This window comes from Micromys minutus, assembly GCF_963924665.1.
Source record: "Micromys minutus genome assembly, chromosome: 18".
In the NCBI taxonomy this organism is placed as follows: domain Eukaryota; kingdom Metazoa; phylum Chordata; class Mammalia; order Rodentia; family Muridae; genus Micromys; species Micromys minutus.
The window spans coordinates 30,874,947-30,935,894 of record NC_137953.1 but is presented as its reverse complement, the minus strand read 5'-3'; the positions used below and the strand labels follow the sequence as shown (position 1 = coordinate 30,935,894).

The following is a 60,948-nucleotide window of genomic DNA, read 5'->3' as shown; positions in this document are numbered from 1 at the left end:
TTAGTGAGCACAATGTTCAGCAACAAAATGAGAACTTCTGCAAGTTCCTTTGAATTGTCAGAGCTCACAAGGAGCATTTGCTGTGAATGTAAAATGTGGGAAATTTTAGCACCACCCACCCAGTTCATGGCTGTACACCTTTCCTCCTGTTAGGACCTAACAAACACGTGCTTTTCCTTTTTTAACCCCACCCTCTGAAGAGACTGTAAGGAATTTTCAATAGAAGACAACATGCTTATAAGTCAAAACTGGCCAAGCTGCTTAAGTAACTTTCAGATGAAAGGGTTTAAAAATAAAAAATTAAGCGTCCCTGATTTCAGAGTATCGGCATTATTAGATTGTGTAAAGAGAAACATTACTCCTGTCCTTCTGAATGAGCTGATCTTTCGGGAACTCGCTATAAATCTTAGACCGTATTTCCGGATATAGCTTAAAATTATTGCAATGTTCAGTTTGTAAAATTGCACATTCCTGATAAAAATACTTCTTGTATATAAAGAAGTATTTGCTGTTGAAATTTTTGAAGTGTTTTGTTTATAGGTAGACCTAAGAGAGACCTGTTGGCTGCATTTTACACTGGGCCTGCAGGAAGAAGGCAGGGACTCAGTAAAATGTGGCTTTGTGTATAGGAAGCCCTTTGTAACTCTTCCATGCTGGTTTTTAGAATTCCATAGCTCACATTCAGGAACATGTTACTAAAGAAAGACTTGAGAGTCTTTCTGATGTACCAAGGAGAACGTTTTATTTTTATTATTTGTGTGTGCCCACATATGCACATAGAGGCTGGACAGGCTTTCCAACTGCAGTTGAAGCTCTCTGCTTGGCTACTCTGGTAAGCCAGACATTGCCTGTCTCTGCCTTCCAGTGCTGCTAGTGCAGGTGTGATCATGATGCTTGGCCTTCTCCACGGTGCTGGAGACCCAGTGCAGGTTTTCGGGCTTGCACAACAGGCACGTACCCACTGAACAGTCTCCCCAGTCCCATTTATTGTATTTGTTTCTTACCTTATATGACCCATCTTCAGGGTTCTTTTTTCCTTAATTAGAAGGATAATGCAAAATTCTAACTAGAATGCAAAGGTGGAGACATAACATGTTTTGCCTTTTGCACCAATCTTAAAGTCTCTGAATTATGCTGAGTCACTGCTGGGTTTCTTCTGAATCTTGACATACATCCCTGTGCACATGTTTTATGCCTGTAGATACATAGTATATGCTCTGTTCCTAGTTTGCTCTTCATGCCTGATGTCAAATAGACAAGAGATAAGGTACCACCAACATAGCACAAGTACATATGTTGCATTTTCCTTCCTAATTTATGGTTAGTTCATGAGCAGTGCTGCTTGGTTTGTAACTTTAGAAGCCCTGGAATAGGCTGCTGCATAAGGTTAAATCTCATTTTCAATAGAAATGATTTACTTTATCTTTGTTACTCTTCCTTATGATCTGGAGGTGCCACATGGATGAAGTGGATGCTAATGTGCATCTCACTGCAGCTGCTGCCCAGGGCGTTCGGTCTGATCCGTAGTACCAGATGCACTCAGTGGAGTCAGGAGGCTTGAGGAGACTGTCCAAGCCTGCTGGAGCAGAAGCACATCGAAACTTAGCAGCCAACTACACATGTTCAGAATTGCCTTTGATAGAAATAGCAACATGTGGCCAATTTCCAGAATGCACTGAATTGCCTCAGATATAATACGTTCATCAAAGCATAACAAAGTCAAATAAGAGGAATATATTTAAATTCTCATGTTGAGGTGGGTAAATTAGATGTTGTTACTATAATTGTTTTATATACTCAAGTAGCATTTCTAGTTTCCCAGTCACCCAGTATTGTACAGCATGTCTGAAGAGTGGGAAGGAAATTGCTTCCCTGTAGCATTCACAGCTTAAGATGAACTGAAGTAAAATCTGAGACTTCGGGTTTTGTATATCAGAAAAGTGAGTAGAAAATAAAGCAAAAGGTGGTTCCTCCCTCAGTAACTCAGGTGTCGGTACAGGAGGCCCCTGGTGAAAAGAACCCACTTACAATGCTTGCAGCCATTCACGTGTGGAAAGACACCACTCCTGATGTGATTGGAATTCACTGACAGACTTTTAACCTGCTTGGGCCCAAAATCCCGAAGTATTTTCTTAATCCTGAAAAGTACCTAGGCTTGGCCAGGAGCATGTACTTCTGACTGACAAAGTTGTTCCTCGTGCTCTTTGCTTAGAGTGCAGAGCCCACTTAGAGTGATATGAAGAATTAGCGGGAGCATGCAAGAGTCCTTTAGGATGGTGGCTTTCGCAGAGAACCGCATCCTCTCCAGGGCAATGTCAGCGGAGGCAAACAGACGCTGCACAATGCCAAACCTCTCCGTGTCTCTCAGAGGAGCCAAGGTGGGGTCTTGAAAATCACACACCCTGTCATCAGACAGAGCTTGGAGCTGAAATGACAAATAAATTAATTTTAAAATGTCCCAGAAAATCCCAAGTTCTATTTTTTTTTAAGAAACTCTCCCAAATAGAACAGAAAAGCCATTAGACGGATCATGAAGATACATGTTCCATCATGTCAAGACTTTCGGCCTGTTTTTCTCTTCCTTGCCTGTATGCCTGAATCCACACACATACCTAGATCCATTAGCCCAGTACGTTAGAAAGATCAGCTCGTGCCCTTCCTCCACCACATGTAAGGGTGTATGTGCCTCCACTGATAATGTGTACATTTTTATGGGATACATTATGGTAATTCACTGCATGTATAGAATCTATAATAAATCATGCTAACAAGAATTTTTGTCTTCACATACCATTTTGTGTTGAGCTTTCTACACGCCTTAAGTTCTGAAGTACGGGTGGTTTACCTCTCACTATGGTACGGAAGATCCGGAAGTGCTGTCCTTCCTGCCAGTTCTGAAGCCAGTTACTGAGCTGCATCTCCCTCCCCACTGCTTGTTGAGTTCGGCTGGGTCATGATTTTACTCTGCTTTTCCAAGAGACTGACTTAGTATTTCCATAGTTGCATGAGAGATCTGCCCTGTTTCTAGACCGTTTCATTTAATAATGAACTCCAGGTCCAGCCATGTTGCTGCCAATAAATAATAGGGTTTCATTTCTCACAAGAATATTCTGTGCATTCATTTGAATGCCCTTTGCCTCTCGTCCACTAAAGAGCATCTGGGTGACTGTCACATTTTAGCTTTGTGAATAGGCTCAACAAACAGTGAGTGTGCATCTATTCTTGATGAAATGATTTCCTCTCCTTCAGATAGACCTAGTAGGTTTTAGCAATTTAACCAATTTTTAGTGCCTGTCCCCCATTCTGTTCTCTATACTGGCTATAGTCACTACATGTTCACCAATAGTGTGTAAGACTTTTCCTTTTCTACATCCTCTCTAGCATTTCTTAAATAATCTTAGTGATATTTTAATGAGGGTGACATGCTACTTCATTGCTGTTTTGTGTCTCCATGTTGATCAGAGAGAGAGCGTGTGCATTTCTTCATTCGATTGTTTGACATTTGTGTATCTTTTGAGAAGTATCCATTTAGATTTTTAGCTCATTTTTTAACTTTTTTATGGTGTATGGCCTTTTGAGTTTATAGTATTTTCCAGATGAATCCCTGGTCTGAAGGTTACTTGGAAACACTCTTGTGGTATATTATATTTTGATGTTATTGAGTTTAATTGGTACTACTTTATTGGGAATTTTTGTATGTGAGTCTGATGCTGTCTTTTGTTTCTCCTGTGGGTACTCAGCATTTGGTGGAGTTCCTTTCATGTTAACTTCTAAACAATGGAAGCAGCATTGGAATTAGTTCTTGGTTCATTGTTGTCATAGTGAAGTCGCCATAGTCCTAGAATAACTTGAATGGGAAATGTACGTCATTCTGTCCATCTCGTTATTGGCCTTTTGTATTTTATATTCCTCTCAATTCAGTCAACTAAGTTAGACGTGTCTGTTGTAGGTTCCCCAGTTCTTAGCACTGGAGTTGTGGTAAAGTGATGGGTGACAGTGTGTGTGGATAGGTGGGTTCAGCAAAGAAATAAAGATGGGCATGATTGTCCCTTTAGTTTTTACAAGGAGAGAGAGTACTAGAGTGTATGTCTTCAGGAGTAATGATTCCCAATGAGTGGTTTTTAAGGAACAAAATATGCATGAATTAAACTCTTCCATAGAAGCAACAGAGTATTAGCCATGAAGTATTACAGCAACAGCCAGAACCTCCATCGTTTTCAAGTTTTTATGGCAGAAAAAAGTCTCTTCCAGGCTAAGCAACTATTTTATAAAAAAGTATTTTTGGTGTAGAAACATCGTATTGTTTTTGTTTTCAGTTAGAAATTAAGTATTTTGGCCTTTTGGTATAATAAAGAGCTGAAGTGGAAGTACCAAAGTTTGATTCAGTGCATAGTCACTTGGAAGGATCTAGTTACTAGTGTCTTGTATATAATGATTCATTTGTACTCATGGCCTAAAGGTCTAAAGACCTTTATTCGGAAATTGACCCATGGAGCTGGAGAGATGGCTCTGCATGCAGTTAGGCATACTTGTTCTTGAAGAGAACCAGATTTGGTTCCCAGTCCATGCATGGTGGCTTCTGGTCCAAAGGATCTGACTACCGAGGGAGTCAGGTATGTGCCATACATACATACATACATACATACATACATACATACATACACTCATCGCATAGAAAAGTAAAGAAAAACTAGCAGAAAAGTTCACCCTTGAATGGGGTGGGGGTTGCGGAGGGTCACTGATGCAGACTTTAGAACAGTAATGAAGGTCTGCTGGAATTGAACACTGAGCAGATGTGGTCAGTGCACCGACAGTAAGGCTCCTGAAGAGTGCCTGCACTTCACCTGTAAAAGACTGCATGCTGTGTGTGAGCAGGCTACCTTTACCTTAGAGGATGGGTTATGAAGATCTAGTGGGGCCTTGACAGAAAGACTTTTACAAACTTCTAATTGTTCCTAAAAACTCACCCACAAAATAAAAACATCTTATTTGTCCCTCAAAAATGTTTGTTTGGTTAGACCTCACTATCCTGCAGCCCTGTGGAGCCTGACAGTACCCTGTCTTCATCAAATCCTTTGCACCACAGTAAGAAACCTAAGCACCTTTTGCTGACTTTAATCCATGGCCTCTATGTAGTCTGTCTTACATCCTCTTTGACAAAATAGCATTTAATGTGCCTTGGATGGAATGTGGATAGCTGGGTTTTCTTGATTTCTTTTTATACTAAATCAACTTGTTTTTCTAAATCAACTCTTACGATCATTAAATTTGAAAACAGAAAACAAACACTGAGACTTCCTGTGTCCTGACATGCTCTAGGTGAGTGGCAGATGCTCAGGTAAGAATGAGTTCTGCTGGTGGTGGTTACTCTGCCTAGCACTGACACACACAGGTATTCAGACTCAGGTAGTTCTTTAATTCTGTGTCTAAGTGTTGCTGCTCATAGTGGACAAAAGGAAGTCCCTAACTGCCTTTACTCTCTGCTTTCATGTCTGTGCTTGTTTTAGCTGTTGAAACGGCAATGTTGGATCTGTATATATTCTCTGGTGTGCACCTGCTGCTGAACTGATGTGTTTGTGAATATATAGTGGCTGTATTCTCTCTGCAGTTATTATTATTTAAAGTCTACTTTTCAGCTTGCTCCTGGTTTCCATTTGGGTGCTTTTTTCCCCCAGCCCTTCTTTTAATACACATACATCAGTAATTGGATATCTTGGTTCTATGGGGAGCATACAGTGTAGTAGGTGGGTTGACTGGTTGTTGTTGAAGGTAGAGTCTCATGCAGCCGAACCTGCCCTTGAAGCTTTCTGTGTAGCTGAAGATGCCTCCACTTCCTAATTTTTAGGATTACTAGTATTTTTTTTTCTTTAAAATTCATTCAGCCAAGTTGGTCTATTGGTTGGTGAATTTAATTCATTTACATTCCTGGTCATTTTTTCCTTGTTTTATACAGTTTTTGTCCGCCCATCACTTACATTTTGTGGTTTGGTAATGCTCTATCATGCTGGGGTTTCTTTTGTGTTTCATATTGCTAGTGGGTTTTATATATTCACATACTTTAGTAATGGCAGCTAATCTTCCTAGTGCAGTGTCTGCTCCCATTAATATTTCTTAAAGGGCCGGTCTAGTGGTTGTGAATTCCCTGGGTTTCTGCTCATGTGAGATTATCTTTGTCCTCTTTGCTTTTAAAGGCTGAGGTGTCCTGGTTGACAATTACTCCTTTCAGTGTTTAGAGTGCACCATGCTGTCTCTTCATGTCCATGGATTCCTGAGCGACTTGTTTTGCTTTTCCTTTTCTCCAATTCTTTGTAATTTTGGTGAGTTGACTATGTCTGGTAAAGGCACACTTTACTTACTAGTTTAGTTGGGGATTTGCGTAGATGTTCATGGGTCTTTGAAGATTTGAGAAGTTTTCAGCTATTTTATGAAACTAACTTTTGAATGCTTTTTTTTTTCTTCCCCATCTGGAATTCCCACACTATTTCTTCACAGGATTCTGTCCCAGCTTATCCTGTAGCTTTTCCCCATTTTTCACACCAGCCCCTTGTCTTCCTAAGGTAACTGGACACATTACCCTTAAGTTCTACTGTCCTCAGGCTGCTTTTGGCCCTATGTCAAAGCCTTATGAATGGTATTTCCTTGACTGGATATGTAAGCTCCAGAATTTGTGTTTTTGTTTCTTTTACTAAGATTTCTAACTCTGAATTTCTCACTTATATCCTGAATTGCTTTCTCTTCTTTGTATTACTTTTGTTTATATCCTCTTGGATCTCATGTTTCCTTGGGATCGTTACTATGAACTCTTCAGACTTCCTTCCCAGAGATTATTTTTAGAGAACAGCTATTCTCTTTGGAGCTGGCTTGTTCTGTGTATCCTGTACATCTGTAGAATGAACATTCAGTATTTTGAGTCATTTTCTGTAGGAATTATTTGTTTAAATGTCAGTTGGATAGATGTTCAGGTTTTAGTTACATATGAGCTCAGAAGAGTAGCCCTATGGGGTATCTTATTTGGTTCATATCATAAGGGGCTATGGGAACATCAATTATCTTGTGTACAGTAGTTTCTTGAGGTCGGGCTTTACCGTAAGCATAGGCTGCTATAGACTTAGTATGGGGTGCAGAAAGAGTTATCTGTCCAGGTAAGCATAGATCACACTAAGAGTTGTGGGAGATGCTTGGATCTGTAGCACCAATACCTACAATTGTTGAGCTGCAGGATGGAACCAGACCCATTCACCAGGTCCTGCAGATAAACACTTCTGATAACCATAGGATTTAAGGAATTGAAACATGAAAGAGCCCTTCCCTAGTCCCATGGGGATAATTAAAGTTGCTGTGGTTTAGCCACGTTTGTGGAGGTATGAGATCCAGACAAGCACAAACCTTACTTATTACCAGCAACCCTAACCCAAAGTCTATGGACTATGGAAGACAAGCACCTTCGGTTATCTCAGTAGTTCTGGTTTCCGTGCTTGGAGGGGCAGAGCACGGGAGAATCTCTCTTTGTGCTACTAGGTTAGTAGTGTAGTGGTGTGGGCTTGTCCTTTGATGTCTGTGGTCTGAGGCTGCAAAGTCAAGATGGAAATACACCTAGGTCCTGCAGAGTAAGCAGTGGGGAGGCCAAGACCTGTGGCATCAAGACTTGTGATCTCAGCTCCAAGCCTGAGTGAGGCTACAACTATAGACAGGACAGGTTCCCTGGTTCCCACTGTGGTGGTACAGGTGCCACTGACCATGGGACCCTGATCACTGGAACTGTAGACAGATGCGAGTGAGTGCAGCTACAACCCCACAGCCTCAGGCTGTACGGTAGGAAGATCCGCTCCCACGCATGTATGGCTGTGCCACTGCGGAGCCTGAAGTGGCAGAACTCTGACAGCACTGCCTTCCGCCTAATGTGGGCACGAGACCCAAGGTTTCTGACAAGGTAAGCGTCCTGCCGGTTATGGGCAGCCCACCTTAGGTGTCCACTCTCTTTAGAGTCCTGTTTACACAGGTTAGTTCTTTGGGGCAGACATAGAGCTCTGAGTACTCTGGCTCCTGCCCATTACAGTTGCAGGCTTACAAGATGTCTGCTGCCAGTCTCTACTCCTTTTCCCAGGGTAGTGTCAGACTTGGTGAAGGGCAGGGTGCACACAATGGGTGCTCCCCTCATTGATTAGAGTTCTGATCACGTTTTCCTGATTTCCAGAGTTCTGCAAAATATAGTTGTTTTTTTTTTCCCCTTTGCTCTGTGGCAGGCACACATACACATACAGTGCCACCACCATCCAGCCATCCTCTGGTCGTCTTGCTTATTAATGTAAACAGCAGTATTGGAGTTTATTGAATATCTGAAGGAATTCAAGTGTAGGTTCTGCCATCTGCTAATTGTGTTTGTAGCTTCATGAACCGTTGCCTTTGCAATTCCTGACTTGGAAGATTTTTCTACTGAGTTTTCTACCAGTTCATAGTAAATGGTTAGCATATCTGACCCTTCACCCAAAACCCATCAGGATGACTCTCGAGAGTTACTTGCGCTTTCAAACTGAAGTGCAGGTAGATTGGGTGTCCTCTTTCAAGTCAGTCACTTGAAAAATACAATACTCCATGCCTGCAGGAGCCTGGCTCTTAAGAGATCAGAAGGCAGACTACAGGCTTTATCTGGATTGCCTTAGGGTACCTAGGAAGATCTTTTATAGAAATACGATTGTATTTGTTGAGCAGCCTCCAAAAACAGGCTAGTGCATCTGGAGGCAACCAGTGAAAAGGCAGGACTCTGTCCATCCATTTTGGAACTCCAAGTCTGGTTCCTGCCTGGTCATAGAACAGCAGCCAAGGTCAGAACCAGAGCTGACTGTAGTATGAGTTCATTAGGGCCTGGTTCCCCTAGCACAAGTTTCTTCTTTATATACTTCCTGAATAGCTTTAATTGCTCCCTAAATACTCAAGAAATAGACTGGAAGTGCTGAACACTCACTACTGCTAGAGAGAAAAGAGCTGTTTTGCTCATCACTGCATACAATTAGGACAATTACATCATTTCTATAATCATACTACCCTAGCAGCCATCACCCTCAGCTGTTCTCAGATAGGCTGGCATGCCTCCAAATAATTGAGTGTCCCCTAGCCAGCTTTGTGATCTGTACCTACTGGTCTTAGCTTCTGATACCTCCTCCATACAGAACAACATCCAAGACAACCTATGTGTTTTGGTGTTCCCAGAGGACATACAGAACATAAGTAGGTCTTGTCTAGGTGGTCCATGCATGGCCAGCTTAGCTCTATGGGATAGCAGTGGGCCCTGATCCTATACCAGACCTTAAAATAAGTGACCTAGGTATGCCTTTCCCCAACACAGGTTGTGTGAGAGTGACTGCAATTGGGGTAGCCTGTTACTGGTTCCTCTACTAACTGCCATGTCTGTCATTGAGAACTTAGCTCCACTCTGGGGCTAGACTCACTACTGATCACTTGCTCTTACAGTGACATTGCCAGAGAGCACCAAGCTACATCAATATTCTAGGAGAATGGAAGAAGCTGTGTCTCCTCCAGACAAAGCAGCCCTGTGTTCTTTCTGGCAAATGTGACACAACGCAGCTTCAAATCATTCCACACAACTACAGTGATCAACAACAGGTTGTTGGGCCTGGCTCTGGCCAAAAGTCTCCAAACTGGGAAGAGCACATGATTTGGAGTCTGTAGACAGAGCCAGTTTGCTAGCCAGTTCCTTGATCATGCACTGCTTTGGACCTCAAACCTCCCACAGCACCTGCTTACACTGTCTCAAGCTGAGAAACTAGAGCTTTTATCAGTTGAATGGCATCTATCCCTCATCCCCATTCCTTTCCACCCCACTGTACCATCCAAAGATTCCTTACCAAATTGCACAATGAAGGAATGACATGAAGTTTGCAGCAAGTCCCCAGGAAGACTGTGGCATTATCTGGCATTTCTGTAGAAGACATGCGTTCTGGTCATTTTCACTGTCAAAAACTAGTTTGTGGAAGTCAGGCACATCAATGCATGCTTGTAGTCTCATTGTTTGAGAAGTTAGAAGAACCAGCCTGAGCTATGCAGGGAGCCCTTTTGTTACAAGGAAAGAGCATTGCAGCCAGCCCTGCCTAGGTGATGCCTAGTATATTTCAGTAGCTTGCTACCTCCAGTTAGAAAAAGCAAATGTGTGGTCAGGTCAGGTGGGGTAGCACCCCCTTAATCCCTGCACTTGCGAGACAGAAACACAATCTGTGCATTCTAGGTCAGCCTATCTCAAAAGCAAGAGCATGGTCACAATTGAAGGCAGTGCTGGTTCTCTGTGGTGTCTCCGGGAATCCAGTCACTAGAGGATGTTCTTTGACATTGAATTTGCTAGTCAGAAGGGCATGGATTCTGGGAAAGGATAATTGGCTCAAAATTCTCTGATAGAGTTAGAACCCTTCTGGGTAACCAGGCTGGAATGTTTTGTTTCTGGTTTTCTGGGGTATATTCTTGCTACAAAACCCAGAATAGCCTTGAATATGTAATTAGTCTGCTTCCCCCAAGTACTGGGGTTTGTAGGCGTGTGTAATAACACAAACTACTCTGGGTGTACCTCTAGATCCCGTTTGCTCTTTCCGTTCATTTGACCCACTACAGAGTATTAGGAGCACATGTCAGGCCACTGCACAAACATGAAGGGTTCCATCCTGCCACCAGTCCCTTTGGGAAACAAAGCAGGAGTAATTGCATGAGGCAAGAGGCACTCTGGAAGTTAAAGGGGTGGAAATGTGGGTGTGACAGTGCTTGGAGTAATCAGGGACACGACAAAGCTGGGGCAGCATTGTGAGAGACTGGAGCTCCACCAGAGGGTCCTGCCAATTCCCCACCCTACCAGAGGAAATGGAAATCAGTGCTGGACAAGCTTCTGTTAAATATCTCCTGGTGTTAAAACAGGATTTCCCTTGGAGCTGCTAAGTCACATAGCATGGTGACCACTCATGGCCACCTGCATTTATCAGCTATTTTATAGATAACATGTCACTGAAGCTGTGATCCAGAGAGGACAAGAGGAAACAGGGAAAGAGGCGGCCCTGTAGGTAATCCTACCAGAGGAGCCCAACACAGCCTTCCAATGTGGCCATGAGCCTCTAAAAAACTCAGAGTTTTCTAGATTCTGAAGGAGTCCCTCCTCCTACTCCAAGGAGGTGAGAAGAGAAAGCACAGGTTTAAGAAGGGCATGTCCTGTCAGCCAATCACTAACATACCCACATTCCACCCCTTCACCTTCCAGAGTGCCGCCTGCTCTGCATCCCTCATGCCTAGAGATGCTTACCCAGAATTGTGAGCAGAGGACAAAGATGGCTCTCACCCTGATGCTTGTCATAGGCCAGACATGTTCTGTCCTCCCCTAACTGCCTGAAAGACAATGCAAGTCTGCCTAGTGAGTCTGGAAAAGGCTGTTCAATTCCAACTGAGGTTCTATGGTAAGGAAAGCTTTCCAGAAGACCAGGGACTTGAGGGCTGGGAGCAGCTGAACAGGATGAAGCCAAATAATACCATCACTTAATATTCCAGTACTTCTAGAACTTAGGAGACCATGCTATCTAGGAACAGTTGGTGGAGTAAGGGTGCAGAATTCACCGGGATACTACCAAAAGAGCTTTAAATGAGCTGTCCTCCACTGCAGCTGCTGTGATGACACCACAACTTGGAAGGAAAGCACAGGTTTGATGTAGACATTGGCTACACCTAAAGTTTTCCCTTCATCCAGCTTCCAAACTAATAAGTTTTGTGTTAGAGCCCTGTGGGGTCACCTCTGCTCAGCTGCAGAGCTGTGTCTAGGTCAGGAAGAATGGGTCTGTGTTGTGGTCCGTGTCAGCCATGGGCTATTCTACGTAGAAATATTTAAGTAGTATAGAATAAATAAGGCTTCTCACAAGTCTGGCCTGTAGCCTGACACTCCAGTCTCTACTGAAGCATGTTCACTGTTAACATTGGTCCCGGTGTCTAGGTAGAATTTCACAGACCTGTATGTTGTATCCAGCTCCATTCAACCATTCAAAGCCTTTATCTGTGATTTAGAGCGAGGCAAAGCATATTCATCAGAATATCAAGCTGAAATATTTTCTCATTTTTTTAATACTGCAGGTTCCCTGGGTCCTTGTTTCTGTAGTTAAGAGAAAGCCACTGTATCAGGAACCCAGTGCCTAGTAGCTTATGTTGAAGGGAAGCTGGATCTCCAGAGATGAGATGTTTAGCTACAGCTGCTTCACATGGGGCACCACCAGGCCTCTCCGCATGGCAGGTCCTCTTGATAGTAACCAAAATCCACTCCCCTTGGGAAGCAGTTTCAAGACCCATGCAGAAGCCCAGCCTACCCACTGGACATGCACACCACATAGTACATGAAGCCTGAGAGTACCATGAAGTGGGAGTGTACAAAGAGGAAGGAGAGGATCAGGACAAACAGCTGCCCAAGCAAAGTGTCCACCGCACAGCACAGCACCATCTGGGCCCTGCTGTGGACCACTGGCCGGATTTTGAAAGTGACTTCCATCGAGAGGACCAGAAGGTAGTCCTCCCAGTGTAAGACTGACACACCCTTAAAGTGGAGGCTCAGAGTGTGATAGGATTCTTTTTTGACTTTCCACATCTTACCCTCGGGACTGACAAGGAGAGAACTGTCCCAAACCTTCCTCGGTCCAGAAGCAGATAGAAAGCAACGCCATTTCCCAGCCCCAGCAGGCTTTGCGCTGCTCTTTTCGTCTGGTTTCCATACCTGCTAGTGCACTGACCAGGAAGTAGGCTGTCGCAAAGAGCTTCTGGTTGCTGACCTCATCCTGAGGGCCAGGACGCTCTCCCTGTAGCCTGTACCCCACCAGTTGCAGGAAGGCTGTGAGGTCCTGCTGCTGACTGCCTGTCAGCTCCTCCATTGCCAATAGAGCCTGTGAGGACCAGAGGCCTCCAGCCACATCATCACACTACAGGGTACAAAGGGAAGAAGAAAGGCTCTGATGAAGCCAGAACTCGCTGAAGTACAACCCAACTGGGCCTCTGCCCCATCCACGCCTTCCCAACGTTCTCCATGCACTTTACCCTCTCCAAGTAAAGCAAGCACCCAGCCCTTTTCTAAACGTGGATGCTATCTATGTGCCTAAATTTCCTAAGGACAAAGATGAGCCGTACCCAAGTACTACCCTTCCACAGGGAAAGGGAAAGAGTCCTGCAAGAAGTGTCAGACAGACAGAACCTTCCAGACCATGCCAGGATATTGAGTTTTACCAGACAACAGGGACAATTGGCTACATATCAAACTGTCAAAGAAGTCATAAAAGCAACATCCCTTCCTGGTTCTCACACTTTAAAAACAGCACGCCTTAACCTAGTATGTCTCCAGCCTTCCCTAGGCAGCTTTATCCATCATGACAAGGTTGCTCAGGTATGGGATGGCACTGCCAACGAACCAGTTCTGAGTGCCTGGACTAGTTCCATACCTAGGTACCCCATGTCCTCTCTGGTACTCACCAGCAGGCAGATACTTTGCCAACATCTGACAGGGCAGCTGCTACTCTCCATAGGGGACTAACCTGACATTTCCCTCTAGGAAGGAGATAATTTAGGATATAAGTCATGAGATGCTGAATCATTTGTGTTCTTCCTAGGGTTATGCCCTGCATCCTCCAGAAGACAAACTAGACCCCTTTGGACAACTGCAATTCTGTCCCTGGTTACTAGGCTCTCTACCACATTTTCATTTCAAGTGGGAAGATGATATGGGGTGTTTTCTCTGAACACCTAAAACATTTGAACAGTATATCTTCTTTCTAAGAAGGAAAACTAAAAACAGTCACAATGAAAATTGTCAGTCTCAGCTTCATTAAGTAACTCCCCGCAAAAAAAAAAAAAAAAAAAAAAAAAAAAAATTGAGCTGATGGAGGGTGAGCAGCTGCCGTATCCCTCAAAGTCTGGTGGTTGCAAAACAAAGTGACAAACACCTCCTTGTCTGTGTTCTAATGGGGCAGGTTGACAGGCTCTGCCACATGCCCCTTCACTGTGAGCTGAATACATACAGCCCACCTGCAGTCTCAGAATGAAGCCTTACTTGGAATGAGCCTTCGCAGGTGTAATTAAGTGAGAGTCTCAAGTAAGAAAACGCTATATCTAGTAAAGGTGATTCTTAATGAGTTCTGTGTCTAGAGAAGACCCCAATACACAAGACACAACAGAGATAAGCCACCAGCCACAGAATGCCAGGAACCACCAGAAACTACAGGCAACAAGGATTCTCCCCTAGAGTGTTCAGAGGGGTATATCCTTGCTACCACTGGCAACTCTGGATTCTGCCCTCCAGATCTGTAACAGATCAGTTTCTGATATTTGTAAGCATCAAGTCTGTGGTCATCTTTACAGCTCTAAGGAAACTCTCTCATCCCTTTTGCCTGATGGCAGCTTCAAGTTTTGGGGTTAAAGAGAAGTGGTGAGTCTTAATTTCAAATTATCCCAAAGCCTGACCTGAGAGGACTAGCCTGTACGTATTTCTCCCCCTCCAAAAAAAATTTTTTATTGGAAATTCTCTGCATTTATATTTCAAATGTTATCCCTTTCCCACAATATCATCCCCCCTCCCATTGCCTCCATGAAGATGCTCCCTCTCCCAACTACCCTCTCCCACCTCAGTGCCTTGGTGTTCCCCTACACTGGGAAAACGAGTCTTCTCTGGAACAAAGGCCTCTCCTCCCACTGATGCCAGAAAATGCTATCCTCTGCTGCATATGCACCTGGAGCCATGGGTCTTTCCATGAAAACTCATTGGTTGGTGTTTTAGTCTCTGGGAGCTGTGATGGGTTTAGTTAGTTGATAATTTTGTTCTTCCCATGGGGTTGCAGACCCTTTCAGCTCCTTCACTCCTTTCTCTAGCTCCTTCATTGGGGTCCTGTGTTTAGTCCTCTGGTTAGCTGCAAACATCCTCCTCTGTATCAGTATGGCTCTGGCAGAGCCTCTGAGGAGGCATCCATATCAGGCTCCAGCCAGTAAGCACTATTTGGCATCAGCAATAGTGCTTGGGTTTAGTGGATGCCTATGGGTTGGATCCCCAGGTGAGGCAATCTCTGGATGATTTTTTTCTCTAATCCCTGCTCCTCTATTTGTCCCTTTATTTCCTCCCATGAACGTCTGTGCATATTTCGGAGCAACCAGGTACAAACCCAAATCTATAACCCACCCCCTACCCACCTACCACTTGCTCCAGGGCCCTAAGCAGTTCTTCATCAAACAGGATTTTCTGCAGGACACAGAACAGCGCCATCTGCTGCTGGGCAGGTAACACTGCAAAGGGATGGAAGCTCCTCTCCAGGTGACTGGTTGCTGTGAATGCAGAGGGGATGCAGTCAGGCCAAGCACACAACCTGCCTCCGAAAGACTCCATGTTCTGAACCGGCTGTGAGTCTTAGAGATACACGGCACCCTGAGTAATAGTCAACAGCTGGAGAAACTACAGGAAAGGGAGATAGGGAAGCCGACTTTGACAACCCAGACCTCACCTTCTTACTATCTGTGCAGTGCTAGGCTTGCTCTGGAAGCCGCTGCGGCTCTTGTTTGGCACACCATCTATAAAAGTGCATCTCAAGGCTGAAGAACTAAGCATAAGCCATACTGGTCTCCAAACACACCCTTCCCGGTGCTGTCCAGGCAAACTGGCATGCTTTTGTTTCCAATGCACGTTCAAAGGGCCAGCACTCTGCATTCATGGCCAACATGGCTTCCACTTCCCTCCCTGTTCAAGATGAACTCAGGGTGCACTTTGCTCTGCCACTCGCGTCCTCTGCAGGGGCCCTGGGAGCCTGTCCTCTGAAATCCTCTTTGCTGAGGACAGTCAAAAGTTCCTAGTAAATTAAGCCAAAAAAAGATGGGCTGAGATGGTGCTTTCCTGCTGAGGGCTGTGTGCTGACACTCAGTGCACACAGCCTTGCTGATGGTGGTCCAGGAAACAATTGCGAAGCACCTTACAGGCTGGACCCAGAACTTCTGAGACACATCTTCAAAACCTCCTGTGGAATACAGTTCAGTCTTCATCAGCCCTTGCCTGAAGAGAGAAGCTGCCCTGGTTAACCTAGAATCTGAGAGCTCAAAGACCAGCTAACCCTCCTGCTATGCCTGCCATCCTCGGCTGCCTAGGGAACCCTACCCAGTGAGGATGGCTGACTCAGCTTGGCACAGTGACAAAAGGAGCTGAGGCCTCACATTTCTGCAGCACAACTCCAGCTGCAAGTAGAGGCCCCAAGTTTACTTAACCCTTATCCCGGGGAAGACCTACCGTAACCCTGGGTCCCTGTCACCCTGTCCTCTAACACCATGCCAGGGGCGAGTGGCATCCTCTGGTTAAAGAGTCACTGAATCCCATGGAGGAATCGCTTTACAAGGCGGAGCCTATTTTGAGCCAGCCCTGGTCTCTCCTAAGCTCTTCTGCACCCAGCAAAGCAAGCCACCCCAAAGTAACAAGCTGAGAGGAGCAAGGTAAACTGCCATCAGCAGTTGAGAGGTACAGCCCTCTGCCAGGCAGGTGAGGAGCCCGGGACGTATCAAAGCTGATAACCGACCCTGGGGTCTCTAGCTCTGCTCATTACTGGTCATTCTCAGTAGTCAGTCAGGTTCCAAACGGGGGAAAAAAACTGTCAAGCCCCTGACCACTGCACTCCTTGACACCTAGGGTCGCCATTCTCCAAAACATAGCACCCAAGATGGGGCCCACCCAAAGATCCAAGGGGATCACCACTTAGGAGAGAGAGTCCACTTCTCCATCGGGCTATAACCACAGGCAATACCTTGTTTTAAAACACGTAGTGGCCCATCCTGCGAAGAGATCCCTTGACCCCCATCCGGCATGTCCAGAAAGGCAAATTCTCTGTAGGCCAGGGGGTCCAAGTAGACAGAGTCTACTTTCCTCTCGTGTTCAAAGCCGCCATGTTTCTCTTGGAGGAGGCAGAATTCTGTAGTGGGGAGAAAAACCCGAGCCAGGCACAGGTCAGCACAGCTCATTCCCATTGCAGACTCATCTTCACCCACCTCAGACTGTGGTAGAAGACACAAAAAGCCTGTCGCTTCTTTGCATCTGTTTTTGAGACGGAGTCTGATAGTTTGAATGAGAAATATCTTCCATCGACTCAGCATTTGAGTGTTTGGTGGCCAGTTTGGTGGCACTGTGTGGAAGGTACAGTCCAGCTAGAGGAAGTAAGTCAGTGGGGGAGGGCTCTGAGTGACAGACAGTCTGAGCTATGGTCACCCTATGTGATCTCAGCTTCCTGCTGACATGCCTGTCACTTGCTGATATGCCTCTGCCCCTCCATGAGGGACTCTTCTCTTCCTGGAACCATAATCCGAATTAACCCCTTCCTCAAGTTACCATGACTCAGTGTTTTGTCACAGCAACAGAAAAATAGCTAAAAGTCTTCCTATGTGGCCCAGGCTAATCTCTAACCCCAGATTCTCCTTCCTCAGCCTCACAAGTGCAGGGATTATAGACGTGCCATCATGTCTGCTCCCTTGAGTGCTTTTACACTAGGTCTGAGGAGGTGCACAGTGGCTGACACCTTGTTCTGCACCGCAGCAAGCTTAGGAGGGCCTGTGAGTCCCTCTGTGTCCTTGTCTTCTGAGATGAGGAGGCACCTTTGTTTTTGAGCACAGGGAAGACACCTCTCCCTGAGGGTGTGCTGCCTCTTCAGAGGTGTGTCAGGAAACCCTAGATTTTGTCTTCCATTTCCTCAATGTAAAATATTTTGGGGTTTCATGTGTTCATGTCATGATGGTAAAAAGGGGCCAGAGACTGATTCCCGGCTGAAGCAAGAGCCCAAGCAGCCATCTTACAGCAGAAGTTCTCTGGGCCAGGAGCTAGACACCCTAGACAAGAGGGGCAGTGTGGCACAGGGCTAGGGGTTGGTAGGGTGCTTCCCAGTGGATTAACTTTGGGAGACCAGGTGACAGTGATGATGAGAGAGCAAGCTGGTAACATTTGTAGGGCAAAGCTGGGGAAAGTATTTGAGCAGATGAAGGGAACCATCTGAGTGCAGCTTAATACCCTGACTACCGAGGAATGGAGGATCACAGCGGGGTTCTGAGCATGCTGGGTGAGAAGCAGGAGGTGCCTCAGTCACAGCACTGGGATTGGAGGGCAGGACAAGGAAGGTGTCACTGGGGGCAGCAGATGAATTCAAACTTCGAAATAAGCAAATGGCCATGGTACAAGTGCAAGCTCAGTGTCAGGTGAAGGGGCCTCTGGTTGCCCCTAGGAGAAGTGTGAGCAGGGGTTTCACAGCATCCAAGGACACAGAGGGTGGGGTTGGCTTCAGTGATTCACAGAACAACTAGGACAGCTGTCCAGGGTAACCCTGCCATGGGCAGGAAGCAAGAACAGGCATCTCCGAGGATCCTTCCAGCTCCTGCAGGTTTGTTGGTGAGACTACAGCAGAACATTCCCTGTGAAGAGTGGCAGGAAGTCAGATGGGCAGGGAGAGAAGCAGAACTGCTCTGTGGTTATGGACGCTGCCACAACATGCAAAGGAGGACACTCCACAGAGGACACTCCACAGAGGACACTCCACAGAGGGCACTCCACAGAGGGCACTCCACAGAGGACACTCCACAGAGGGCACAGAGGACACTCCACAGAGGACACTCCACAGAGGACACTCCACAGAGGACACTCCACAGAGGACAGAGGACACTCCACAGAGGACACAGAGGACACTCCACAGAGGACACTCCACAGAGGACACTCCACAGAGGACACTCCTCAGAGGACAGAGGATGCCTCTATAGCCTGGGGCATGGGAAATAAACCAACACAGGGGTGGAGGCTGAGGGAACAGCAGAATTCAGGAAGCGTAAAAGGCAAAAGAAGCCCCTGGGGGAAAAAGGCAGTTTAGCAGAAAAGAGTGTTTTCATGGCCTCCAGCCACCAAGGATCCTCCCAGAGTTCATGGCCATACCTCACCTTTGCAATGGGCCTTTGAGAAATGACACATAGTCACAGAATTGATTTTTTAAAAGCACACAATGGAATACAACTCATTCATGAAAAAAAAAAGAAACCCATATGTGGACCTGGAGAATATTAAACCCCAGACACGGAAAGACAACACTGTGTGATCACATTGTAGAATCTAGATTAGTAAACCTCATAGAATTGGAGAAAAAATAGTTATGGTTAAGGCCTATGAGGTAGAGAAAATGGGAGCACACTGGCTAAATGACCCAAAGTTTCAGTTATGAGGAAGTTTTTTGTCCTCTAATATACCCAACTGTGACAACCGTTAATAATGCTGTTACCATGGAAACAAGTGTAGGGTTAAACATGGATGCTAGGGTTAAGCCATGGAGATGGGAGGCTGGGAATGAGGAACTGCAGCTGAGATGAGATGTAGACTGGCCAGGGAGAGAAAGGACAGGGCTATGAGAGAAACCACAAAGTGAGTCTTAGCAGGCCTGGCTGGATCCTACCAAGCAACCCTGACCCTCCTGAATAGCATGCAAAGTGCTGTGGTCCTTTCCCATATCCTAGCTCTAACTGCAATGGCCAAAACTGAGAAAAAAATAACTTCTAATGAGCCATCACCTAGTCCAGGATGGCGACCACCTCAGACAAGGACTCAGTTGTGAGGTCACATAGGAGAATGTGCCCATATCTTAGTAGCATGTCTTGCCCGGCTGGAAGGTCCTTTGTTCATAAACATTGTTGAAGCTGAAGTAGGTAAGTAGGGCAATAGGTCCTTCCTGTGTCAGCAGAAGGGTGGCAGCAGGACATTCATCTATATCAGGCTCAGCATCCTCAAGACTCAAGGTCACTACATCACCAGCGTTATGGTTTTGACAGCCTGCCCACCCCCCCCCCCCCTTTATAAGGATTACGGGAAGAAATGCCTTGAGAGGAAGATCCAGCCCACTGTGACTTGGGACCTCATAAATATTCCACTCAATAAACAGTCACAAAAAGTGCCTTAAAGCCCAGCCACAGCACCCCTGGGTGGGCTCCCCACTCAGAGACACCCACTGCTGCCCCTGCAGGATCTGTTTCTTTGTAAGGGAGCATCTGCTCTAATAGTCTGTGTCCTGACTGAGTTCACTCCTTCAAGACAAGACTGATGGGACTGGGGAGCTGGCTCTGCAGTTAGGAACAGTGGCTGCTCCTCCACAGAACCTGGGTTTGGTTCCCCAGTACCCACATGGACTGCTCCCAATCATCCCTAACCCTAGCTGCAGGGGGTCTGATGCTCTCTCTGCGGTCCTCAGACACCAGGCACACAGGTGGTGCATATGCACCCACACAGACCATACACAGAAAATAAAATAATCTAAAACCAACAACACAATAAACCAAGAGAGCCCCACAGCGGCAGCAATACTACGCTGATAACTGACCGAGAATCAACCTACATGCTCAACAACAGATGAACAGGTCAAGAAAACATGGCTCATTTACATAAAGGAACATGACTTAGCCACTGAATAAATAAGACCCTATCAGATGGGACAACATGGATGAACCCAGGAGATATTGTGTGGGGGAACATAAGTCAGACACAGAAAGGCAAACATGCTCCCTTGCTCATGACAACTCTAAAGGATGCTGCTCTCCCAGAAAAAAAAAAAAAAATGCAGAGCAGCCATTCTGTTCTCTGTGACTGAGAAAGGGATGGGGTAGGGATGGGGTGGGGCTGGGACAGGGCAGACAGGACACACAGTCCCAACTGGATAGGAGAAAGCAGACTTGGTGTGGTTACCAGGGTCATGTAGACTTAGCCTGTGAAGTTACTGAATGGTCAACAAACATGGGAGAGCAAAGTGGCTCAGTGGGTAAGGTGACTGCCACCAAGCCTAACAACGTGTGTGAACTGGACACCCAAGGACCCACACGGTGGAAGGAAAAACCTGATTCCTACACGTTGTCCTCTGACCTTCACAAGCAGGCCGTGACAAGCGTGTGCACACACACACAAGCACACACACACACAGACACAAATTAAATAAGAGAAACCATTTATAAAGCTCTCAACTAAAACTAATATAACCTAAATGTAGGCAGCACACCCCCATCCTCCCCAAATGCCAATTATGTGAGGTGCTGGCTGGGTAGATTAGTTTGACGGTGGCTAATCACAGTCAGTGTCCTATCATAGTATTGTGCTTTTGGATATTTATGGGGTTCACCAGCTGAGCCTCAAGAAAGCAGGTCCAAGTAACAGAGTCAACTTCAGACAACTCACCTGAGAGGCCCCTGAAGCAACTGTCCTGGACTGAGCCATACATATGACAGGGACACTGCTTACCATACACTGACACTAGAAACAATCCAATTACCTTCAGGTGTGCTTAGATGCAACTAGAAGAGGACGAGGGTACAGAGGAGAAAGGAGGGAAGGAAGTAGGGAGAGAAGAAAGCAATAGAGGTGTCTGGGTGCGGTAGCACAAGCCTGTGATTCCAGTATTTGGAGGTAGAGGCAGGGGGATAAGGAGTTAGTGCCCAGAGTCAGATGCTAGACACTATGACGCTCCTGTGCTGCCCCGTTCTCTCTCTTGCTACCAGGGCATACCTCACGAGGACTCACCAAACTGGCCGTCCTGTTTCACATACAGCTCCATGATGCCATAGGCAATGGTGGTGGCAGCGGGGATTTCCAGCACTACATTGGTGTCCGAGGTGACAGTCCCATCCTCCATTGCTGACACCTGTGGGCAAGAGCATGTTCCTGCTTGTATTCTCAGGCACTCCTGGCCCCTTCCTGTCACTCCTAAGAATGCTGGGACATGTCCACAGAGCTAAGGAAGGGGGAAACTGCTGGCACTGGTATTCGATGGCATGGTTAAGATGCCAGAGCATGGTAGGAAGCTATACACCGGAACTATGTTTTGGCAACAGCATACCACATTACACTGCTGTGGTCCCACAGTGCTGTGATTAATGGATCCAAAATATTCCTATTTCCTAGTGCCATTGTGTGCACGCTACCGTCACTGCAGAAGACATCACTCATGTCTGGGGTGACACTGCTAACAAGCCCCCTGTGCACACAAAGTCACTGTTGGCATGGAACACCAGATCATTATAAATGACTGTGCCATGGGCTCATATACACTAGACTGGATCTTCACCATTACATCTTACAGAATTTTACACTATAGTTAGGCTGGCAGTAGCCGCATGCATCTCAGGCTCACTGCATCCCTTGGGTACACCATGAATCTCTGCAGACACTGGGGCATGTGTAACTTATTTTCCAGTGTGACGTCACCAACAACATCACCGAGGGCCGTGTAACTCGGAGCACGGCTAACTAATGTCTAGCTACAGATAAGCCCAGTTTCCAATTCCTTCTCCAGGTTCAAGTAACAGTTTTGAAATCTCAGTGAAAATCCCAACAGGATTAAAGCTACTCTGGGAAGGCCTCACTGAGCTGTTCTCACACTTGTGGATGGCGCTCTGTGCACAGACAAAGCCGGGATAACAAGGCCATAGGACAGGCTCTGGGAAACAGACAGGAGGAAGATGGGTGGGCAGGGCTTGGGTATCAAGCAGGAAAGAGCCCTTCCTGCAGCACCCCAGCAACAGGAAGCTGGAGATCTATTTGTTGGCCAAACACTGGAGACAGACAACACAGCTTAGCCATCTGTCCCTGATCCAAGTATTTGCTTTCAGTCAAGAAGCAGCACCAGATAAGCTCCAACTCACAGGACCAGACCTTCAGCAGGTGGCAACCATGGGCAGAAATGTCAGCAGGGTCGGCTGAAGTCACCTCCATCAGCCCCCCTTTCCCTCCCTCCGATGCTCAGCCTGCTCGCCAGCCTACCCAGCAGCCCCAGCTAGACTTACAGCCATGCCTCTCTTAGCCCACCACCAAATACAGCCCTCCTGAGTCTTCTAGAAAACAAGACACTGCCACCAAGAAGGAAACTACCAAGAAGATTATAAGCCCTGTGACCAGCTGAGAGGAAGCAGTTTAAGCAGATGCTGCTGTCTCCCCTCGTTTTAGAACACCGAGGGTCAGCTTGGAACCTGGAAGAAACAGTAAATAATAGACATGCTTGGGAAGAAGGGTGGCTCACAACATCTTCAAGCCCCACAGTGCCTGAAGCCAGACGCCTCAAAGAGCTTACATGAGCCAGGGATGTCTTGTTTACTTGAGATAGCTTATGTCTGCTCCATTCCCACCTCTCTACAGGAAGAGTTCTGACTGAGCATGACACTTGGAAAGGGGCCCATGGGAGAACTTCTCCATGCTGAGGTGAGGCACCTGAACAGTCTTGGTCTGGATCCCCACCATGCCTCCACATGTCTCCTCCGACTGCACATGCTCAGAAATCACACACTTCTGCGTGGTCACGATCTTCTGCGTCAGCACACACAGGACCTCGTTCCTGCTCTCTAGCACCTGCTGGAGCACCAGGTTGTCCATATTAACTGTTCTGAAAAAGAAAAGTGGTCATGAGTTACCCTGTGCCTCCAGGGAGACGAAAACAGGGACCAGAATATCCTCTTGCAGCTAGAAAAGGGAGCAGGAAGAGTAGATTTCATTAATTTCCTCCTGAGGAGAGCAGGGGCAGGTTTCCTAGAATGGCTTCTGCCAAGCTCTCTTGAGGCCACTCAGACCAGCTGAGGGACAGGCTACACTCTGGAATTATACTTTTAATCACAAAGTTCCCACCATTGACACTGGTTTCAGTGAAGAACAATGAAAAGCCATTCTTATAGGATAGCTGCCCTATTCTGGGCGGGGCTGGGGCCAGTAGAAAGGTAGCAGACATCATGGCGGACATCTGCCCTCTTCTGAACCACAGGGTCATTCTGATGAGAGGCACAGTGGCTTCTCACAGAGGAGAAGCACAGGTTAATGCACAGGCTGAGGCAGGAGATCAGACGGGAACCCTGATTGGGACTACGGAAGAATGTATAACCTCTGTGGGGTTTCTGTCACAGAGACAGAAGTCATTTGGTATAGGCTGCCCCAGGCCACCCAGCTGAGACCACATGGTTCCCCATGTGAAAAATTGGTCCTGAGGACTTAAAATTCTGTATAATTTCAAGGACTGACCACAGTTCCAGCTATACATTGATGTTTGAGCCAACAATGAGAAAAGCTCCCTGGAGAGCCCAGTTAGCATCACATAACCCTCCTGTGGCTGTGGGAGGGCTGGAAAAGCACCAGATCCAGCTGCAGTCAGCATGGGAAGAAAAGTTTCATCCTGTGCTTCTAAGACATCTGAGGTTAGTCAGCTGCAGGCTCAGCACCCCTTCCTGGCCACAACAGAGCAAGTGGTCCATCTAGGAATACTTAGGGTTCCCAGATGTTTGGAAGCAACTCTAAAGTGGACAAACTAACTGGCCAGGCCACTAACCAACCCATGATACCCATACAAATAGTGGTTTATCCATAACATGGGACTAGTCACCATGGAAGGAGTCAGCTCTGACACATGCTACAACATGAATAAAACTTTAACCCTATACTAAGTAAAATCAGCTACCAAGAAGACACAGATGCTGTAAGATTCCATATTTAGGAATGATCTAGAATAGACAAATTCACAATGATAGTGAAGACTGGAGTGCTAAGCTGGGAGGTGGGAGAACCCAGGGAAATTGCTCAATGACCATAGAGTTCTGCTTGGAGGAGGTGGAAAATTCCAGAGACAGAGAGTGCTGATGGCTACACAGCAAAGAGGATATATGTAATGCCAGTGAATCATACACTTAAATGGAAGACTTGCAAATTTTATAGTTTTCCACAATAAAACGATGCTCAGAATACTGGTCAGTCTTCCACTTTTAGCGATGCGAAAGTACTATAATATCCACGTGGGACAAAATGGACCGTTTACAAATCTGCTGACCAGGGCACTAGGAGGTGCTGTACTGGGAGAGCACAACTGAACTGGAGCCCCAGCAACAATGTAAAATGCCCATAACCTCGGATCTGGAGAAGCAGAGACAAGAGGAGGAACCTTGGAGACAACTGGTTAGCCAGTTCAGCCAAATCAGTGAGCTCCAAGTTCACTGAGAGACTGCTTCCAAAAACAGCATGAGGTGATCATAGAAGACGCCCAATGTCAACCTTCGGTCTCCATCTAAATGCAGACCCACATTGTATGTGTATCTGTATACACATTCGTGCATACACTAATGTGTACATATCACATAGTCACAGAAAAGGATAGATTGATTGGTGAATTAACTGTTAGGCTAATTCTAGGAAGAAATATGAACAGGGAGCCACCCTGGCCAACCTAGAGTGAATTAGGTCATCCGAATTCAGATGGTGGCTTTCTCATGAATAGCTGTTGGAAACAATGCCCTCGACATGGGTTGTTGGAAGGGGGAGGGAGTAGTCAGCTTATGCCACACCAAGGGTATGCCATAAAATATTCCAGCCAACTTCTCAGTGAGGTCTACAGAACAAAGCCTCTATACGTGCAGTTCCTGTGAACTGTGGGCCATTTACCTGGGTCAGGGGTAGATCCCTATATCACTCGCTTGCTTAAAAGCCTTCAAGGGTTCTGCCTCAACTGCTCACCCAGGTTCTACAACCCCATGACCATGTCCTCACCTCCTATTCTACTAACTTCACTTTTAAGCCTTTCCTCTACATCCTCAAGAAGCCATAGAATGCCCAGTCAAAGCCCTGTCACTTCATCCCTGCCTGTTACATCTTAGACATGTTTGTCACCTCCTCGGGGAGCTGAGCTCCACGTGCTTTGAGAGCGGTACTCTTTCTCCATGGTGCAGCTAAGATGAAGAACTCACTTCCACACCACTGTTCCTCTGGCTCTTTCATTTCCTCATTTATTGCCAGCACCATCAGCCTAGAGTAGAAGCTCCACAGAGTCGGTGACCATGGCTACCATGTTTTAATCTCAGGGCTGGATCAGCACTGAGCACCCAGAACAGACTCGGGGAACAGTCACTTACATAAATGTAAATTCTTTCTTGTCTATTTGCTTTAATATATGAGTGCTCAGATGTGTGTGTGTGTGTGTGTGTGTGTGTGTGTGTGAAAAAGGGATGAGGACAGAAAGGGAGAGAGAAAGGGTAGGAAGAAGGGAGAGAGAGTAAAAAGAACATATTGAAAATGGAGAGGGAGAGGAAGGGTTCAAACCTGAAGGTGTTTGGTTTGGTGGATGGTGGACAGTTGGCTCTCCCCTTTTGCAGTCACTGGGTGGTCAGCATGAAGTCAGGTCCCTTTATGACTTCTGATTGAAGCAAGGGCTGATAAGGGCATTTTCCAGTCTCTTTCCACATTTTCAGGAAGATCATACCTACTTTCCCATGGGAAAAGTTCAATGTGCCATCAAAGCCTGAAGATAGAGACCTTGTGCTTATGATACAGCATGTCCTCCACAGAGACACCAAGGCACCTTCATGAACTCCTACAGTCTGTACTACTAGGTTCCCATAGGCGTGCTGACATCAGTCAAAACCAGCAAAATCACAAAGGCACTCCAGCCAATGCAAAAGCATCAACCCGATGAAACTTCTCATTTCCCACACCTTAAAAAATATGCATAAATAAAAATATGTCCCTACAAAAGCTACTATAGCAACTCTTATGCTAAGAGAAACTCTCTATAGACCGGGTATAGATAGAGCACACCTCAAGACAGTAAACGCAGTAGGTGAAAAGCCATGTCACACTGGCTCCCTGTGTTTTCTCTGAAATCAGAAGCAAGGCAGGGATGCCCATGCCACACTCCTAACATGGCACTGATGTCTTAGCAGGAACACCTGAGCAAGAGGAAGAGAAGACAGGTTAAATTAGGCACTTGTGCAGATGGTGTGATTTTATGTGGAGATAAACCGATCTGCCAAGCAGCTGCCAGATGGGGCTCCATCACTTTGTATGTTGAACTAAAATATCAATTTAAAAAAAAACAACCGTTAGAACTTAAAACAAATTCCAGCAAAGTGACAAGACGAAAAAGCCAATATACAAAAGCTAGCGCCATTTTTACACCACAGTAATGAACATTCTGGCACAGAAATTAAGAAAGCAGTCCCATCCAGCCAAGGGTGATGATTCAAACTTGTAATCCCAATTTATAGGAAGCCAGGACAGAAAAAGTGCCACAAATTCAAGATCAGTCTGTGAGCTGCACAGTGAGTTCTAAGTCAGCATGTGTGAGACCCTTCTTCACAGAAATGGGGGTGGGGGGACTGATGTTTGTGTAAATTCAAGAATAATCAAAATAATCTTGAAGAAAATACCTCCATCCAAACACACTAAAAAGCTGGCGTGTGTATCACTTGGGAAGCTGAGGCAGAAAGACTGTGAGCTTGAGCCTCGCCTGAGTTACATATGTTTCATCTAGCCTGGCCTATGAGACCCAGGATGGACAGACGTAGGAACTAATTGTCTTAAACTCATTAACTGAAAAGCTATAGTGATTCTAACAGCATGGTGTTCGCTGAAAACCCAACACAAAGACGCGTGGAATAGACCGAAGAGTGTACAAATTAATCTATGATCAAACAGCCATCTGATTTTCAACAAAGGTGCCAAGAATATACAATAGAGAGAATACAGTGTCTTTGATAACCTAATGACAAAGTTGATTATACATATAAAAAAAAGTAATTCGATCCTCTTCTCTCTCTACATAAGTCAACTGAAAATGGACCAAGTCCTAATAGTAAGTCTGAAACTCTGATAGCAAGAAGTCAGTAAAGGAGATTGTTGGTTTTAGACAAGACTCCAAAAGCCCAGACAAAAGAAAAGGAAACATGCAGGTCTCTATCAGACTAAAATGCATCTATAAAGTGAAACCAAGATATTTTATGACAAAACCAAATTTAAACAATATCTTTCCACAAATCCAGCCCTATAAAGGATATGGATGGAAAGTTCCAACACAAGGGGGATTTTTCTCCCAAGAAAAAGCAAGAAATTAATCTTTCAACAAACCCAAAAGAATATAGCCAAACAAACTTAATTCTACTTCTAACAACAAAAATAACAGGAAGCAACAACCACTGGTTCTTAATATCAATAGACTCAATTTCTCAATTAAAAGACACAGACTAACAAATTAGATATGTAAACAAGATCCAGAATTTTGCTGCACACAGGAAAAGTACATCAATGACAAAGGCAGACACTATCTCAGAGTAAAAGGCTGGAAATTTTTTTTTCAAGAAAATTGTTCCAAGAAACAAGCTGGAGTAGCCATCTTAATATTGATAAAATCAACTCTCAACCAAAAGTTATCTCAAAAATAAGGAAAGACAGTTCATACTCATTAAAGGAAAAAACTACCAAGATAAACTTTCAATTATAAACATATATGCTCTAAATGCTAGGACACCCAAATTCATAAATAAAACTTTGAAGATCAAAGCACACACTGAACCTCACACAATAATAGGGAGAGACTTCAACACCCCTCTCTCATCAATGGACAACAAATCATGGAAACAGAAACTAAACAGAGACACAGTGAAACTAACAGAAGTTATGAACTAAATGGATTTAACAGATGTCTTTAGAACATTTCATCCTAAAACAAAAGAATATACCTTCTTCTCAGAATCTCATGGTATCTTCTCCAAAATTGACCATATAATCTGTCACAAAACAGACCTCAACAGATACAAAAAGACTGAAATAATTCCATACATTCTATCAGATCACCACAGACTAAAGCTGGTCTTCAATAGCAACAAAAACAACAGAAAACCCAAATACACATGGAAAATAAACAACTCTCTACTCAATGATAACTGAGTCAGGGAAGAAATAAAGAAAAATTTAAAGACTTTTTAGAATTTAATGAAAATGAAGGTACAACATTTACAAACCTATGGGACAAAATGAAAGCAGCGCAGCTTAACAGCACATCTTTAAGTTCTAGAACAACAACAACAAAAATACACCCAAGAGGAGTAGACAGCAGAAAATAATCAAACCCAAAGCTGAAATCAACCAAGTAGAAACAAAAAGAACTATACAAAGAATCAACAAAACCAGGAGCTTGTTTCTTTGAGAAAAAGCAAGATAGATGAACACTTCTGCAGACTAACCAGAGGGCACAGAGACAGTATCCAAATTAACAAAATCAGAAATTAAAAAGGGAGACATAACAACTGAGGATGAAATTCAAAAAATTACCAGATCCTACTACAAAAGCCTATACTCAACAAAACTGGAAAATCTTGAGGAACTGGACAATTTTCTAGAAAGATACCCCGTACCAAAGTTAAATCAGAATCAGATAAACGACCTAAACAGTCCCATAACTCCTAAAGCAATAGAAGCAGTCATTAAAAGTCTCCCAACCAAAAACAGCCTAGGAAGAGATGATTTTAGTGCAGACTTGTAGGATGTATTTATGTAAACACACATATACATATGTAACAATAAAGTTTAAAGGGGTCTTGGGAGGAGCTGGAGGGGAAGGGGAGTAGTAACTATGTGAATACAGTGTACATGTAGCCATGTAGCAAATTCTCAAAATTCATTTAATTTACATTAAAAACCGCAAACGGCAGAAGGAGAAAAGTTATTCAACAAAAACAAAGAGCCTGTCACTGCAGAGTCACAGGCCCACAGAAATATAGATTCATGCTGATGATTATAGTTGTGGTAGTTGGGGTGTTCCTCCAGAAGGGCTTTGATGTATTAGTACAATTACAGTTAAGGAAAGGCAAATATGTGGGTACACACCAGTTGGAAAGTCCACTCCATGAACACCATTTCTAAGATCCCTGGGGCTACCTCCTGACTCTTCACAAGTGGGAAACCTGCTGATTCTTTGATCACCAATCTCTCCTGGGCTCACAATACCAAGTCTATGACCAAGCTTTTATTTCAGAAACTGCCTCCTACAGTCCCAGAATGCCCTGCTGCTGCCTCTTATCCGCCTGCCTACCCCTTCCTGGGGACATTGCTTTCTGTTTCCTAAGGTCTGTGGGTGCCAGGATAGCCAGAGGAGGGAGGAGGTCCTAGGCCTCTATTCCCAAGGCACCATGTTGTGTTCTGCACATGGCAAACTAGGACCCTCCACACCCTTAGGATACCCCAGTTTTGTATAGGTGGTGAAGAACTGTGGGGTGCAGAGAGGTAGTCTCGATCTGGTCCTGCCATGAGCTTTGACTCATCTGTCAACTAATTTTAGTCATTACATTTTTCTCAAGGCCTGTGGATCAATTCCAGCCATGAAACACAGAAAACACTATATTCGGAACATTTTTCTCCCTCTTAAAAAGAGTCACAAGTAACAGGTCATTTGTCTATGCCTGGACCTTGTGGTCTATAATACAAGCTGACACAACTGAGAAAACTCGGGCTGTTGAGACAACATCAGGTGGGGATGTCAAACGCTGAGCTAACCATTCAGCTAACTGAGACTCCTTTATCAGGATGGTTCTTTAAGTGAGGTAAGAAATGTTCTTTGCAACAAGACACCCTAATTGTTCATGAAGTTACTGTCATCCTTATTTCACAGAGAGGTACAAAGCAGAGGACAAGGACCCAAGGAACCCAGGTCATCGGGATAGAATAAGATCTCAGCTCAACAACTAGGCATTCCTCAATCTGAAACTCTGCCCTCACCTTCCCTCCTGAGTCCCCACTGGGTCAAGCACATCTTAATGCATATTTGCTCCTTAAAAAATTATCTTCTCAGTTCCCTGTGAGGGCTCCCAGAATGCTGGCAGCAGCTCCTCCTGAAGCAGCCACCCACTGGGCACTGAGGACACACTTTCCTCCAGTCTGCTGTGACAGACACCTGGAGTATATTGGCTTCCATGCAGGAGGGAAGGAAGGGATATTCTGACGTGGTAGTGTTTTGGCTCAGGACTTTCACTGTCACTCCATGAGTAGTGTAACATGGAATCAGTATGTGATGGATGAATCCTGTCCTCTCCTGGGAGCCAGAAAGTTAGGTGATAAAGGGAGGAACAGGGGTCCCCCAAAGTGCCCCTGAGGACAAACTTCTAATAACCTAACTCCCATCATCCCCTAGTAGCATCACAGTCTTGGAACCTGCATTTAATGTGTGAACTTAGACCCAAGCTACAACAACCTGGAGCAAGGAACAGAAAATTCTAGAAATCTCAACTACTGTGGTCATTCCTACATACCATCATCTCCTCACTGCTTTCTATGATTTCAGTTACGTGAAGTCAACCACAGTCCAAAACTACTGCATTGTCACCTGGGCTATGAATCATCCTTTGTACAATGTATCCACCATGTATAAGCTACTCACTCAAGAGTCACCCAGATGCAACCTCAGTTTCCAAATCAACTTCTGATGCCCCCATGGTTGTGTTCAAGTAACTTCCATTTTAACTAATAATGACCTCCCAAGGAGACTAATGATGACAGTTTGGATGTACCAAAAAGATGCTCTAACATGCTTCCTTTGATGGGGAAGTGGAAGTTCTCAGTAAGGAAAACAAAGAGTGTGTGCTAAGACCAACAGTAAAGCAAATCCACCTGGAAATGGAGAAGAAACAGTGATAACCTTGTCAGTATCAGACTACAAAGAATAAGTCCTCAGCTGTTCCTCTCCCTTCCTCTGATGACACAGGCTGCTATCAAGGGCATCACCCGAAGAAGGATGGGTGCAGCACTTAAGAGAGCCATTCACATAACTTTACAGTGAGTCACATTTAATTACAGTATTTACTAACAGACGGTTACATGGTTGCGGTATATTGTTCTATTTTTGTTCTATTCGTAGTTTCCCTTTTATTAGGCCTTGTTTATAAATCAAGCTTTACTGTATGTATATGTATGTGTACATACATGTGTACATGGTAAGAATATAGTCAACAGGGGGTTGATGCTATGCTGTTTTAATCATGCATTGTAAACCTTAGATTACATCCTCCAAAGTTAAAAAAGGGTGAGTGTAGTGAAAAACTGCTCTCTCTCTCTCTCTCTCTCTCTCTCTCTCTCTCTCTCTCTTTCTCTCTCTTCCCCCCAACCCCCTCCCTGTCCTCCTCTCAGCCGTGAAGATGGAAATGGCTCCATGTTTGTAAACTGCAAGAAGAATTAAAGCTGTGGCATCTTGCTAGCTGCACATGATTCCCCAGGTGACTGGACTGCCCCCGTACACACACCATGCCTGCTCCTAACGAATCCATCTCTGACATCTTATCTTCGTCACACCGAACAACCCAGAGAGACAGAAAGGGCAAAATGACTAAGCAATTACAGATGCTCAACCTTTTAGGCTGTGTAATTAATTAACTGCCACCAGGTGGTGCAGAACAGCAAGCCCAGAAGATGAGCTGCTGGATGAAGCTGAGCAGAGCAGTGAACGCCTGAGTCGCCCCCTTGGGAATTTTCTTCCTTTCCAAGCTCTGCACATAGCAGCTAGACTGGAAAAATCATACGGTTTGTGGGTCTGTCTTTAAATCCGGAGTCCAGGCAAACTAATTAATTTCTGAATTCAAGTCCTCATATGTAAAATGAAGATAAAGCAATTATTCTTTCAAATGAGCAAGGCTCACCATGCAGCCAGAGCCCACATGAACAAGGGGTGCATGCCAGGATGGACATGTGCAGTCTGAGGAACTCGGAGCAGAGGAGCTCTCAGCATGTCTAGCATTCCAACAGGAGGATGTAGCTTTTAAGGGGAGGGGACATTAGGTCTAGGCTAGGACATGAAGAATATTTAGGAACTGGCTGGGCATGACAGGAAGAGAAGGTCGTGTGGATAGAAGAGTGAAGAAACCTCTAGATAGGACCCGGATGGAAGACCACCCAGTGTTTGACTCCAAGGAACTGAAGCCAGGTGACAGGCCCAAGGGTTGAAGGGAACATGGAGAGCAAAGGAGCTACAGAGAAAATGTTGAACTGTGTGGTCAAGAGGAAATGGAGACCACTTCCTGGGGAGCGAGCACACATGGGAGTATGAGGGGGCAAAGCTAGTGACAAGATCTGATGGGCTGTCCGTGGAAGAGCCAGAGATGGAAAGGTCTAGAGGTGGGTGGACAGGAGTGGAAAAGAAAGGGTCAGGAAGCTAGGACGATGAGAACACACAAAACTGGTACTCAAGCGGGTGAAGCAACTGGTGAGAGATGGTATAAAGAGAAGGTTATAACAGAGAAGGTGAGGAGGGAACCACACCACACCCCATCCCAGCTTTTGGTGGAAGCATCTGAACAGTTACCATGACGTTCTGCGGAGGGGTTGGAGAAGAATACAGGAAATACAAAGGCAGGTATTGTCACCATACCAGTTAATGGCAGAGGCTGGGGTGAGCACACACCTGCCACCCCAATCCCAGCTCATGACTCCACCCACACAACTCAGCTTTGGACATCAGCTCACCACCTGGCACTTTCCCCCAGAGAAATAAGAAATACAAGAGGATGGGTCAGAAAGGCCACATCAGTATCTCTGAGGCCAGCACCTCTCCTGACTTCTCCTCCATTTCAGTGTCTAGCTCTCCCCAGGCTCAGTAACCAGGCTCTTCTGTGTCAGTCAGAAGTGAACCCACTCACCACCATGGGGAAGGGATTAGGGGAACTTGTCACATGCCAGGAGCAGCTGCAAAGGTTCTGTTTGTGTTCTCATCTAATTCTCACAAAAGCGCAAAGCCCATTCTGCTAATGAAGTTCAAGGCAATGAAGGCAGAAGAAAGCTCTTAGGTATTGGTCCCGTTTGGGTGGGGCATGATAGCACATGCTTTTAATCCCAAGAGATCTCTGGGTTTGAACACACCCTGGTCTACAAAGCAAGTTCAAGAACAGTCAGGGCTACACAAATATACCTTGTTTAGGATAGGAAAAGAAAGGGGAAGGGAAGAAAAAGAGGAAGGGGAAGAAAAAGAGGAAGGAAAAGGAAGCTGTATTGTTGAGTATCCTCTACCACGTGGCATTAGTAAGGAATGATGAAGCTATCAGTTAAGAACTAGGTCACTTCACTATGTTAAATGGAATAAGGCAAGCATTTAGCAATGGGCCTTACCACCGGGTTGTACAGGGTAACCAACAGTCTAGGTGACAATCTAAATGTCTGGCCAATGGCTATAATACTGGCTCCTGAGATTTTACTTGGTCTCATAAGACCCATAAGTGGCATATATTTATTACATTATTTCTTAATTTCCATTATTCCATAATTTCCATGATTATTTTTTAATTTAAAAAAATAAACCTTCTAGATGTGAAGGTGTGTATCTCTAACCTGAGCACTTAGGAGGCAGGCAGCTGGGCTACATAGTAAAATCTTAGTGCTACCTCTCTCTCTCTCTCTCTCTCTCTCTCTCTCTCACACACACACACACACACACACACACACACACACACACACTGAACCTAGTTTATCACCCAACCAAGGGTCTAAAAATAGCTACCAACACTTTTAAAAAGGCATAAGGTGTCTCTGCTGGTCACACCCACCCTAGACCTCAGAGTCTTCCCTAACTGCCCTTCCCTAGCTCATTAGGCCCCTGATGGAGAAGCAGAGAAAAGGGAGAATGAAGGAAGAGTGTGAGTGATGCATGGGACAAATGCATGGCTAGCATATGCTCTGCGGGCCACAGGGAAATGGACCCAGTAGAAAAGACACACTTCCAATTTTGTAAACACATTCCTTTTGTAAAGCAAGACATGACCACTTTGAGAAAATACTTAGGCCAAATAAGCGTGGACATTGAACCAGGACTCCTGAGAGTCCCTTCTCTCCTCTAGGAAGGTCAGACACCAGAACAGGCTTCCATTGTTTTAATGTGTACAAAATGTGTAGCTATGCTAACTTGCTATCATTTCAAAGTATTCTGAATAATTGTGAAGATTTATCATTGCCACATCCATGATGTGTCAATTTATATAATTAATGAAGAATTATTTTTGTCAAGAACAGATTTTCTAATTGCTATACGCCTAGATGACTGTAATCAGCTTTATCAAAATTTGCTTAGAAATAAGATAAATAGTAAAAGTTGGATGTGCTTTAAAAGTAACAATCAACTCAAACCTCACATATCCAAAGAAATAAAAGACAAAGCAAATAAACAAAACCCTTATGCTGCCATAGCTGGAAGCAAGGCTCAGCCTCAAAGGAAAAGACCTGGAGTGCGTCCACTCACATCTAGATATTTAAGGTCTCCAAAGACCTATCGAGCCTGGGAAGACTGAGGCCAAAGGCTGGCATGACTTACAAAGTCTGTCCAAATTATTTACCAAGAATGAGGTTCTCCAGATTCCGGGATGTTTGAGGCAGTGATGAGCTTGCTGGTGGAGGTGGTATAAGGTAAAGCTGTGACACTGAGACAGTGACAAGTGGCAGCTGAATGACAGAGGACATTGCAAAAACCTTTATAGAGAGTTATTATGGAATAGCACTAGATATAAAGACTAAAACACAAATCTGTGTTATTATGAAAATTCTCAATACATTTGTTAATCTCCATTTAAAGAAACTATAGGCAAGATCATATAGGCTAGAATAGTATCCATCAAGAGTTTTAAAGTTAAACCTAGGGCTCTTTAAAAGCAATCAGTTCCCAGTGTCTAAAAGTGTGATTTCCCCAAATTCCAACTGAATCTTTTAAATATATGGGTATAGTTTGAAGAAGGGAATGGAGTTTGAGATCTGGATGCATTTGGCAGGCAACACATAATTGGAGATTTTTTTTTCTTCTTCTGGTGCTGCCTAGATCAACCACAGGGCCTCAAGCCAGCTCAGCAAGTGAACTATATCACAAACTACACACCAGCTCTAATACTTGGGGGGTTTTAGAGCCTACAAGACTTGTTTACAGATGATAACTTATCTATACAACTGAAATAAAAATGGGCGGCTACAGTAAGTACTTGAGAACATTTGGTACTGAGGCATCACTCCTTACTGTGCCCAAGGCCACAGCTGCATCCTCAGCACCTTATCAATCCTGATCATATTCCAGGAGTCCAAAGACAGGCTGACAGACCACATGATAAGGATTTATTACCCCAGTATGAAGTCATGGGAATGCCAGCTTGACTGGCAACTGTCTTGAGACCAGAAAGGTATCTCTCCTTCCTTCCCGTGTAGCTCACCCTTAGCTGTCAGCAAAGCAGAGCAAGTAGGAAGACTCAGTGATAAGACCACCTCCTGGGGTTCTAGGTACTGGATCTTTTTTTCTTTCTGCTTTGCAGTATTGGGGGTAGACATGAGGGCCCACACATGCTGATTATGCATTCCACCCTGGCTATATCCTGACATGTATTCCTTAGCATGCTCCTCATGTATTCCCAGGACCATTCCTTCTCCATCGCACCTGCAGTTGATGGGTGAGCTGTCTTCCCCAGTGATCTCAATCTGTCCAGGCAGACCCAAGGCAGCAGGACTGACTCTTCCCAAGCACCTGCTGAATACAGGGCTCAATTCCATGCTTTCCCCAGCAACATTCCACAGCACGTGGAAACCACTGCTATTTCTACCAACTCAAACGAGATTTAGAGGGAAGAAAAGGAGGCTTGGAACCAAGAAAACTAGTGGAATGCCAGCTGCAGTGTCTAGCTTGAGCTCTCTGAGGACATGATTTCCTTTTCTAGTCCCTCAGCACTGGAGCAGTCAACTGTGTAGAGAAAACTAGGTGATAGATACTCACTGCCTGACACATAGTAGGTGTCTGGTGGTCCTCCCTTTCTCCCTTTCTGTTCCCACTTATAGATTTTTCTAGCAGGGCTTGTCACAGATAGTCTTCCCCCCACCCCCACCCCCACCATGCTTCCTGTTCACAGTGGCTTTTACACCTGAATCATGAAGACGTCCTTTAAAATCCTCTCACAGGAGATGTGATTGCGAAGCGTTGCCTAACTCTTGGTTCCTGAAATAGAAATGACAAAACTGCACACTGAAGCAAAAGGGGGGGGGGATGGGTAAAGAGTGAGAGAGCAAAGAGGACTTTCAATAGATAAAAAGTAAGAGACCCAGGACCTTCCTAGCCTTCCTGTCCCCATCCTCCATGAACAGTGTCACCAGATTTAGCAAGGAAAATGAACACTGCCCAGTTATATTTTGACTGCTGATAAACACATATTTCCGCAATGTCCACTGCAGGGAAAACAAGAGCACCCCCATTGCAAAGAGCAACAGAAGAAGAAAACTAAGATCAGCCACAGGGTGTCTGTGCCTCCCACACAGTACCACCAATGAGACCCACATGTTCTCTGCCCAATAGCAAGGTCTTGGGGGAGTCTAAAGAAGAGCCAGGGGATGTGAAACACACAGTAGTGCTCTTTCAGGTCTATTAAGTAGAGCAGTTATAACTTTGCAGTTTAACATTGTCCAGCCTGAACTAAATCTGCCCACTGTAGAAATAAGATTTTATGTATTGTATGCATTCATCACCTGTCAATTAAAAAGCCTATGGCCTATGGCTTAGATAAAAACTAGAGATGAGACATTCAGGAGCAGAAAGAATTCTGGGATAAATTTAGGCGGAAGATTATCCATGAAGATGTAAGGAGAAGGACACACGGTACCTGAGCACAGGTAAACAGCCATGTGCAGACTGTAGGCTAAAGTAAATGGAGTACTTTAAGTTACATCTAGTCAGAGAAGAGCTTAGCCAAGGTATTTATAAATATATTTTGAGTCTAAGTCTTCTTTCTGGGAGCGTGGGGCTGGGAGAATAAACCAGACCTAAATTTACAGCCCATCAAAGGTGTGACATGTGTGTTCCATGGTATTTCTTTTATTTTATTAATTTGAACCATATTTTTGTTCCATAAACATATTGTTTGCATAATTCTAAGAACAAGGATTTACTACCTTTTGACTATTGCTTTTTACATAGCCAGGGCTTGAACCCAGGGCCTTACATGTGCTAGGTAAGTACTCCACCAACGATCCACATCCTTGACCTTAAGAACATTAGATGAGACAAGCTCCCTATTCCTAAATATGAATGACGTTTCCCTCGGCATATCTGCATTTGAATTTTATGTCTTCCTCGGGAAATGGAGATAAAAATTACACATGAAAATGCACATATGAAAAAAAGAAAATGCACACATGGTGCAGGATATACTGAGATACCATCTCACTTGGATGACTGCCCTAGCTTCTCAGCTGGCCTCCTGACTTGTACCCATCCAGCATCTACCAAACCCAATTGTCTATAGGATCCATTTAAAGAATAAGTCAACATGTCACATTCCTACTCAGAACTTTCTGGGACATCCCATCTTACTCTGAGTGAGAGACACATGGCTTTCCAGTGGTCTCTAGATCCTGAGCACTCTGGCTCACCTTTGACTGCCCCAGAGCACCCTGTGACATCCATCCTGGTCACAGCATATAGCATCATGTACACACACACATACATACAAATACATATGTGTTCAGGGCCCTGGTCATTTTTCTCTTCTTCAAGCCTTTCTACTAAGACAAGTTCTCCATTGCTTTCTCCAGCCTCATTTGAAAACCATTCCCCTCTTCACTGTATTTCCCCATACAGCCAACTCATCCATTCACTGCAAGTTTAAATTAGCTCCATATTTGGAATCTCTTTCACTAGAAATTGGGCAGAAGTTGCTGCACTTTGCGGGGTCCTCAGTGTGGAGCGTATAACATTATTCAGTAAGTAGAATTACCTATTGAGTGTTGAACTGACATAGGGCAGAGATAATGATGAATTGTCCTGGGATAAAACGAGTGAACATGGATTCCCTTCAAGATGTTGCAGTTGTAAACCAGCTTTTCCCCAGGAAGCCCCTCACTTGCTCTCTTCCTTATGAGAAGAATACAAAGACACAGATTTTCTTGTGTCTTTGTATTTTCCTTATGTGTTTTCTGCTTCTGATATTAACACTCAAAAATATGGAGCTAGTGATGTGTCAGCTCTCGCCCACCATGTATGAGGCCCTGGTTCAATCCCCAGCACCGGAGAAAGCAAACAAAACCATTGCTAAGCCTTTGAACAGGATGTGGTAACAGACCTGTAACCCCAGCACTCAAGAGACTGAAGTACGACAGCCTGAGCAGTACAACAGCCTGAGCTACACGTGGCATTGTCTCAAACAAATGAAATGAAAACAACCAAGGACTAAAGCCTCACAAACAAATCAGGGGCTGGCAAGATGCCTCAGCCAGTAAAGTCACTGCCCCGACTGCCAAGGATACTAAGGACCACATTGTAGAGAACCGACTCCAGCAAGCTAGCTGTTCCCTGACCCCCGTGTCTACCATGGCACACGCACACACACACACACACACACACACACAAACACACAATTTTCAAGAAGGTCACAACCTTTCTACTGTTGGGATTTTATCAGATCATTTCATCAAAGAGGACACGTATTTCCTTAAAATAACAAGCACTGCTTCCCAGGTCTCCACTCTTGGATAAAAAGTCAGTAATTCTAGAATTAAAAAAAAAGTGCTCTGAGGCATGGGCTGGACCCACTCCACACATGTAACAGATGTGCGGCTTGCTCTTTATGCAGGTCCCCCAACAACTGGAGTGGGAGCTGTCCCTGACTCTGTTACCTGCCTGAGGATCCTGTTCCCCTAACTGGACCACCTTGTCAGACCTCATTGGTAGAGAATGCCCCTAGTCCTGCAGTGACTTGATGTGCCAGGGTGGGTTGATACTGGGGTGGGAGTGGGTGCTACAGAGGAAAAGGGGAGGGAGCGTGAGAGAAGGGGAAGGGGTTGTGTGAGGTGGGGACCGGAAGGAGAAGGGGGGCTGTGATCAGAATGTAAAGTGAATATAATAAGTTAATGAAAATAAAAACAAAAAGAGAATGTGCTCCAACAAGGCTTCAGGAGTACTGGCATTCGGTACATGCTGTTTAGTAAAGTTTACACCCACCAGCCTTTTGGCAGAGGTCCAATCAAATGGCCTTTAGACACAGGATTGGTAAAGGTCTAGCATACAGAACAGAGTTTCCTTTACCTCCCAACAGCATCCTGGATGAGCTGCTGCACGTCCACCTCCTGCTTCCTCAGGGTTCCGAACGAAGAGTGACTCTCCACCAGGCCTTTGCCTCCAACATTCAGCTTGACCTTCCCCAAAACGGTGCCAATAGCCCCGCTCATATGGTTCTCACACTTGCTCTCGTATTTCACGAAGTCTGACTCCACAACCACTGGAAAGAAAACAGTAGAAGAATCTGAAGGCAGATGGGCTACTTCAGTTGTCTTGGGTGGCCCAGCTTCCCAGAAGCCTCTTGGGAAACCCATGTCAACATCCAATTGAAACGTGACTGGCCAGAGTCTAGGGGTGTTTAGCCCCTCTTTAGGCATTGTTATGGTTAATATTTACTGTCAACCTGAAAGTGTCTAGAATCACCCAGGAGACAGACCTCTGGACATGCCTAGGAGGGAGTTTCTAGGTTGAATTAAGTAGGGCAGGAAAACCCCACTAATGAGAGGCACCATCTGTGGGCTGCTGTTCCAGAAGAGGACATGGTAAGCTGACTGGGACTTTCCTGCCCCAAACTGGACCCTCAAAGTGTGAGCCAAATTAACTCCCCTTAAGTTGTTTTGGTTGGGGATCTTATGGTTGCAAGGATCAAAAGTGACCAAGATGGCCACCATTTGAGGTGAAGGCTGGAAGGTGAAGGCAGAGAGGATGATGGTGACAGCTGTACCCACACTGCTGCTACAAACACTCAGGGAGAGAAACTTAGCATGGCATATCCTCCAGGACAGCCCTGGGACATCCTTTCTTCCCATCGCCAGTCACGAAGAACAATTCTCTGGCTCTCCTTAACATCTCCAAGCAAATATAATGCTTACGTTATATCTGACCTCTACCCAGATGTCAGCTGACATTCCTGCTCAGTCTCCTCCGGAAACACACATCCCCAGACTCTAAGAAAGACAGCAGTGACATCAGGTGTTCCAGTGTCCATTAAGTCGTCTGGGAATCGCCTGGTTCCTCACTGACAGCCAAATGTTCTATTACAAAGCTCTCCAGCTGACCACATGCAGGTGAGCACAGTCAGGCTACCTCCTGGGTCCACCCTCCACTCTGAACCCTTCAGAAAAATAACTAATGAACTCACATGTGGACTACCAACCCTGGTGGTTTTTCTTCCTTCCTTCCTTCCTTCCTTCCTTCCTTCCTTCCTTCCTTCCTTCCTTCCTTCCTCCCTCCCTCCCTCCCTCCCTCCCTCCCTCCCTTCCTTCCCCTCACTTTCTCTTTTCTCACTTTGGTACTCAGTACTGAATCCAGGGTTTCATATATAGTCAAATATTCTACTACAAATATATGCCCCAGGCCACTGTGCCCATTAAAGTTATGTGGCACAGACTAGATGAGGATCTTGTAGACAATTCACATGCTCTTTAACGAAAAAGGACAGCCATCCAGGCCATCTCCAGCCCCTCTTATGTCTGTTGTATATCTGAACAAACTGATCAGAAGCCAGATGGAGCTGAAGAGATGGCTCAGTGGGTAAAAGCACTTACATGAGGACCTGACATCAAATCCGCAGAACCTATAAACCTAGACACAGTGTGCCTGCAGTGAGGCAGAACAGGAGAATGAATCCCAGAGGTTCTTGGGCCATACACCACATCAGACTGGCACACACAGTGGGAGAACAGCTAGAGACCTGGTCTCAGACAAGGTAGCCAAGACTGACACCGAGATTGTCCTCTGACCTTCACCTGTCCCTCTATGGCTCTGGTGCATGTTCTCTCTCTGTCTCTCTCTCTCTTTCTCTCTCTCTCTCTCTCTCTCTCTCTCTCCCCCTCCCTCCCCCTCTCTGTCTCTGTCTCCCTCTTACCCTCTCTGTCTCTCTCACACACAGAGATGAGAGAGAGACAGAGATAGAGGCAGAGACAGAGCTAGAGAGACAGACACAAAGGAAAGATAGAGAGACAGTAAAATAGTAACACCCCAGGTGGGTTCTTTTTCTTACTGTTTATCTCCCCCTTCCCATTTTACTCCCAATCAATAGATAGAAGAGAGAAAAGAATAGAATAGGAGAGACAGAGAGAGGAGAGAGAGAGAGAGAGAGAGAGAGAGAGAGAGAGAGAGAGAGAGAGAGAGAGCTCCTTGAATCTCATTTCTTTCTTGTTTCTTCCTTGAGCACAATTACTAACAAATTGCAACCAACCCTCCTGAACGACCAACAGCCACCAGCCCTGCTTCGTGAGGCCTTAACATTTATATATCCTCTGTAAAGTTTCCAGAATTCCAAATGTCACACAACCACAAAAACTATCTCCAGGTATTAAAACCTTGCTTCTGTAGAGCATGCGGTGAACCATAGTTGGCTGCTGCAAAACAGCCCCGTACCCCCACACCTGGGATTAAAATGGAAACGTATTCTTATAATACTCCTGTTGTTTTTAAAGAAACCCAAATTCCAGAATTCTCAAATTGCTACCATAAAGCCAAGCCAATTTCTTTAGCAAGCCCTCTACAGCCATTTTTGGACCAACTTGGGAGACTGCCCTGCTCCCCCCCAGAAAGCATCATTAAGTAAGAAACAACACTCCGCCTGTCCTTATGATCACTGTGCAGCATCTTTAGTCTCAATACAAGACCAAATGTATAGGGGAGCCACCCATCCCCCTTCTGCCGAGTGGCTCTAACATTTATGATCGGGCACAATGAACTTCTATACCCAACCTTTAAAACACTAAGGTATGACATTCCATTTCAGGCCTGCACAACTGTGTTCACTAATGAAGGGTGTCCCTTTATACCAGAGAGCCTAAGAAAGAGAAAAAATTCATATAAGGCACACATCATTCCAGATGCCTAAAAGAGCCTTTTTTTTTTAAATCTTGGGGATAGCTGCTGAATGCCACAAGAAAATGTACCTGGACTGAGACAGTGCCCTTCTGTGAGAACATCTCCCAGGGTGACAGATAAAACCTGGTACTTAGGTCTCTGCCAGCACCAGTATCTCTTCTTTTTGGTCACTAGACTTAGAAGTTGCAGCTTGTCCGAGTCATTCAAGTGTGAGACTGAAATCAGGTCTCCTCCAGCATCAACTTCTTTAAGGAAATTCCGAGTTGCTTTGGCAAACATTTTGTCGGGTTGAGATTACCTGCAAAAATAGGGTTAACGTAGAGTCAAATATGGAGTCACTTTCTTTTTTTTTCTAAAATTATATTTTTCTGTGGTCACTACAGTTGGTAGGAAAAACTGTGTCCTCTCCAAGCAACTAAGGAATGTGAGGCCACTTGATGACAGTGAAGTCAGAGGGAAGAAAGGAAAAAGTCAAACTGAGCCACTGAAAGAGGGTACGTTTCAGACGGGGTGGGCTAGGTCGTACTTCAGAAACAAGCAGCCCTGGGATCCCAGTGGCTTACAGCAATAAAAGTGTATTTGTTGAACTGGACCTCATGGTCTGTATCTGCAGCCTCATGAGGCAGAGGTGAGAGAGCTAGCCAAGGCCAGCCTGGTCTATATAGTAGATGCCAGGCCAATTAGATCCTGTCTCAAAAAAACATTACTGCTTACACTGCATGTCGATACAGATGGAACAGGAATAGTCAGGTTTTTAATCTTTATTATTGGGAGGGTGTTTTTTATTTATTTGTTTGTTTGTTTGTTTGTTTATTGGACAGAATCTTATTCCTTAGCTCAGGCTGGCCTCAAACTCTAAACAATCTTCCTGCCTCTGCCTCCCAAATACTTGTATTACAGGAGTAAGTCAACTTGCACCTGGCTGAGACCTTTATTTTTCATGGCCACTCAAAGGATCAAAGGGGAAGCCACCATCTTGAACATTATACACCATAAAAGAGAATTCTAGAAGGCCTTACATTAATAACTAAACATTCTGGCACAAGAGGTACTGATGGCATATTTACTCAGCACTTGTGAAAACCTCAATTGAACCAACTGTGAGAGTCAAGAGTACAATCCTCCTAAGAACTCGGGACATCTGTTGACATAATGACTTCCAAACATCCGACCGATAGCAGGTTAGGGGCATTAACAAATAATTGCATCTGGATTGAACATGTGCAGACTCTTCTTCAAACAATGCTACAATAAGCAGAAGGCCACTTGTATGAAGGATGTGCAAGTGATTTAAATATACCAGATGCTGTGTGTAGGATGTATGAAAACTTCACACCATTTTATAGGAGGCAGGTTTGGCTAAGGTAAGTGGCCCGTGTTGTCAAGACCAACACTGCTTGGTTCTGGAAACCTGCCTTGATCAATGAGGGCATGAAAGAGGACAGACACACAGACACGTGGACAGAATACCTGGGATCAGGTGGGCTACGCTCATTCCAGAGGCACAGCACCTACTGCAACAGCAACTTGGAAGCTCAGAGTGCTTATTTTATACATGTGAACTCTGCATCAAAGAGGCTGGTTTACTGTGCGCAGCTAAGTAATGAGGCAGGCTTATGGTACACAGCTGAGCAAAAAAATGGGTTTAGCCAACCGTGACAGGGGGGTTCTGTAGGGAAACAATCTCTGACTGTTGTCATCTGGGAGAAGGAGGCTGTGGTTGATAGCTTTTGCTCACAATGTCAACATTTATACTTGGCAGAGAAGGGCTCTGATATTTCGCTCCGAGCCTCAGCTCCTCCCCCAGTGAGTTTGAGGTATCAGGGTCCTTGACGTGGTTGTGCCAAGTCAACAATACAAATACACTCGGAACCTCTTCCACTCGGGGTTCCCTCCACTTCCCACACTATCCAACTCTTCAGGGGTTCCTAGGGACCACCGCAGTTCTTTGAAAGTTCAGAAACAGACTTTCTCTACATGGTGTGATCTTTCCTACTGGGAAATGAGTGCTAGCTAGCTCTGAATTTTTAACCCAGAAATAAAAGTATAGTCACACTTCAGCTTTAAGGGAAAGGGAAGCCCATGAAGACATAAAAAGGAAATAGAATGTTTAGTAGAAGTATAGGCTAGTGAGTGGGCAACATTCCCAAGGGACAGTCTTATTCCTTCCTCACACCAACACAAGAGAAAATTAGCAATAAATCAGAATTTCTTTGAAGAAAATAAAACCATAAGAATGGTAGGAAATGCATAGAGAAATATTTTTGCAGTCATAGGATAGAAGGACATCTATACAGGCAGACAAATGGCAACCTGAATAAGTATTTGCAATATTTACAACAGAGAATTATTTAAAAACAACTCTTAGAGGCTGAGGTTGAAGAGACAGCTCAGTGGTTAAAAGCACTTGTTTTGTTTCCGGCACTCACATGGAGGCTTACACCAGTTCAAGGGGACTGGATGCCCACCTCTGGCTCTGTAAGTACTGCATATATCGGGTGTACAGCCATAACAAGGCAGGCAAAAGACCCCTTTATAAAATTCTAAAAAAATACCAAAAACAAACTTTCACAAATCAAACACTTGAATATAAACACAAAAATCTTATAAGTTACAACACATTATTGAACATAATTATATATATATATGTATATATATATGCATGTATACACAGATTTCAAGTCGCATAATATTACACAAAAAGCACATTGAGGTAACACTTTTATTTGCTTGGGGATTTTTCTTTTTGTTTCTTTGCTTTTGTTTAGACTTTATTTTTAAGCTGTGTACGTAACAGTCTAGGCTAGCCTCAAACTCATAATCCTCCTGCCTCGGCCCCCGCAGTATTGATATTATAATTGTGTGCCACCATGCCTGGCTGAAATGGCATTTTTAGGCTATCTATGTTCAAGTAAAAAATGTTGAATGGACAAGAGCTAGTGCTTGCATTCTTGCCCTGGAAGCTGGCCAATCGTGGTCACACAGCACTCCCAGAGTTTAGGAGCTGGGAGGAGTCTTGGACTTTACTCTGTTTGGTTTACAGTCTTCCTCTTCTCTGGGGTTTCAGAAACATCTGCCTCCCTATTTCTCCAAAGTCTCTTTTCCTCAGTTACTATGAAGCAGTAGCTGCTTCAGCCTGTTCTTGTACATTCAGAGTAAAAATAAACCCTTGAGGAGGAGCAAAGTTCCTCTCGGAAGCGACAGGCTGCCAAAGTGTGACTAAGGATCTTCCCTTCAGTGGAACACTCATAAGAATTCTTGCATACACACTAGGTTCTGGGTTGAATCACTAAAAAAAGAAAAAACCCACTAGGTTTATGCTGGGCTTGGTGGCTCATGCCTATAATCCAAACACTCATGCCAGAAAGATAGTTGTGAGTTCTAGACCAGTAAGTTAGAGAGTGAGGCTATCTCAGTCTCTCTCTCTCTCTCTCTCTCTCTCTCTCTCACACACACACACACACACACATACACACACATACACACAAACATACACACATATACACACACACATATACACACACACATATACACATACACACACATACACACATACACACACATATACACACAAACACATACACACATACACACACACATACACACACATACACACACACATACACACACATACACACACATACACACACACATACACACATACACACACAAACACACACACATACACACACATACACACACATACACACACATACACAAACACATACACACACATACACACGTACACACACAAACACACATACACATACACACATATACACACACAAACACACATATACACACATACACACACATACACAAACACACACACACATACACACACACATATACACACAAACACATACACACATACACACACACATACACACACATACACACACATACACACACATACATACACATACACACACATACACACATATACACACATACACACACATACATAAACACACACACACATACACACACAAACACACACAGACACACACACACACGGACACACAGCTTTAGGGTAGCTACTGGCAGACCAAGATGGAGAACAAATATCAAAAGCTGTCATCCATCCCATTGAAGAGAAGCCAAGGGCCCCATGTGCTGGTGAAGTCCTTGGCATCCAGGCTGCACTTTGTGGCCAAGGGCAAGAAGAATTCCCAGGGCTTCTGTGGCAGAGGAACATTTACAGAAGCAGGAGCAGGGTGTGAGGGAGACCAGGGCGTGGGCTTCCGGTGTGGCATTTATGCTGGTACTCTGCGGCCACCTCACTGACAGATGCTCAGTGAACTTTGGGATTGACCTGAACATTGCAATACAGGGTTCCAGAATGAACAAGTGACAGGAACGGGCTGGGAAGACTCCTGAACCAGAGCCTGAAGGTCATGCACCCCAGTAGAAATGTCAGATGAGCTAAATCTATGGAAGGGTGTGACTGGAGAGCAAAGGTGACCAGCACAGTCACTTAGGTCTTCTAAAAAGCAAAGTGACATGAGAGTGTGTAAAGGTGTCTGCTGCCAAGTCCGATAACCTGAGTTCAGTCCCAAAGACCCACACAGAGAAAGGAGGAAGCCAACATCTTCCAGCTTTCTTTTCACCTCCATAGCTGCACACACGCATGCACAAAAACAAATACATAAATGTAAGCAGGGAGTGGGTAGGGGAGAAACAGACCAGACGTGGATGGGAATCTTTGATGCCCCAAACAGTGTCGGTATCCTTAAGGGGGAGACGCATGCTTTGTGGATTCACTAGGATGCTGGTTGGGTGGCCAGTGATAATGGTAGGAGAGCCACTAGGATGTGCTGCAGACAGTCCAGGCAGATGGCGCGTAACAAAGTAACCTGGCTAGTTACCGAGAGATGGGCTCGGGAGACCAGGGTGGCCACTGCCACATCTATCTGAGGGACAAAGTGCAGGATTTGTTTTGTCAAAAACAAAGAACTTTGAAGAAAGCTGGGTTTCCCCTGCTGCATGTAAAGGCACGTGCATGGTAAATGGTCTGCCTCAGTTTACCCTTGGGGTTGCCATCATTGGTTTGTAGTTTCTGGATTCTTTCCAGAAACAAGCTAGACGGGAGTTCACAAACTCATCTTCACATCCAAAGGGTTTCTAAGGAGGTGACTGTCAGGCCTGTTGTTAAAAACCAAAGGGAACTCAACTGCTGTGAAGGCGGAGCCCCTGTAACAGCACCAGCACCCAGGGAGATCAGCTGTGTAAGAAGGGGAGCTTCATATTAACTTTTAATTCAACTTTTTCTTGTTTTAGCTAATATCAGCTGCCTCTTGACAGAGTAAATTGCTTTAGGGAGTTGCTGGGTCCTCACTGCTCTGAGGATCCTGTTAGACCCAGGCTTAGCCCCTCACAAGGCTTTAAGAAGATAGTCTCCTAGAAAAATTAAGGCCAGCACTTTCCTTTCTGTTATGTGTGGGTATGATTCACATGGCACCAAAATCTATACTCCAAAAAAATGAAACCTATGCCTGCCCATGACCTCATTTTATTTGCCCTTTATGCCTCTTCTACTATAATCATCTTTGCATTTTCTTATTTAAATAGAAATTAAAAGTCTATACACCCCTCCACACTTGTTTTTCTTATGTAGTGATGTAACCCATAGATTATGCTACATGAGTACTTTCTTATTTACAATCACATACCTTCCCTGGATATATTTCCGCCTAGTGATCATGTCATATATGGCTCATCAGTTGATTTATTCTTTTAATTCCTTCTATTAAAAAAAATACCTTAATTCAGATATGGTGGTTATATCCTGTAATCCCCAGAATTATCAAGGGAAAATTGTCATGAGTTTGAGGCTAGCCTGGGCTAACAGTAAGTTTCAGGCCAGTCTAGACTATAGAAAAACTGTATTGAACAAACAAACAAACAAAATACCACTAAATATTCTTTCATAGAATTTAGAGGCTAAAGCCTTAGAAAAGAGATTCCTGGTCAATGGGTAAGTACATTTCTTTCTTCAAAGCTTCTTGCCTTCTTCAGTCCGACTAACAATGTATCTGTTCTTCAAGTATCTCTTAAAATGTGTAGTATCTGTGTTGACATTGATAAGCCTCAAACTTTACACTCTTTGACAGTCCCATAGGTGAGAAATTGAATCATAGTAAATATATAGGTTGTATTGTCTCAAAACAAATAAAAACAAACATTTGTTACTTTGTTACAAGCCTGGGGGAGGGACATTTCTCTCTCTCTTTACAAAGAAAGGCTCTTTTTATTGGTGGTTGTTGTTGTTAATTTATCTGTACTATGTGTCTGACTGTGCACCATGTGAATTCAGGAAGGCCAGGAGAGGGCATTGGGTCCCCTAGAACAGTAGTTACAGAAGGCTGTGAGCAGCTATGTGGGTACCGGGAATCGAATCTGAGGCCTTTGGAAGAACATCTAATCTTTTCAGCTCCCGGTGTTTTGTATATGTCTGGAATTTTTATTTGATATTTTAAATATTATTTTATTTTTTTAATGTGTGTGTGTGTGTGTGTGTGTGTGTACAGGAATCCTTGGAGACTACATACTTCAACTCCCCTAGAGCTGGAACCTCTAGCAGCTGTGAGTCACCTGATATGGGCCTGGGAAGCAAACCCCTTCTGGAAAAGCACTGGGCACTTTTAACCACTGAACCATCTCTTCAGCCTGCTTGTTTTGTGAAACGATCTTACACTGAAGCCAAGACAGCTTGGAACATACCTCAAACTCACAGTACACTTGCCTCTGCCTCTCTAGGGCTGACATTACTGGCACGAGCCACCCCACCTAGCCATGAAAGTTTTATTTTTATTCTTAATGGTTTTGAGACAGGGTCTCCATATTTCAGACTGGCCTCAAATTCCCCATCCTCCTGTCTTGGTCTCCCAAATGTCGCATCATGTGTAGCCTGGAAACTTTTGTTATAAATGGAGGGATCAGCCAAAACACAGGCAAGAAAATGAACACAATCAAGTTTACCTTGTGCCATTAGGAGACACCACATTACCACCATCATCTCAATCGCCCCAGGTAACTGAGCAGCTATGCGTGAGCAAAGGTGCTAGAACAGGGGTTCTCAACCTGTGGTTGTCATCCACTTTGAGGGCCGTGTGTCAGATCTCCTGTATATCAATCAGATCTTTGCACTACAATCCCTAACAGTAGCAAAACTGCAGTTATGAAGTAGCAATGAAATAAGTTTATAGCTAGAGTTCAGTACAACACAGGAACTGTATTAAAGCGGCACAGCATTAGGAAGGTGGAGAACCCCGGCTCTAGAACCTGATCCAAGGACCTAGAGCCCACATTGCCCAATGCACAGAAACACAGGTAAGTCTCAACTAACCAGAAGTCAGATTTTTAAATTCAAGTTCCCACAGTGCTCCAGCTTGGAAGCACACAGCAGTAGACTCAGGGTTACGCCTGTGAAAAGTCGCTGAGCTTCATGGTTGGGACAGCTCCTTTATGCTCGCCCAGAGCTTCAGAGTTACACTACCCAGCTTTTTTTAAATTCACCTGCCTGGTTGGCTGGTTTCCCAGACAAAGCAGATTAGAGCATACGCAGTCTGTGTGAATGGGGTTAGGGGCAGAAGCAGATTCCTTGGAAAAGAAGTAGGCAAGGCAGCATCCAGAGTTAGAAGAGAATACCTGGGGCTACAGGCGTCTGAGAACAGGGAATCTTAAAAAGAACAGCTACAGTGACTGCCTGAGAGCCATCACTCACACGTGGGTGGGTATGATCCAATCACTGACACATTTGACTCTGATTTTGAGGCACCCTATTCTTTCTCCCTTGCTACTTAGGATTCTTCTCCCTCCTCCTCCTCTTCATTTTTCTTTTTTTATTGACAGTTTGAGGCCGGCCTCGAACTTCGTAACTTCCCATCTCTGCTTCCCAAAGATAGAGCTTCTTCTTCAGATCTCTGGCCTTGTCACAACCAGCCCTGGATTCTAGGGGAGAGCCCAGCAAACACCAAACACTCCAAGTAAAGAGCAGGACCAGCCCATGTTGGGTTCCTGCTCTTTGCCACGCGACGAGCAGGATGCTTTTATGTATTTCCTCATTTGCTCCCCATAACAACTCTCTGAAGCAAACATTTTCAACATATTGCAGATGTGGAAACTGAAGTTCAAAAGCATTAAGTCATTTTCCCAAGATCTTGAGAAACAGACGCTCTGAGGCCAGCCTGGTGCTGCGTCGAGCTGGGCTTGAATTCCCCTGCTGAAAATGAGCAGGGACACAGGGCATCTGCATGAAGTAAGGGCACTGTGGTCACAAACCATGGCAAAAACAAGACCACTCTGTCACCATGGTCAACCAGAGACCAAGCACTAATGTTTTCCAAGCCATGAAGGGGGCTAATACCTCCTTCTCCCCCAGGCTGGCCAGTGGCTGCTGCCACTTGACCAACCCCAGCCTAACTCTGACAGGCTTTCCTCGTAGCAATGAACTGTGAAGAATCACAATCAGTATTGTTTCCCACAAACAGTCAACCTCTACTCCAATTTGCTCCCTCTGAATCTACTCAAAACACTACTGCAAAGACCTCCCTCGGAAATCACTGACAAGTCACATCTCCCCCTTGCTGCAAGGAGCAATAAAATCCAGCAGGTCCAGATGCCAGTAGTTTTGACTTGGGGACCTTGAATGTCCACCAACAAAATTCATACTGAGCCAAGAAGATCATTTTGACTCCAGAGCAGATGCTTTGGACCACCCTGAGCTGCTGACCCCTAGTCAATGTTTTCTTCTTTAATTTAGCTGCATATAATTCATTTGATAATGACAGTGCACCTGGAAAGACCAGTTTCAGTTATGGTAGAGACAATGCCACTGCCTTAGACAATGGATCTTTCCACCAATAGTGTGTCAAACGAACAAAGGGTGGTCAGAGAACAGGCCTGATCCTGGAACAGCAGGTCTAAGCTGGCAGCCAGGGCTTTTAGGAGAGAAGTAGAGGAGAACAGAACAGAGGTTAGGATCAGAGGGAGACAGGTACAGCGGTATAGCTTGTCATCTGGGTATTCAGGGCTAGAAAGGCTGAAACAGGAGAATTACAAATCCAAGACCAGTCTGGCCCTCTCAGAATGATAATATCTTTTAAAAAAAGTTTTAATTAATTTTCAAAGGTAAACACAGTTACAGGGTTTGGCTGAGCATTCCTTTAATCCCACCACTTGGCCGTGGGAGAAACGCAAGGATCATCACAGTGTTCAAGGGCAGGCCAGGCTCCCAGGATTGTCTCTCAAAAATAAACGGGAGGATTCATCCACATAAAGAGGAGACCTCTCCTACATCTCTGGAGTTCAAAAAGAACAAGAGCACCCTGCGGTCAATGTTCCTCGAGGAGTGGGCCATCCTGGCGTTCAGGGATGTGGGCAGGCAGTCTGGGTTACTTGTCTCTCTCAGATCTAATCAGGGGTAAGAAGTACTCTAAGGTGATGCGTGTTGAAGAGGATTCGTTTTTATTGTTTATCTAGATGCCGTTCCTCCCGCTGCTCAGATCTTTTCATTTCTCTCCCAACTCTGGCTGGGGTTTGCCGGTCACCTGGGTCCAGCTGGCCTGGAGCACCCTTCCTTCCTGATTCCTCTCTCCAAGCCCCATTCAGACTTCCAGTGAGTGGGTGATTGGCTGACTGCTTTGTTGAGGCTCCAGCAAAGCCTGGGAGCAGCCTGTTGTCTTTCCCTGGGGGGTGCAGGTGGGAAGAGCCCCGCCCCAAAAGGCCATTCATTCCAGGTTGAGGCAAAAGGGCTCGCTCCAGTGTAGAATGACAGGGTGGGGAAGCAGGAGGGAGGGAGTGGGGGAGCACCCTCATAGAAGCAGGAGGAAGGGGGACAGGATAGGAGGCTATGGAGGGGAAACCGGAAAAGGAATAACATTTGAAATGTTTAAAAAAAAATCCGATAAAAGAAAAGGGGCGTGGCTCACAGTGAGGAGATTTAGTCAGTTACCCCAGGTCAGGATGGACCCACGCCGGTCTGGGTCTGTGTCTGTCTCTGACCTTTCTTCCTGCACACGCACATGCCTGCATCCTTCCAGATACCAGAGATTAGAAGACAAAGGATGGATGCAAGGGATATGGTGGAGAGATGGTGAGACAGGGGTGCCAGAGAGCACCAGCTGCACTTGCCACATCCCAAGACCACAGGAGTGGCCGCGATCATGCTGGGAGGGGACAAGGATACAATGGCGAGAATGGGACTATGGGTAAGAAGGAGCAGTTGCCCCTACTGGAGGGTGGGGAGAAAAAAGGAGGTTACTACCCTAACCTCTAGCCCCGGGAGATGCTAGGGGGTCTCCCGGGGTAAAGGGGGAGCCAACAATTTGTCCCAGGTCGGGACACCGAGCGGGCGGAGGGGAGAGGATCACAGGCTGAGCCCGCAGCTCGCTCCTGCCGCCACTTACCCGCGCGCTGCCGCTGTCCTGCACGCTCCGCTCTTTCGCGTGCACGAGCACTTGCTCGTTCCCAGAGAGGAGGAGGGAGGGCCTGGACCTTTGCTCCGTCCTGCCCCTAGAAGCCTCAACCCGTCCACAAGCTGAGGGATGGCGCAGGAGGCGGGGCTGAACCCGGGAGCCAGGGAGCCTGGCAGCAGAGTCAAGGGGAACCAGTCGCACCAGAGGCTACTTCTGACCAGACACCACTGCCTGTCTTCCTTCCGGGGACACCAGGGAGGTCGCCAGCCGCCCGGGTCAGGCTCTGGCTCTCCATCTGTTCTAGAGGGAGAAGGTTGGGATGGATGATTTTGTGGCCTACTAGCTTCAGACCCCTTATCCCACACACCTCCCCTTCTCCACACCCTGGGTTCTCCTCTCCAGAGCCTGTCCAGCCACTAGTAGGGTGTGAGTTGTTAAGGTGGCTTTACAGTTCATCCAGGAAACTCCCGCCTTGGCTTTGGAAACCATTTGCTTGGGACTTGGATTTTCGTGTTGAGTGCCTAGATCAGAGGGGTAAGCTCTCTCTAAAGGCAGAACCAAGCCTAGCACCTGCAGGCGCTCTGTAAATTGAGGGAGGGGCTTGAAGCAGAAAGTTGCATCCTTTGAGTCCATTTTTATAGCATGTTCTTTCCCGTGCAATAAACAGAAAAAGAAAGTCCTCCTTCTGCTCCCCAATCCCCCAATTTACACTTACAGAGAGTAGAGCATTTTGTAGTTGCCCCTGTCTCTTTTGGTCTCTTCACCTCAAACCTCTCCCAACTATCCACCCTACTAGGGTCCACAGGAACCCTCTGTAGTTCCTTCCGTACTTTATGATTCAATTTTGCTCCAACAGCCACCGCTATACTATATACATAATACGTAATCCTCATCTCACAGAGGAAAGTAACTTTTGTCTGCTTTGTTGACTGTGTCCAGCTCCAAACTTGAAACTTACTGCATAGTAGATACTTAGTAAATTATGCTTGGATTAAACCAGATGGCCAGCATTCAAAGTTGGGTCCCAGAACCCACACCATGAAAGAACTGACTCATATAGGTTATCCCCTGACCCCCTACCAGTGCGCATGTGCCTACACATGTATATAATAAAATTATTTATTTTAAAGAAATGAACTGTCTATTTTGTTCCTCAAAAGGGGCAGATGATTGTGGGGTAGATGGTCTTCATAAATCACCCCATTTCAAGATTTCTTTGCTAGCAACTAAAGCCATGTAAGGGGATGAAGACTGGTTTTGGTATTCATTGCTTTCTGACCTGGGCAGTTAGCTTAAGATCATCCTCACAGCTGGTCCATGTGATGTTCATCCTGAAGGCCCCAGTTCTGTTCCCCAGCTCTTCACTTGCAATTGATGTGCACAAGGAAGGCAGAGAAGGTGGGTACTGGATGGGGGAGTGAATAGAAATTGCCAGAGTTGTTCCTCTGGCCCCGTGCTTTGCCCATGTGAGGAAGTGAGCTCAGTGCTCATACAGACCTCTAGAATCTCATCCTGAGACCAGCAGGAGTTTCCTTTTTTTTTTTTCTTCTTGCCTAGGGTCTGCATATAGGGTTTCCAAACCCCACCTCCACTACTCTTGAGGTAGCCTGGTGGCCGAGTTACAGGTTTAACTTTCTCTGTCCCTATAAGGGTATACCCAGCAAGCACCTGGAACCTCTTTATGCAAATGAGGTATTTCCAGCAGCTCAGCTCCAGCCAATGATGTACACTCATCTCAAAAAACCCCACCCAGTCCCCAAAGTTTCTATAGCCCTTGTTACCCCCAATACACAAGCACTGCTTCACTAAAAATCACCTCTGGGTAAACCTACCCACACAGCTTCCTGGATACCCTGAGGGCAGAATCAGACCCAGGGTGGCAGGAAAGAAAAATCAATATTTTAGCCTGGTCAAGAGTTTTAAGATCTATTTTGTCTGGTTTTTGGCTGATGCTACAGTTTAAATATGTTCCACAGAGTCCAAGCCCAGTGCTGAGAGGGGCACTGATAAGAAAGTTATTACATGGAGTCTCTGCCCTTAATGACATTGTTGACAAGGGAGTTGGTTGGTCATCATAGAAACTGGTTCTGATCAAAGGAGCTTGGCACCCTTCCATCCCGGCTGTTCCTTTTCTTCTACCTTCTGTCTTGGGATGGCAGACCAAGAGTTATCTAACACAACTGGACCACAGGCTTCTCAGCCTCCAGAGCTGTAAGACATAAAGTCTGTTCTTCATAACTTACCCAGACCCAGGAGTTCTGTTCTAGCCTCCTACTCAAGTAATAAGTGTCAACTTGGTTGTTATCAGCATTTACTGCCCTGAAACCTGGGGCATTAACCATTGGAGCAGGTCATACTCATAGCAGACCCCACCCCGAGGGCTCCAGTCAGCTAACTAGGTCACCACTTGAAACTGAGACTCCGTGAGTTTCTGAAGCAACGACGGGCACCTCTAAATCTTTTCATTCCTCCTACCCTGTGCAGTGGCTAGACATCAACAGAGGGAGACACTGGCAGTTGATATGTAGGTGGCACTTCCAGGTACCATCATCTCCTGATGTGCTTCCAAGTACTGTACATGAAAAACTCGTCTAACACATATGAACCAATTTGGGGCCCTGGGGTGTGAGACACAAACTGGGAAGTGATGGCAAAAAGTTTAGCTGAGGTACAGAGCATAGCATACAGAACCTAGGTCCTGGGAATCCAACTCTGGTCCTCTGCAAGAGTAGGATGTACTCTTAATCACAGAGCCACCTCCCCAGCCCCATATTTTAATTTCTTAATTACACTTGTGCTTCTTGCAATTGTTAAATAGAATATTTGAAGATTTCAGATGTAAAAATCAAAAGGAAATATAGGATTCTAATCCTAGAGCATCAGCAGAATGTTCCATTAGGAAGGGCGGTCAGTGTGGGAACCTTCTCACTACAGTTGAGATGCTTAAGTTGGAACACTCCTACTGTTGACAAGTATTTGTTTCTCAGAAGACTCATCACATTGACTGTTTCAAGTTGCAGACCTTGTTAAATACTTCACTATTCTCTGGGTATTTGCTGTTCTACCACAGAGTAAGCTGACATCCCAATTATCAATGGCTTCATAGCAAGATGGTCCCAAACTTTATAGCTTGAAACATCATTTTCTTAGACCTTTCAGTTTTACAGGCTGGGACTTTGCGCCAAACAGCTACATAGTCTTTCAATTCCATATGACATTAACTGGGATCCCTCCAAGGACTTTAGCTGCTGGTGGCTAACGGTCTGGTCTGATATATAGCATTGCCAATATTTAATCCCTTCAGGGTACAGTAACAATATATTATGGACCATGTGGCTTATAAACAACAGAAATTTGTTTTTCATTTTATAGTAGTCTACAATCAAGGGACTAGCAGAGTCCATGCCCGTTCAAAACATTTCCTGGTTCTTAGGTGGTGACAACCCATGGAATTGTCACATGGTAGAAAGTACCAGTCTTGGATATGGTGTCCTCTTGATGCCCCCATCTGCTTATGCTAATTAATCTTCAGTATATGAATTTTGGAGGAATACAAACACTCAGAATCGAATTCTGGCTCTGCATTAGGGGAACCACAATGATGTGCCATGATGTCTCAATTAATTCTTGTTTTCATTAAACACACAGTGAAATTTCTGGCTTTGTCTATAGTTCATGTACAAACAAGTATCAGCACTGAAGAAACTTGTAACAAGACCAATAGTTATCCCACAGATGTTGGGTTTATAGAAACATTCTGAGTGCTACAACTCAGAGCTATGCACACTTCCCTGGCCCTATTGTTACCAGTAGTAATGGTGTTCAGCACTCAAGTTGTCAATATCTAGCATCTCCTTAACAAGCATCTGTTTAGGATGTACCTGGGATGCAGGAAAGACTAAAGATCCCTTCGTTCCTAGTCAGAATCCCTATATTAAAAAGAAGATTAACAAGAGGTAAAACACAAACACACATACACACACATACATACACACACACATAAACACACACATACACACACATACATACACACACACATAAACACACACACACATAAACACACACACAAATATATTATGAGGCAGCATACTAAATATAAAATTTAAATATAAAAATGTGTGTGCGCCATATATGTGATGCTTATTCATGAATGTGAAGGTGCAGATATTCACATAGAAACATGAAACCAGAGGAAGACTGTGATGGTATTTGCTTGACCCAGGGAGTGGCACTGTTGGGAGGTGTGGCCTTGTTGGAGAAGGTGTGGCCTTGTGGATGTGGGCTTTAATACCCTTGTCCTAGCTGCCTGGAAGTGACTATTCTGCTAGCAGACTTCAGATGAAGGTGTAGAACTCTCAGCTCCTCCTGCACCATGCCTGCCTGGATGCTGCCTTGATGATAACAGACTGATCCTCTGAACTTGTAAGCCAGTCCCAATTAAATGTTGTTCTTTATAAGATGTGCCTTGGCCATGGTGTCTTCATAGCAGTAAAGCCCTAACTAAAACAAGGACATACCGTGTCTTCCTCTATCATCCCTGCCTTGTCATTTTGAGTCAGAATCTCTCACTGAGCCAGCAGCTCAATATTTTGGCCAGCGAGTTCCTGGGATCTGTTCATCTCTGTTCCACGATCCCGGGTTTATACTCAGAGCCACAGCTGTCTTTTCATTTGGGTGCTGGGGATTCAAATTCGGGTCCTCCTGCTTAAAAAGCAAGTTCTCTCACCTACTGAGCCATCTCCTCAGCCTCTGGTATAACATCTTCAACAAAGAATAATAAATCTAGACCGAGAACCAAGAAAGGCCATGGTAGGTTTCCAGAGACAGCAAACTGGGGGAGGTGAGTATGAGGGAAAACCAAGTACCTGGGGCTTTGCTTTCAGGCCCCTCTGTGCCACTTCTCCAGGCTTTTGAATGTAGAACAGTCGCCACTGGAGGAATGTTTCTACCCTTCCATCAGTCAGGAAAGCAGAATCCAGGAGCTGCTTCTCAGTTTCTACTTGATTGCCTTTAGCCACAAAGTAACTATTATGTCAAATAGGCATACGTGGGGGTGACCTCTCCTGATCTCTTTCAATGCCAAGCAGTATACCAGCTGTCGAGGACACAAGGGTGAACAGGAGAAATGTCCTGACCCTCCATGTCCGCAGAGCTTTGTAGCTTTCTTAGAAAGCTAACAGAAGCAGGAGAGGGGGGTGGTGAAATGGTGGGAAACTGCAGGTTGTGGTGTGTGGCATAAGTAGATGAACAAAAGTAACCACTGAACGAAAAATAAATAATGGTACGGTAAGGCAGAATAAAGACTCAAGTGCATGATAGCTCTTGATTTGCTCAGTGACTCATCATCTAAGGTGGCCCCAGGTGCAGGAGGGGGCATTGGGAGAGGATAGGCTCTTTGGGAACTGGGGTGAAGGAAGGCGCTGACATGGGATAGTAGCTGGTTTTGTGTCACCTCACACAAGCCAGAGTCACCAGTCTCTTATCCAATGGAAGTGGTATACATGCAATTGGGCCCAAGCAGGTTGCAAAGGTAGGTAACACTCCTTCATAGACTCTGCATCCGCCCCGTCTCCAGGTTTCTGCCTTTGTGAGTTCCTGTCCTGACTTCCTTTGGTGATGAACAGCGATGTGGAAATGTAAGATAAATAAACCCTTTCCTCCCCAACCTGCTGCTTTTGGTCATGGTGTCTGTCTCACTGCAGAAACATAAACCTAACTAGGCTGCAATGAGCAGCAAGGAGCTGCCTGTTGGCCCCACCTCCATGAGAGGTCTATATGAGACTAGCACATTCATTGTTTTCAGAGGCCAGCAGCCAGGCTCACAGCCCCTGATACCTGCAAAGAAGGCTGGAAAGATCGGGTGCAGGCACATCCTGTTCATTCTAGCATTCAAGATGCAAAGAGTCAGGTAGGTCTCTGAGAATTAGAGGCCTGTCCGGTCTATACAATGACTTCCAGCCAGGGCTGCATTGTGAGACTCTGCATCAAAAAAAAAGTTTATTTATTTACTTATTAGTCTGTGAGCCCAATAAAAAGACAACAGCAAACTCAGCTGCAAGATGCCTTAGAAGGCAAAGAAGCCTCAGCTATCTTGATTTTCATGGGAGAACCCCTTCTGGGACAGCCCAGACAGACGGCCTGATTTCAGTTAAATGATGTTTCTTCAGTTTGTATGAGCAGTCTGTTTTCTACAGAGTGATCTTTTCTTACCTGTCTGCCTGGTTAAAGGACAGCTGAGAATGTAGAGGTCACTGTGGCTATGCCAGGCAAGGATGTGGTGGTTCATCTAGAACAATAATAGTAATAAAGTAGTAGTAATAAAGCTTCGTAGCTGGGTTGTAATGGAAGGGGAAAGGGAATTGTGTACATAGTGCTTCTTTGGTAGGGCTCCTAAAAAGGCAATGGGAAAAGCAGGTTGGTGAGAAGAACTGATCTTGGCGTGACTCCATCCTGAGTGCTCTTTGAACAGGCCAGCCAGACATCTGTTAGTGAGGACGGCAGAAGAGGGGATGCCTCTGGGAGATGAATATCTTTCACCTGTGTACCTTGGGTTTTGGTTGTCTGGTTTTTGGTACGGGGCGGGGGGGGGGGGGAGGCATTATCTTCCTACTATCAGTCTTTGAGATCTTCACACTTCTCTTTCTTTCCTCAAAGGCCTGTAAGTTCATGCAAAGCCTAGTTTTTCTGGGGAATCTAGGCAGCCAGTAGGAAGTGGGCTTTCAGGGACTTCCGATTTCAAGTGGCTTTGCTCTCCACCTTCAAATGGCCAACTTCCTCATACAAGAGACAAGAAAAGCCTCAGTTTCTGTTAATTCCAAGATTCACCAGAGAAAAACAAATCCACCATTTTGGACCAATTTTAAAGCAAGCTTTATTAAATATGAAATACCAACTGAGAGATGACAGACTTTGGTCAGGACCATTTTCACGCATTTCCCAGCTGACAGCAGCCTCAAGCCATGTGTTGCAGGGGCTTATAAGAACAAACCTATAGGCTACCATACTGTCCCATGAGGCTTTGTTATTTTTCCAAGAACTACAACTCCCAGCATCCCAGAGATTTACCTGGTTCCTGGGCTCACAGGTTAATTTGAGGCATTATAAGCCTTCAAAAGCAAATGGCAGTGCTAGAGGCTGACTGAGAAGAGGCTGTGCTGTGGCTTTCAAAATGGCACAAGTCTCATCACTGATGTTATTTGCTGTTTCCACTCCTATGAGCCTCAGTTTCCCCATTTGTAGAGATGAAAACACTCACTTCCCAGGTCACTGGGCTCAACTGCTGGGCACTTGCTGCATTTTGATAAATAGTAGCTATTTATTATAATGTCCATGCCCTGGATTGTCATTCAGTTTTGCAAATAGCATTGAGGACTTCCTGGGCACTTGAACAAAACCTGGTCCCCAGCCCAAACACACCCACAATGGCTACAAGGTCAGCTTGCTGCAAGAGCTGAAAAATAACCCAGGAATTTTCAGCAGAAAAGGAACAGCCATGAATAAATGTGCTCCGGTGTACCACAAAGACCAGTCTTAGGTCAGGGCCTTGATTGAAGGATCCACTGAAAGCTAGAAGGCAGATGTAAGAACTCACAAGGTTCTATCTCTCATCTCTCCCTTCTTAACCTCAGAGAATGTTAGCATTCCCTCCAGGAACTAGAAATAGTTGAGACATAAAGATTCTCTAGAGAAGCCATATGTAACACAGTCAGACGTCAGCACTGGGCTAGGTATATAACTAACTCAGTTGGTACAGACCTTGGCTGGCATGCAGAAACCTTTGGGCTTTGTCCTCCATCAAATAAACAGAGCAGCGGTGCAGACCTATAACTCCAGCACTTGGGATCTAGCAGGAAAAGGACCAGGAGTTC

General features: G+C 45.1%; 1 protein-coding gene across 1 annotated transcript; it reads right to left on the bottom strand.

The window, feature by feature from the left end:
* Positions 1 to 1,163: 1,163 nt before the first annotated feature.
* On the bottom strand, positions 1,164 to 42,941 carry GSDME (gasdermin E; the record flags this gene model as incomplete). The annotated part of the gene is made up of 9 exons (XM_080931959.1): positions 1,164 to 2,425; positions 9,864 to 9,937; positions 12,740 to 12,941; positions 15,197 to 15,324; positions 16,782 to 16,946; positions 21,557 to 21,677; positions 23,240 to 23,411; positions 39,846 to 40,038; positions 42,731 to 42,941. The coding sequence occupies 9 exons, from the start codon at positions 42,939 to 42,941 to the stop codon at positions 2,150 to 2,152; spliced, it is 1,542 nt and encodes a 513-aa protein (XP_080788085.1). The 3' UTR covers positions 1,164 to 2,149.
* Positions 42,942 to 60,948: the final 18,007 nt, after the last annotated feature.